At 45.5% G+C, this 66,013-nt stretch overlaps 1 protein-coding gene across 1 annotated transcript; it reads right to left on the reverse strand.

Annotated features, from left to right (window-relative positions):
• Positions 1 to 7,678: 7,678 nt before the first annotated feature.
• Positions 7,679 to 39,815, reverse strand: LOC129700720 (calcium-activated chloride channel regulator 1-like). The gene is made up of 14 exons (XM_055641327.1): positions 39,617 to 39,815; positions 37,840 to 37,980; positions 35,436 to 35,586; positions 33,977 to 34,085; positions 32,926 to 33,091; positions 30,791 to 31,012; positions 24,860 to 25,084; positions 24,147 to 24,324; positions 20,926 to 21,032; positions 20,614 to 20,835; positions 18,207 to 18,468; positions 17,427 to 17,594; positions 12,076 to 12,303; positions 7,679 to 8,744 (listed from the first exon to the last, which is right to left on the reverse strand). Exons 1-14 carry the CDS (start codon positions 39,776 to 39,778, stop codon positions 8,359 to 8,361), a joined length of 2,727 nt encoding a protein of 908 aa, XP_055497302.1. The 5' UTR covers positions 39,779 to 39,815; the 3' UTR covers positions 7,679 to 8,358.
• Between the last annotated feature and the right edge of the window lie 26,198 nt (positions 39,816 to 66,013).

A 66,013-nucleotide genomic window follows, 5' to 3' on the forward strand; every position in this document is an offset into this window, starting at 1 on the left:
AAAGCTTTTCACTATACATCAGTACACGTGACAATAAACTAAACTAAACTACACTAAACTACAGTGTGGACACAGGCCCTTCGGCCCACCAAGTCTGCGCTGACCACCCATCACAATCACCAAAACACTAGTTCTATCCTACACCTTGGGGACAATTTACAGAAACCAATGAACTGACTGAACTTTATTGCCTTCCCTCACAGTGGGAAACGTTGATTCCGCTGTGGGGGGATATTTATGCTAAATTCTATCGTGTATTGTGTTCTTTTTTATTTGTATGGCTGTATGGTAACTTAAATCTCACTGTACCAATTGTGACAACAAATGTAACTTGAACCTACAAACCTGCATGTCTTCAGAATGTGGGAGGAAACTGGAGCACCTGGAGGAAACGCACAAAGTCACAGGGAGAACGTATAAACTTCACACACAGGTAGCACCTGAGGTCAGGAATGAACCCAGGTCTCTGGCACAGTAAGGCAGCACCTCTAACGCTACACCACTATGCTGCCCTTACTGTTTGTAAAAATAATGGGTGGCACGATGGCACAGCTGGTGGAGCAGCTGCCCCTCACAGCACTAAAGCAGTGGCCCTACCAGTCACGCCACTGTGAAATCATTGTTAATGCTTGGTGACATTGTCATGGCAAGAGTCCAGGAGACAGCTGGTGTTTGTATGAGAAAATCTTTCAGGATTTTCGTTGGGGACAATTTGCAGAAACCAATTAACTGACTGAGCCTTATTGCCTTCAGGATTTTCTTTTCAATGTAAAGCCATTTATGCTCAGCACTAATTTTTGATTAATGTTCATTCATGTTGAGTTACGCAATTTTGCTAAATGGTGTGTTTACAAGAGTTCTACCTAACTTTAGAAAAATGTTTTACCAAACCAATTGTCTTGGATAGTACAGTGGTGCAGCTGGTAGAGCACCAGAGACCCAAGTTTGATCCTGACCTTGGGTTCTGTCTTTGTGAGATCTGCACGTTCTCCCTTTGACCCCTACATATATTAATGATTTGGACGAGGGATTGCAGGGTTTGTGGCCACATTTACGGATGATACGAAAATAGGTGGAAGGGCAGGTAGTGTATAGAAAGCAGGGACTCTGCAGACGGACTTGGACAGGTTGGGAGAGTGCGCATATATGTGGCAGTTGGAATATAGTGTAGCAAAATGTGGAGTCATGCATTTTAGTAGTAGGAATAAAGGCATAGACTATTTTCTAAATGGGAAGAGAATCCAGAAAGCGGATATGCGAAGGGACATGGGAGTGCTGGTGCAGGATTCCCAAAAAGTTAATCTGCATGTCGAATCGAGATTAAAGAAAGCAAATTCAATGCTAGCATTTATTTCAAGAGGGCTTGTACACAAAAACAGGGCCTGTAAATAACGTCCATTAGAGTCTTTTTAACCCTTATAATTAACCCTTATAATATCCTTTACCCTTATAATCAACTCTATCCACAATCACTCTACATCTTCTGATCCTATATCACCCTTCGTTAAGGACTGAATTTCATTCCTAACCACAGAGCTACCCCACCAACTCTGCCCACCTTTCTGTCTTTCCGATAGGACGTATAACCCTAAATATTCGACTTCCAGCTCTGATACTCTTGCAGCCACGTCTCCGTAATGCCTACAACATCGTGTTACTCTCTTCTCCCTTTTCAAACTTTCAGTCTTGTTATTTCTGCATTCTTCCGTGACCTTTCAATAGGCAATTGACAATAGGTGCAGGAGTAGGCCATTCGGCCCTTCGAGCCAGCACCGCCATTCACTGTGATCATGGCTGATCATCCACATTCAGTACCCCGTACCTGCCTTCTCACCGTATCCCTTGACTCCACTATCTTTAAGAGCTCTAACTCTCTCTTGAAAGCATCCAGCGAATTGGCCTCAACTGCCTTCTGAGGCAGAGAACTCCACAGATTCAGATTTCCTGTACTCTCTTTCCCGTTAACTCCACACATACGCTTCCACATTGTTGATTCCAACCCCCACACCATTTAGTTTAAACCCACCCATGTAGCACTAGCAAACCTGCCTGCAGAATATTGGTCCCCCTCCAGTTAAGGTGCAACCAGTCCCTTTTGTTCAAGTCACCCCTGCCCCAGAGATTATATCTACTATAAATTCAAATTCACACATGCACTGACTACACCGCCCAACAACGGACTTCCATCTGTATATATGTATATATGAATGTAGCGCCGCAGAATTTGTGCACCTATTTTCCCCCCCCCCCCCCCCCCCCCCCCCCCCCTTTTCTTCTTTTTTTTGTTTTTTTTTTTTTTTTTTTTTTTTTTTTCTGTTTCTTGTTTTTTGTGCTAAATTGTATGTATGCACTGAGTACGAGCAGCTTTCAGTTTCACTGTACATGTATAGTGATAATAAATGGCATATCTATCAGAGAGATCCCAATGGTTGAGAAAACATAATCTCTGCCCCCTGCACCAACTCCTCAGCCACACATTTGGCTCCCCTATGCCTCTGTTCCTCCCCTCACTAGCATGAGGTACTGGAAGCAAACCACAGATAACTACCCTAGAGGTCCTGCTTTACACCCTCCTACCTAATTCTCTATACTCGCGTTGCAGAACCTCCTTCCTCTTCTGACCTTTGTCGTTTGTGCCTACATGCACAACTGCTTCCGGCTGCTCCCCTTCCCTCTTGAGGATGCCCTGTAATTGGTCTGAGACTGAGACGTGTTGGAGCCTGGCACCAGGGAGGTAACACACCATCCTTGAGTGTCGCCTGTTACCGCAGAATCTCCTGTCTGCACCTCTGAATATGGAGTCAACCACTATGTCTCTGCCTGACTCTCCGGTTGAGCCTCCGCTCCGGGGTTCGAGTCACAGACCTGTCCGCCACTTAGACTGGAAGTATCATCTGCCCCGACAGCTCCCAAGAGGGTGTACCTGTTTTCAAGAGGTTCATTCACTGAGGTCATGTGCACTTGTTTAATCCCCTTCCTTGCTGTCTCTAACCTTCGCACCTCCTGTACTCTCGGAGTGATGGCCTGACTGTAAGTCCTGGCCAGGAAGCTTTTGTTTCCCAGATGGTGCCTAGGTCATCCAGCTGCTGCTCCTGTTCCCTAACTTGGTCCTTGAGGTGCTGCATCTGGACACAGTCCCCACAGGTGTAGTGGTCAGAGGCACCAGCCGTGCCCCTAGCTTCCCACATCCTGCAAGAAACACACTGCAACAACATACCTGCCATCACTGCAATAATTCACTTATTAAGATAATTATCGCAACACACACAGAGCTGATTTAAACGCAGTCTTCTTGCCTCAGCCTCTTCGCCGACTCACACTTTACCTCCCCACGTTACCCCAGAGCCAAAGACTCATGCTGTACCTCCACACGGCACTTCCCCTCAACACGTCCGCTCCCAACAGGGCTCCGCTGATCAGCCTTCTCTTTTATCTGCTGCAAACTATCTCCAGCTAAGCCTATCGAACGCCTGCTTCACTCTAATGTCCCACCTCGACGATTTGCACTCTGAAACTGCAACTCTAACTTCTTCCCGCCGACTTTTTGAATCCTTTGTCTTTTTAAAAGCAGATTCTTCCGACATTTCCTCCCACATGCCAAGAACGTGTGAGTTTGTAGGTTTATTGGCCCTCTGTAAATCGGCCCTAGTGTGTAGAGAGTGGATGCATAAGTGGGATAACATAGAACTAGGGTCAATGGGTGATTGTTGGTCAATGTGGACTTGGTGGGCTGAATTGCATATATCCATGCCGTATCTCTGAACTAAGCTGAACATCTTTATCTTGAAGAAATAGGGGTCATAGATTTAGCTTCTGTCCCTGACAGAAGCCAGACTAATCAAAAATAGCCTTGAAATTACTGTGTACGCAAAGCATCTGATTGCTTTGCTGAAGAAACTTAATTCCCCCAGGGCTTTCTCATATATGTTATTAATGAATGTTCAATGACCACACCTAGATTACAAAATTCAGAAAAATATCTCCCACAGGCTATAATTACCCGTTCTCAATGCTGGAGTGTTTATGAACTGAGCATGTGAACTATTGTGTTGCAGGGGAACTATTTTGATGGGAAAGCGCAATTTATGCTCAATAAAGCAAAATTCCGACAATTTCTCAGTGGGCAAGATGTTCCTTAGTGTTTTAAATAAACAATAGGCAAGTTTATTTTCTTTTCCAATCTCCTCCAATCTACTTAGGGCGGGACGGTGGCGCAGCAGTTGAGTTATTGCCTTGCAGCGCCACAGACCCGCGTTCGATCCTGACTAAGGGTGCTGTCTATACGGAGTTTGTACAATCTTCCCGTGACCACGTGGGTTTTCTCCAGGTGCCTTCCACACTCCAAAGACATACAGGATTGTAGGTTAATTTGGATTCGGTAAAAATTGTAAATTGTCCCTGGTGTGTAGGATAGTGCTAGTGTGTGGGGATCATTGGTCGGCACGGGCTCGGTGTGCCGAAGGGCCTGTTTCCGCGCCGTATCTCGAGACTAAACTAAACTTCATGCTTTCGGTCTCAGATTCATTTCTCCTTCATTCAGTTATTGCTAGTTTATTCGAGTCTTTTGCTGTAAAGCTTCTCAAAATCCTACGCATTGACCAGACTTGAGGACACATCCTCTCTCTGTTCGCTGCTCAACATTCCTGTCCACCTACACCATTCTTCTTGAATCTCATCGGTACATCTTGTTAAATTAAGTGGTTGCACTTAATCCTGAGTTATTGCTATTAGTGGTGTCAAAAATGGAACATTTAATGTACAATCCCTCAGTACCCAAGGTTTCTGTGGAGAAAACAAAAGACACAAAGTGCTGGAGGAACTCAGCAGGTCAGGCGGTCTCAGGAGGGCATAGAGAAAGTGTCAGGATCCTCCTTCAGACTTCTTCGACAGGGGGAGAAGTAGGGGGAGAGGAAGAGGTGGGGCCGGACAAAGCCTGACAAGTTTATTTTACGTTACTTTAGTTCAATTTAATTTAGTTTAGTTTAAAGATACAGTGTGGAATCAGGCCCTTCAACACACCATCCACATCGAGCAATGATCACTCATATACTAGTTCTATCCTACACACTAGGGGCAATTTACAAAGCCCAATTAACCTGCAAACCTGCACGTCTTTGGGATGTGGGAAGAAACCAGAGCACACGGAGCAAACCCAGGCAGTCACAGGGAGAACGTGCAAACTCCACCCAGAGAACTCCCGAGGTCAGGTTTGAACCTGTGTCTCTGGTACTGTGAGGCAACAACTCTACTGTTTTGTCATTGTGTTTTGTTTAATTTCTATAATCAGAATTTGGCAACTAAAACAGTATTATTAGTCCTGAGAATACTATTGAGTAAAATCTAAAGGAAACGTAGTTCTGCTATAGAATTCCTCTAAATTAAATGATCTGTTACAGAGGAGATCCACTCCAAAAAGTCAAAGTCAAAGTCAATTTTATTTGTCACATGCACCCAAAGGTGCAGTGAAATGAATTTGCCAGCAGCGATACACTTAAAAAAAAGAACACACAATCTATATATTACTAAAAGTCTGATCTTGAACACTTCCTGTTTTTCTGTTTCATGATTTTGGAAAACAACTTATGGCTGTGATTTTTGGCCGTCTTACTCAGAGTTCCCCTCCGCTGCGCAGGAGAAGAGGACTTTTCCCATAGGTGAAAAATAAGAGTTATTAATGTTTAAAAAATGTTGAGATTCTCTCTGCTGCCCGGCTGGTGGGACGGGAAGGGATTATAAAACCCGGAAGTGTTTGCCTCAGTCACTCTGCAAGATGGGGGAAGTGAAAGAGTCACATCTCTCAGTCTGAGCTGCGAATAACACTGAACACGTCTACTAAACTGTGTGTGGTTTTACTGACCTTGGGTGCCCTTAATGTGGTTTGAAAATGAAAATGGGTTGAAGTAAAAGCACTGTAAATGGTTGGTGGGGGTTGGGTTGAAGTGAAAACACTGCAAATGGTTGGTGGGGGTTGGGTTGGGCTGAAGTAAACGCACTGCAAATAAAAGTGTTATTAGTGTATAAAATATGTTAAAAATCTCTCTCCTGTCAATCACACCATGAAGGCCACACCTTTTCCGGTGGGAGGGGGGAGGGATTATAAAACCCGGAAGTGTGGGTGTGGCTCCGTCTCTGCATGATGGGGGAGGGAGAGGTCACGACTGTGTCTGAGCTGTGAATCAACTGAACACACTGAATGTCTACTGAACTGTGAGTGTGGTGTTTTGTGTGGTTTTATGGTGGTTTCACCCTGCTTGAAATGGTATGAAACTGCATTTGAATGTGGTGGCCTTACACCCTGCATGAAATGGTATGAAACTACATTTGAATGTGGTGGCCTTGCACCCTGCATGAAATGGTATGAAACCGCTTGAATTTGGTGGCCTTGCACCCTGCTTGAAGTGGTATGAAACTGCACGAATTTGGTGGCCTTGCACACTGCTTGAAGTGGTATGAAACTGCACTTGAATTCAGTGGCCTTGCACCCTGCTTGAAGTGGTAAGAAACTGCACTTGAATTTGGTGGCCTTGCACCCTGCTTGAAGGTAGGAAAATGGATTTGAATTTGGTGGCCTTGCATCTTGCTTGAAATTGAATTTCAAGGAATAGCCGCGAGTCAACTGTTAGCCCACCAGCCGTGAGTGAGCTGCCAGCACATCAGGTTTGAGGGACTGAGCTGCCACCTCAAGAATCCATTTGGCCCACAATATTCATATTAGCCCTCTGGAGACCAGTACCTTCAGCCCACAACACCCATACCAGCTCTCCAGAAAGCCCCCACCCCCCACTGGCCACCAATATTGGAATTGGTGGAGAGGTGGAATATTGCGTTGGGGGACCAGCCCTCCCATGTGAACATGGGCCACTTAGTCTAGTACACAATAGAATTTAACACAAACATCCACCACAGCATTCTTCACTGTGGTGGAAGGCAACATAGTTCAGTCATTCCTCCTCCTTTGTTCATCCGTGGTCGGGGCCATAAACCCTCTGTAGTCGCCGCTACGGATGGCCGATGTACAGGCCCTTTTGTCAGGATGATGAAAACTCCGATATCGGGACGTTCAAACGCACTCAGTGGCTAAGAGTGCCCAAATTGCCACTTTCCTACCGGAGACTGCGGCTTCAGGATGTTATACTCGACAGGCCGGCAGTCGGAGCTCTTCTCCGGCGATCCCAGCAAGGGATCCCAGGCTCCGGATGGTAAGTCCATGCCCCGCCCATGGCTAGAAGTTCCACAGACCACAGCCCCATGATGCCAAAGTCACCAGGCCAGCGATCGGAGCACTCCTCTCTGTAGAACCACGGCAAGGGTTCACCCGCTCCGCGAAGGAAAGGTCCACGCTGCACCCGCTGCTGAAGCTCCGGGCCCATCTCTGGGAAAGGCCGCTCCAATCCAAGCTGTTAGGTCGTGAGGGAGGTGACAGGGAAAGTCGCCTTTCCGTCGAGGAGGCGACCAAAAGCGATTACCCCACCCCCCCCCCCCCACCCCACACACACAGGACATGCCAAGAGAAACCTAAACTAACATTTAGACATACCAAAAAAAAAAAATTTACGTTGAAATAACGAACATGCTGCTGGCAGGGCAGCCGACTCGTAGCACCCCCAACCAACTAAAAAAATAACTTGGTTTTAAGTGCTCTCATTTTTTACGGAAAGTGAATAAAACAAAACAGCCATTTTGGAAATTATTTTTATTAGGACTACATCAAAATCATTCAATTATACGAATTCCATGTCAGTTGAAAACAAACGCACAACATTCTTCAAAAGCACTAAATCTAGACTCAGATTGGAGAGATATAATATTTGAGCAGTAGGATTGTTCCAAGTTTATCATTGTGGTTTCACCAGTCAAAACCATGCGATCTTGGGTTTAGTTTTGAGTTTGAATTTAGTTTATTGTCACAAGTACCGAGGTACAGTGAAAAGCTTTTGTTGATATTCACGTCCATCCCAAGAGGATAAGGGCTGAATTTCCCAGGGATTTCTCCCAGTTGTTGGGGAAAGGAGCATAAAAAGCCTCAGAAAAACTCGAGTTAATTCCTTTGATTTTCACCACCACCCACACCCATAATAAATCAGAACAAAGTAAATGCTTGGATTAATAACATAATGACTTGCTTTCTCTGTATACAAAATGTGTAGGAAGGTTCTGAAGATGCTTGTTTAAACCGAAGATCGACCCAAAAAGCCGGAGTAACTCAGCGGGTCAGACATCATCACTGGAGAAAAGGAATAGGTGATTCCTCCTGACTCTCAGACTGGAGAAGGGTCTCAACCCAAAACATCACCTATTCCTTCTCCCCAGAGATGCTGTCTGACCCATTGACCCATTCTGTGTCTATCTTCTTGCTGTCTATTGCAACCTCTCCTCATCTTCTTTTTTCCCTTTTAGTTTGTACCAAAAGATCAGTAATCCTACAATTAAGCAAACGAGAAGCAACACTATTACTGTGATCAAAATAGCCCTTGTCGTGTAATTGTCTATGATAGGCAGAGGCTCAGCGGAAGTAATCATGGCAACATTAGACATCTCGGAAGGCTGATTAATTTCATCATAAGCAAGGATGGCGAAGTAGAGGGTCGTTCTGTTCTCCAGTTCGATACTTTCAGGGTCAATTATAAACATTTCCTTGGAGCCAAATGGCTGTGGATTCAAGTTCGTCAAGTTCACTCGTTCAACTCCGGAGAAACTATGTTGCAGCAGTAATTTGTTGCTCACTCTCATCTCATAGTAGGATGCTGATAAAGATAAGAAACAAATGAATTGACATATGGCTGGAAAAAATATTTTGATGATTAAAGGTACAAGACAAAGAGAACAGATTGGGTTCCATAGTGGCGCAGCGGTAGAGTTGCTGCCTTACAGTACCAGAGACCCAGGTTCAATCCTGACTACTGGTGCTGTCTGTATGGAGTTTGTACGTTTTCCCTGTGACCTTGTGGGTTTTCTCCAGGTGCTCGGGTTTCCCCCAACACGCCAAACATGTACATTTTTTAGGTTAATTGTCTTTGGTAAAGATGGTAAATTGTCCCTAGTGTTAGATAACGCGAGTATACGGGAGGAACGCTGGTCAGTGCGGACTCAGTGGGCCAAATGGTCTGTCGCCACACAGTATCTGTAAAGCCTAAAATAAACACTAGAATGCAAATGAAACTTTTTTCGCTATATTATAGCAAGTTACTAGTTGAGACATCAGATTCAGATTCAGAGGAACTGCAGATGTTGGTTTACTAAAGAAAGACACAAAATGCTGCAATAACTCAGGAGGCGAGGATGTTCTTCAAAACATTTTACATTTTGACAGTCCCACTGTGAAATCTCTTCGAGGTCTGCCCAGTTTGAAGTTCTTTTAAAGGGAGTTCTGGGAGGCGCTCTCTCATTGCTCCCCTTCTGTGATTACCAACCATGCCTGGCCCTCCTCTCTTCCAATTTTCTTTCTCCACCCCCACCCCCCATCCCTGCCACCTTCACCTTCAATCAGTCTGTTGAAGGGTCCTGAACCAAAACGTCACTTAACCATGTTCTCCAGAGATGCTGCCTGACCCGCTGAGTTATTCCAGCGCTTTATATCTATCTTCATTATTGTGTCCAATGTAGGATATCAACCTTTAGACATGGAATTGGATTGAGTGGTGTTTGAACGAAAATGCTGGAAAGAGTACAGAGCAGATTCATGGGAATGCTGCCAGTATTCGAGGGCCTGAGCTGTAGTAAGGGGTTGTGCAGCCTAGGAGCAAAAGAGGCTGAGGGGTGGTTCTACAGGGGTGTATAAAACCATGAGGGGAATAGACAGGGTGAATGCACAGAATCTTTTACCCAGAGTAGGAGAATCAAAAACCAGAGGACATAGGTTATGGTAGGAGATCGATTTCCCGCTTGTCGCGGCGTTGTCCGTTTCGGCGCCGTCGTCCCCGTGCGGGTCGCTGAGGCCGCCATCCCCGCCCAGCCGGGCCCCGCACCTCCTGCACGCGGACCACGCTCTCCCGCACGCTCACCCGCGCTGGTTCCGCCGCGCGCACGCCCCCCGAGACAGCGACCTCCCGCACGCACGGCGACATCCTCTAAGGAACTTAAGGGGCAACTTTTTTCACTTGGGGCGGTGGGTATATGGAACGAGCTGCCAGAGGACCTAGCTGTGCCAGATACGCCAACAGCATTGAAAAGACACTTGGGACAGGTACATGGATAGGAAAGGTTTAGAGGAATATGGGCTAAACACAGGCAAATAGGAGTATCGTGGATTGGTAGAAAGCATACAATAGGCAATAGACAATAGGTGCAGGAGTTGGCCATTCGGCCCTTCGAGCCAGCACCGTCATTCACTGTGATCATGGCTGATCATCCACATTCAATACCCACTTCCTGTGTTCTCCCCATATCCCCTCACCGCTGTCTTTAAGAACCCTATCTAACTCTCTCGTGAAAGCATCCAGAGATTTGGCCTCCGCTGTATTCTGAGGCAGAGAATTCCACAGACTCACAACTCTTTGGGTGAAAAAGGTTTTCGTCATCTCCGTTCCAAATGGCCTACACCTTATTCTTAAACTGTGGCCCCTGATTCTGGACTCCCCCAACATCGGGAACATGTTTCCTGCCTCTAGTGTGTCCAATCCCTTAATAATCTTATATGTTTCAATAAGATACCCTCTCCTCCTTCTAAATTCCATAATATACAAGCCTAGCCGCTGCATTCTATCAACATATGACAGTTCCGCCATCCCAGGAATACTGTTGGGCTGCATCACAGCTTGTTTTGGGAACAGGACATTGAAAGATAAATTTCTGAATAATCTAAACTATGGTGATTTACTCTGACTATCAACAATGATCACTGTGAAATCGTGAATTGTATTCATTCTGTGTGACATTATCTAGCATATGTAAAACACACAGGCCTGTCTACGGTAGATACCTATCTGAACTGATAGGTCCATATTCTTTTACTTCCATAAGCCTATCCAAAATCCTCTTAAACGGCACTATCGTAACTGCCTGTATCACCCTTGGAAGTCCATTCCAAGCCCGCTCCACTCTCTGTGTAAATAATTTGCCCCGCACATCTCCATTAAACTTTCCCCCTCTCACCTCATAGCTATGCCCTCAGGTGTAGCACAATTCTACACAGGGATAAAAAGGTTCTAGAAGTCTACCTTATCCATGCCTCACATAATTTTATATAGTTCCATCAAGTCTCCCCTCAACTTCCGACGTTCCAGAGGCACGGACTCAGTGGGTCGAAGAGTCTGGTTCCATGATGTGTGATTCAACAAGTGATTCTCCAAAACACCAGACTATCCTTGCCTACGTAGTTACATGTTCCCTCTGCCTGGTCAATTTACTTCCATTGTGTCACACCTCAACTGGTCAGCAGAATTCCATGTCCAATTGTGTGGGAAGGAACTGCAGATGCTGGCTTACACCGAAGATAGACACAAAATGCCGGAGTAACTCAGCGGGTCAGGCAGCATCTCAGGAGAAAAGAAATCGATGATGTTTCGGGTCAAAACTCTTCAGACCCAATCTAAAGATGGGTCTCGATCTGAAACATCACCTATTCCTTCAAGTTCATAAGTGATAGGAGCAGAATTAGGCCATTTGCCATCCAATCATGACTGATCTACCTTCCCCCTCTCAACCATATTCTCCTGCCTTCTCCCCATAACCCCTGACACCCACGCTAATCAAGAATCTATCTACCTCTACCTCTACCTGAAAAATATCCATTGATAGCCTCCATGGCCTTCTATGGCAATGAGTTCCGCAGATTCACCACCCTCGGACTAAAGAAATTCCTCCTCATCTCCCTCCTGAAGGTACAATATGTCCTTTTAATCTGAGGCTTGGCCTCTGGTCCTAGACTCCCACTGGTGGAAACATCCTCTCCACATCCACTCTAACCAGACCTTTCATTATTCAGTAAGTTTCAATGAGGTGCCCCCTCACCAGAGATGCTGCCTGACCCGCTGAGTTACTGCAGCATTTTGTATCTATCTTCCCCAGCTATTTGATCAATTCATTGCTGGAAAGAAAAATTATCTGTAAGCCCCATATAAATGCGGGAGCATTTACCTGCTCCTTGATCCAGATCTGCTCCTGGTGCGGTCCATTCCAGCTCAATCTTATCTTCAAGTACTCTTGCTTCAAGGTCCGTGATTTTACTCGGCGGGAAATTGACAACGGGAATGTCCACGGGATTTGAAATCGCTCCTCCAGATTTGACCCTGCTGAAGTTTCCAATCTGTGCCACGCGATTTTCTTCACTGACGGTGGGTTTTGGCGGATTCGGATGAACAACGCCTGTGTGGAAGGAAAGACATTTATCTCCAGTATCCGGAATCCATCGACCAATCCATCACTGAACCTGCTGTTCCATGTTGGGGAACAGCAGACACAATGGATCTAATCTGACATTTTCTCCCTGATTCCCTGTTACGAATGCTGGAAGTGAGCATGAGAAACAGTGAAGCCACTCAAAAAAGCTGGCAGCACATCCTGACCATCAGCCAGAGTCATTAGCACAATATCCCTGTTCCTTGATGCTGGCATGAAAGGTGGATCGGGTGGTAAATAAGGCTTTTGGTACATTGATCATCCTGTAACGTGGTGACCAGAACTGCACACAATACTCCAATCATCATGAAAACTCGCCTGTATTTTAAGGAAATTAATCTGCCATCCTTTCATCTGGACCATCAGATAATTCACTATTAATGCTTCGACATACTTTAAATCACATTTTCCATTAGATGTTTCACATGAGAAAATTATAGTTTCCAGCTGGTAGAGGTGCTGCCTCACAACGCCAGAGACCCGGATTCGATCCTGATCTCGGGTGCTGTCTGTGTAGAGTTTGCACGTTCTCCCAGTGACCACGTGGATTTCTCCCATGTGCTCCAGTGGATAAATGTGAGGTTATCCATTTTGGTGGCAAAAATAGGAAAGCAGACTATTATCTAAATGGTGGCCGATTGGGAAAGGGGGAGATGCAGTGAGACCTGGGTGTCATGGTACACCAGTCATTGAAGGTAGGCATGCAGGTGCAGCAGGCAGTAAAGAAAGCGAATGGTATGTTAGCTTTCATTGCAAAAGGATTTGAGTATAGGAGCAGAGAGGTTCTACTGCAGTTGTACAGGGTCTTGGTGAGACCACACCTGGAGTATTGCGTACAGTTTTGGTCTCCAAATCTGAGGAAGGACATTATTGCCATAGAGGGAGTGCAGAGACGGTTCACCAGACTGATTCCTGGGATGTCAGGACTGTCTTATGAAGAAAGACTGGATAGACTTGGTTTATACTCTCTAGAATTTAGAAGATTGAGAGGGGATCTTATAGAAACTTACAAAATTCTTAAGGGGTTGGACAGGCTAGATACAGGAAGATTGTTCCCGATGTTAGGGAAGTCCAGGACAAGGTGTCACAGCTTAAGGATAAAGGGGAAATCCTTTAAAACCGAGATGAGAAGAACTTTTTTCACGCAGAGAGTGGTGAATCTCTGGAACTCTCTGCCACAGAGGGTAGTTGAGGCCAGTTCATTGGCTATATTTAAGAGGGAGTTAGATGTGGCCCTTGTGGTCAAGGAGATCAGGGGGTATGGAGAGAAGGCAGGTACGGGATACTGAGTTGGATGATCAGCCATGATCATATTGAATGGTGGTGCAGGCTCGAAGGGCCGAATGGCCTACTCCTGCACCTAATTTCTATGTTTCTATGTTTCCAAAGACGTGTGGGTTCGAGGAGCTTCCAATGCGGGCGGCGCTGACCGACATCGCGGAGTCCCTGGTGCCCTTTGCCGAGGGCCGCCAGCGGGAGTCTCCGCCCGGCGCGGCCTGGGGACGTCGGGAGCTGCGGACTTCGGTGGGAAGCCGGAGGGGAGAGGATGTTTCCACTAGTGAGAGTCCCGGACCAGAGTTCAATGCCTCAGAATGAAAGGATGTTCCTTTAGGAAGGGGATGAGGAGGAATTTCTTTAGTCAGAGGGAGGTGAATCTGTGGAATTCAATGCAACAGAAAGCTGTGGAGGCCATCAATGGATCTCTGAGAAAATCCGCACAGGTCACGGAGAGAACGTGCAGACTCCGTGCCGACAAGCACCAGCAGTCCGGGTCGAACCCGTGTCTATGGCGCTGTAATTCAGCACCTTTACCGCTGCGCCACCGTGCCGCAGTTTTATAACGTGAAATTCTAGACTTTGCATCGTGCTTCATAGCAGAATTAAATGATTGGTTGACTTGTCCAATCAGTACATCCCTGTTTTTAGTATCAGTCCCTGGCAAATGAAAATTCATCAGTAATGAGTCATAGAAACAGGAACATCAGCAAACATTGTCCACGTGAGATCTTACAATAAGGTCTACGAGATCTCCCGATTGAAATGTTCGTCCGCTGAGGCTTACGGGAACCTCCTGGTTGCCAACCAATTCAACTCCCCTTCCCATCCCCATACCACCACGTCCGAACCGACCAGCAATCCCCGCACATTAACACTATCCTACACACACGAGGGACAATTTTACATTGAAACCAAGCCAATTAACCTACAAACCCGTACGTCTTTGGAGTGTGGGAGGAAACCGAAGGTCTCGGAGAAAACCCACCGAATTTGAGGAAGGACATTCGTGCTTTTGAGGGAGTCCAGCGAGGTTAGTTCCCGGGATGGCGGGAATGTCATATGATGAAAGAATGGGGCGACTGGGCTTGTATTCACTGGAATTTAGAAGTATGAGAGGGGATCTTGCAGAAACATATAAAATTACTAGACTAAGTCGGACCCATTGGGTCCCTCACACAGGAGGGTTGGTCCCCCAACGCAATATTCCACCTGTCCACCAATTCCAATATTGGTGGCCAATGGGTGGGGCGGGGGGGGGGGGGGGGGGGGGGGGGGGGCTTCTGGAGCGCTAGTATGGGTTTTGTGGGCTGAAGGGACTGGTTTCCAGAGGGCTAGTATGGACATTGTTGGCCAAATGGATTCTTGGGGTGACAGCTCAGTTACACAAGCCTGGTGTGCTGGCAGCTCACTCACGGTTGGTGGGCGAGCAGTTGACTCACGGCTATTCCTTGAAATTCCATTTCAAGCAGGGTGCATGGCCACCAAATTCAAATGCAGTTTTCTACAATTTCAAACAGGGTGCAAGGCCACCAAATTCAAGTGCAGTTTCTTACCACTTCAAGCAAGGTGCAGGGACACCAAACTCAAGTGCAGTTTCATACCACTGCAGGATGTAAGCAGGGTGCAAAACAACCAAATTCAAGTGCAGTTTCATACCATTTCAAGTAGGGTGCAAGGCCACCAATTTCAAGTGCAGTTTCCTAATCTGAGGAAAGGCATTCTTGCCATAGAGGTAGTACAGAGAAGGTTCACCAGACTGATTCCTGGGATGGCAGGACTTTCATATGAAGAAAGACTGGATAGATTCGGCTTGTACACGCTAGAATTTAGAAGATTGAGGGGGGATCTTATAGAAACGTACAAAATTCTTAAGGGGTTGGACAGGCTAGATGCAGGAAGATTGTTCCCGATGTTGGGGAAGTCCAGAACTAGGGGTCACAGTTTAAGGATAAGAGGGATGTCTTTTAGGACCGAGATGAGAAAATAATCTTTTACACACAGTGGTGAATCTCTGGAATTCTCTGCCACAGAAGGAAGTTGAGGCCAGTTCATTGGCTATATTTAAGAGGGAGTTAGATGTGGCCCTTGTGGCTAAAGGGGTCAGGGGGTATGGAGAGAAGGCAGGGATGGGATACAGAGTTGGATGATCAGCCGTGATCATATCGAATGGCGGTGCAGGCTCGAAAGGCCGAATGGCCTACTCCTGCACCTATTTTCTATGTTTCTATGTTTCATACCATTTCATGCAGGGTGCAAGGCCACCACATTCAAATGCAGTTTCATACAATTTCAAGCAAGGTGAAACCACCATAAAACCATACAAAACACCAAATAAACACCACACTCACAGTTCAGTAGACATACAGTGTGTTCATTTGATTCACAGCTTAGACAGTCGTGCCCTCTCCCTCCCCCATCTTGCAGAGACTGAGCCACACCCACATTTCCGGGTTTCATAATCCCTCCCCCCTCTCTCCGGAAGAGGCGTGGTTTTCATGGCATGATTGACAGGAGAGAGATTCTCAACGTTTTTTTAAACACAATAACACTTTTATTTTTCATTGATGGGAAGAAACCTCTGCACCTGATGAGCGGAGGGGGGCTGAGCAAGATGGGCAAAAATCACCACAGTATGTGGTAGCGTTTTATCTAAAATCAACATACAGTGCAAACAGGAAGTTGTCAAGTTACCACCACCAACAACCATTTGCAGTGCAGCACTCAAAGCAGTTACCACCACCAACAACAATTTGCAGTGCAGCATTAAAGGCACTTACATTTGAGTAGACATGTGTTTAGTGTTATTCACAGCTCTGAGACGTGACCCTCTCGCATCCTCCATCTTGCAGAGACTGAGTGAGGCACAACACTTCTGGGTTTTATAGTCCCTCCCCCTCCCACCAGCAGGGATTAAGCGATTGGACACGCTAGATGCAGGAAACATGTTTCCAATGTTGGGGGAGTCCAGAACTAAGGGCTACAGTTTAAGAATAAGGGGTGGGCCATTGAGATGAGAAAATACTTTTTCACCTAAAGTGGTGAATTTCTGCAATTCCCTGGCTCAGGAGGTGGTGCAGGCCGATTCACTAGATGCATTCTAAAGAGAGTTAGATAGAGCTCTTAGGGCTAGTGAAAACAAGGGATGTGGGTAGAAGGCAGAAACGGAGTACTGATAGTGGATGATCAGCCATGATCACATTGAATGGCGGTGCTGGCTCGAAGCGCCGAATGGCTTGCTACTGCACATATTGTCTGTGTATTTTTGTAGGTCAGAGGGAGAATGTACAAACTCCATACTGACAGCACCCGTAGTCAGGATTGAACCCAGGTCTCTGGCGCTGTAAGGCGGTAACTCTACCTCTGCGCTAACATGCTGCCCTGTAAGTTTGATCCAAAACAAACTTGCCGTTCAATGGCTCAAAATGTCTAGCATGGCAGAATGTCTAGCATGGTGGTGTAGGGGTAGAGTTGCTGCCATACAGCGCCAGACCCGCTATCAATCCTGACTACATATGCTGTCTGTACGAAGTTTGTACATTCTCCCATGACTTGCATGGGTTTTCGCCGGGACCATCAGTTTCCTCCCACACTCCAAAGACGTACAGGTTTATAGATTAATTGGCTTGACATAATTGTAAAATTGTCCCTTGTGTGTGTAATACTAAGGTTGGTATGTGGGGATCGCTTGTCAGCACGGACTCGGTGGGCCAAAGGCCCTGTTTCCTCACTGTATCTGTAAACTTAACGACATCACAAACCACTGCAAAGATATATTTTCATTGTCTTCGTTTGCACTGCTAAATAGTTATTACCATCAATGGTGAGTCCCTGCGTGTAAATGGCGTTCCTCCCTCTTTTGCTGGTCAGCTTTGAGGGCCCTTCCCTTCCCTCTACGCGCACCTTGAAGCTGTACCTTCCACGTCCGGTAACGTTCAGGAAATACCTGGAGTAAACCCCATCATTCTTGCGAGTATCAGCCCCTGAGAGCAAGTAAAGGCAAACAATGAATAAGAAGGAACTGCAGATGCTGGTTTACACCGAACATAGACACAAAATGTAACTCAGCGGGGTCAGGCAGTATCTCTGGAGAACAGGTGGAGCCCACAATGGTCCATTGATGGCTGGGGCTGAGGTGATAACAAAGGAACACAAATGGTGAAATTAGAATTTAGAAAATACCCCTAAAAGTTTCTTAAATGTTGCAATAATACCTGCCTCAACTACTTCCACCGGCAGGTCGTTCCATATACCCACCACCCTTTGTGTGAAAAAAGTTACCCAACAGATTCCTATTAAGCCTTCCCCGCCTCACCTTGAACTTCTGGTTTGGATTACATCGGGGATAAATATTTCTCATGGCTGGAACCCAATAGAAAAGGTCCTTTACCCACACAGTGAGAGGGATAGATAAATCAGTCAAGATTGAATGGTAGAGTAGACTTGATGGGCCAAATGGCCTAATTCTGCCCCAAGAACTTATGACCAGTCCGCTCTTTGTCAATGGATCACTCCCAAATGTTCACCTTACAGTCACGGCACTGTTAACAATTCACGCAAATTTTATTTCTCAGAGGCGTTTTCATGTAACCTACCTAAGCCATTATCGAAAAGTTCATGTTCTTCTGGGACACCACTGGGAAGTTCAGCAATGATTATCACCTTCGCATTTAAGACTGGTAAAAACCCCTGAGAGACTTCCACGTAAATGACCGTCGGGCTTTTGGGATCCTTCCAGCTGACCCTGGGGTTAACGGTAACGGGGGCAACGTTCTCATCCACCGCTCGAGACGTCACGGTCATCGTCACCTTCTGCTTCCGTCCAGAATTCATGACGCTGTAAACCCAGTTCCCTGCCTGGGAGATAAATGGTCAGGGTTAATCCAGGGACAATGACATCAAAACCGCCAAGTTCCGCGTTATAACCTTCCCCACAGCCAACATTGGACCATTGTGGTCTCCACCTTTCCTTCATCATCGTTGCTGACTTCATAAGTGATAGGAGCAGAATTAGGCCATTCAGACCATCAAGTCTACTCCGCCACTCAATCATGGCTGATCATGGTGTGGCGGCGCCTAACGGCAGCAGCTCGACTGCAGTCAGTCAGTCTTTTTTAAAGTTTTTGACTCGTTAAATGTATGTTTTGATTCTAGTTTTAATTATTTTTTAGCTGTGTATATGTCGGGGGGTGGGGGGGGAGGGAAACTGTTTAATCTCAGCCCCTGTATGGGGGACCCGACTTTTTCCCTGTCGGGTCTCCGATGTTGATGGGCCTAACATCGTGGAGCCGGTGGTGGCCTCCGGCCGGAACCAACCTAAAGGCTCTAGTCGTGGAGCCTGCGGTCTTGCCATCACGGAGCTGGCCAACTTCGGAACGGGAAGAGCTGTGGTGGCGCGCGGCTTCAACCCGACTTCGGAGCTTCGGAGGCTCCGGCCGCCGGCCCGGTGGACAGGAACTCGCAGGTCCCTGGTGGGTGACCGCTTTTCCGAGCTTCCACAAAGGCAACTTCTCCTACTGGAATCACTGGGTCAGAGCGGGGCCTAACATCGCCCGGCACGGCTTAACGGCCGTGGGACTTACCATCGCCCGGGGGCATTAACATCGGGAGCCCCAGTTCACCTTGATGTTGCAGATGGACTGCTGGACCGCGGGAGAAGAACAAAGGGAAGAGATAAGACTTTTGCCTTCCATCACAGTAAAGAGGTGTTGAAGATTCACTGGGATGGATGTTTGTGTAAATTGTGTTAAGTGTGTGTCTTGGTTTTTTTGTAATGTTAAGACTGTAGAAATGCAATTTTGTTCAAACCAAGCTGTGTGAATGACAATAAAAGGCATTCTATTCTATTCTATTCTATTCTATCTTTCCCTCTTAACCCCATTCTCTTGCCTTCTCCCCCATAACCTGTACTAATCAAAAATCTAACTATCACTGCCTTAAAAATATAAATTGATGTCCTCCATAGCCTTCTGTCGCTTTGATTTGTTCTTTTGCATAGTTTTGTACCATTTCATATCCCTCTTTGGTGAGTGTTTTCCTTGAACTATCACAGTGTTGTTAAGAAGCTCCCTCGACCCAGTTATGTTGAATATTCCAAGATCTTGATGCCAGTGGTGAAGAAGGAATGGTCTTAAAGGTTCAAATTGACATAGGGATAACTTAGAGATGAAGGAATTCCAATGCATCTGACACATAAAGTCATAGACATAGAATCATATTGCATGGAAACAGGCCCTTCGGCCCAACTTGTCCATGCCAACCAAAATGCCCAATCATTTGCCACATCCCAATTACTGAATAGGTCAATAATAGGCAGCCCACATTGTAAAGTTGGGACCTGTCGTATAGGAGGTTGAGTTGATTTTAATTTATTGTCACATGTATCGAAGTACAGTGGAAAGCTTTTGTTGTGTGCTAACATGTCAGCAGAAAGACAATACATGATTACAATCAAGCCGTCCACAGTTGTCAGATACATGATAAAGGGAATAACATGAATAACCTTTAGTGCAAGATAAAGCCAGTAAAGTCTGATCAAAAGTAAAGATACTTCAAAGGTCACCAATGAGGTAGATAGCAGCTCAGGACTGTTCTCTGGTTGTGGTAGGATGGTTCAGTTGCCTGATGATAGCTGAGAAGAAACTGTCCCTGAATTTGAGGATGAATAGCCGTAAATAGACAGTATAAGGTCAACGGGAATGGGTGTGAATAACGAGTAATTGATTGCAAAGTTACTAGAAAATAAAATGCAAACTACCAAAAAAAGGAGTCAGCTCTATCAAGGCCTGGATAGTGGATGTGGAGAGGATGTTTCCACTAGTGGGAGGGTCTAGGACCGGAGGGTTATGGGGAGAAGGCAAGAGAATGGTGTTAGGAGAGAGAGATAGATCAGCCATGATTGAATGGCGGAGTAGGCTGAATGGCCTAATTCTGCTCATATCACTTCTGAACTGATCTGTGGAGAGACATTTAAAGTAATGTTTCACGTGCGTTCGAACGTACCTCTGCAGTGCCTGGAATTTGGAGTCGTGCTGTGTGTGTTGCGTTCTCGGTTTGAAAGTTCGCCTGAGTGTAGATCTTCCCTCTGGGGGAACGGAGGATCACATCCGGTTGAATATCCTCCCAAGTGACCACAAAATAAGTGTTGTTTCCAATGGTTTTATCAATAGAAACGATACCACTAAACCAACCACCTTTATCAATACTCCTTCCTAAACTTTCAAGCTGTGAATCAAGGAAACAGACTGATATTGTATTGTAAAACACTTTGTAGAGTGAGAATAAATGCAAAATAATTCTCTAACGCTATCAAACCTGGATTGCCTGTTGGCTAAGGTCACCATTTTCTGATACTAATCCAGTGAAAGCATCAATGAGTCCGTTTGAGTCTACTTTATCAGTTGCTGCGAGCTGTAGACCATCTATTAAATGAAATGTAAAATAATCCTTAACTCACATATTATCCATTATCCATGGTCAATGTCCATTCAGAACTGAATTTAAAAAATAGACCTTACAAATTTCTGTAATGTGAGATTCTCCCTTTGAAAAAGTCAAAATAAAACTACCAAATGGATTGAACTTGGTTGGAACACTAGAGCGGCAGATGGCTCAATGGGCTAAGTGTTCAGCTGTGCAACCTGAAGGTGGCCGGTTCAAAGACAGAGTGTGTACTGTCGTTGTGTCCTTGGGCAAGACACTTCACCTACCTTTGCCTGGGACTAGAGATGGAAATTAGCTGCTGATTAGCTATAATCTCACATATTTACATGTAAAATGTTAATTAATATGCACTGTCCCTATAAACAAAACATTTTTTTATTATTATAAAGGTGATAATGGATAGTTCTGCTCAATACTCTGCTGTGGGTAAAGCAAGACTTTTGCGGTAAGTTTGCGGAAACATGTTCCCGATGTTGGGGGAGTCCAGAACCAGGGGCCACAGTTTAAGAATAAGGGGTAAGCCATTTAGAACAGAGACGAGGAAACACTTTTTCTCACAGAGAGTTTTGAGTCTGTGGAATTCTCTGCCTCAGAGGGTGGTGGAGGCCGGTTCTCTGGATACTTTCAAGAGAGAGCTAGATAGGGCTCTTAAAGATAGCTGAGTCAGGGGATATGGGGAGAAGGCAGGAATGGGGTACTGATTGGGGATGATTAGCCATGATCACATTGAATGGCGGTGCTGGCTCGAAGGGCCGAATGGCCTACTCCTGGAACTATTGTTTATTGTCCATTGTCTATTTTGGGTCGAGACCCTTCTTTACACTGAGAGTCAAGGGAGGGGGAGTGGAGATATAAATATCTTTAGAGGGAGTCTATTGCTTTAGGTAGATTGATAATTGCAACAAAGACAGAGATTTGGAAGAAATGGGTCATTTCCTGGCTGGATTTGATGGACGTGACCAGGGAGCCCCCAAAGATTATTTGGTGGCCCTCAATAATTGTTGATACAGGCGAAAGATTTGGAGGAGGGGGCAGAGTGTAAAGTCTACGTCAGGCAATGATGTGGAAATGGGAGGGGAGAGGGCATGTGGCAGAGAGGATATGTGGAGTCTGCAACAGAATATAAATGGGTTGAATAAGTGGGAAATAACTTGGATAAAGACCAAAGGAGAAAGATTGTAGATGAACCAAGCACAGATGGAATAGAAACATAGAACTTAGGTGCAGGAGTAGGCCATTCGGCCCTTCGAGCCTGCACCGCCATTCAATATGATCATGGCTGATCATCCAACTCAGTATCCCGTACCTGCCTTCTCTCCATACCCCCTGATCCCCTTAGCCACAAGGGCCACATCTAACTCCCTCTTAAATATAGCCAATGAACTGGCCTCAACTACCCTCTGTGGCAGAGAGTTCCAGAGATTCACCACTCTCTGTGTGAAAAAAGTTCTTCTCATCTCGTGTTGAAATGTTCTGGTGTATGAATCACAAATATTTAGCAGGGAGGTGCAGCAAGTAGTTGCAAAGATAATTGGCACATTGGAGTTTATTGCCTAAGGGTTGGGGTTTTGAAGTAGGAGTGTGTTGTTAGAGTTTGTACCGTCAACTGCTGAGCCCACATCTGTGCACAGTTTTGGTCCTTGTATTTAATTAAGGGTATGCTGGATTGGCAGCAGTCTGAAAGATTCACAACATTAATTCAACGGGATGAGAGGGTTTTCCCATCACAAGCAACAAAATAAGGTATATCTATTATCTTTGGAATTTCAAAGTGATCTTATTGAAACATGGAAGATCTTGAGCGAGTATAACAGCTAGATGCCAAGAAGTTGCCACCTGGAGGAGAATCTTGATCGAGAGAACATAGTAACAGGATTGGGGATAGGCACTTAAAAATGATTTACATGGGTACCTCGTCTCACAGAAAGTGGTGAATCTTAAGAAATCTCCACCTCAAAGGATGTCAAGCTAGATCATTGGAGGTATTTAATGAGTACGTTGACAAATCCTTGAAAGATGAGGCACTTGAGGACCACGGGAAGAGGAGTTGAGCATGGGGCAACTCTGCCATGATCACATTGAATGGCAGGACAGACTATACTGTGCCCAGTCCCCATGTCCAAACATCTCTGATTCATCGGCTGCCAACTTACTGTTGATACTCGACTCAAAAATGATCTATCAGCAATTTCAATTGAAACCCAGGACAATTAATTTTAAAAGTGGCAAAGTCTTTATTACAAGAGTGAAGAGAACTTGAAAGAAAGAGCCTCTAGAACACAGAACTGTCTCATTCTGTGCATAGCAAACATCAAATACCCATTTACACTCATTCCCTTTGTCAACATGTGGACTGTATCCTTCAATACCTGGTCATTCAAGTGATCATCTGGATATTTCTTGAACATTGGCAGAATCTTTGCCTCCACCATCCAGGAGCAGCAGGGTGGCTCAGCGGCAGATCTATGAGCTTACAGCACCAGAAGCCCAGGTGCAACCCTGACTATGGGTGCTGCCTGTACGGAGTTTGTATGTTCTCCCTGTGACCCACGTGGGTTGTCTCCGAGATCCTTGGTTTACTCCCACACTCCAGAGGCGTACAGGTTTGTAGGTTAGTTGGTTTGGTGTAAATGTAAAAATTGTCCTTAATTGTCCGTAGGATGGTGATAATGTGCGGGGATTGAAGGCCGGTGCGAACTTGGTGGGCCGAAGGGCCTATTTCCGTGCTGTATCCCTAAACTAAACTAAGCACTCAGGCAGTGAATTCCAAATTCCAGCCATCCTCTGGCTGAAAAGAATTCATCTTCCGATCTCCTTCAAACTTTTTACCCCTTATCCTTGGATCTCCACCCTCTGGTTATCGACGCCGCTGCAAAGGGGAGAGGTTTCCTAGTTATGTCCCTCCCAATTACGTATACCTCTATAAGGTAACCTCTTCAGCCTCCGTCACTCCCAGGACAACATCTACTCTCTCCTCAGAGCTGAAGAGCCTCATAATGGACAAACATCTTTGCAAATCACCTCTGCTCCTCTCCACCCTTCATTTGCTGAGCTCCCAAGTACCAACAGTGTGGCTATTTATTGCTGGTTACCTGTCCTTCTTGAGAGCTCCTCCAGTTCTTTGGCTGCATTTGGTCCAAGTGCGATGGTGTGGATTTTGGCTCCACTATCTTCCGCCTCTTTGAAGCAACTGCTAATTCCTCCGTCCTCTCCATCCGTGAGTAAAATAATTTCGTCGCCATTAGTAGCGCCGTCATCACCGCGAAGTACCTGCAATGCAGTCGGTTATCAATAAGGAGAGCAAAATGTAATACTTAAACGTTCTGTGTTGATGAAAACTCCCCCAAACTTTACAAGTTCCCAAGTTAAAGGATTAGAATTAGGCCATTTGGCCCATCGAGTCCACTCTGCCATTCAATCATGGCTGATCTCTGCCTCTGAATCTCATTTTCCTGCCTTCTCCCCATAACCCTTGACCTTTGTCTATCTCTTGCCTTAAAAATATCCACTGACTTTGCCTCCACAGACCTCTGTGGCAGAGAGTTCCACAGATTGATTAAAGAAATTCCGCCTCACCTCCTTTCTAAATGAGCATCCTTTAATTCTGAGGCTATGACCTCTGGTCCTAGACTCTCCCATCAGTGGAAACATCCTTTCCATATCCACTCTATGTTTGCCTTTCATTATTCTGTAAGTTTCAATGAGGTCCCCGCCAACCTTCTAAACTCCAGCGAGTAAAGGCCCAGTGCTGTCAAATGCTCATTATATGCTAACCCACTCATAAGTGGAATCTTTACAGCCTCACCTGAAAACCATCCCGAACCCCACTGCAGATGTTTGTTCCTCCACCGGCAGATGTTGGTAGTAGTTTTACAAGGTCCTTCCTCACATTGTCATTATCAACAGTCTTCAACTGTGTTTTAATATTGGCACCGGAATTAAAAGTGACAATTCCAACTAGTGATCCTGGCTCAACAACCTGCAGCAAGAATATCTCGGCTGCTTGTCGAAGCCTGTTAATGCGATTCTCCTGTTTCATAACGAGAAGAAATTAGCAAAGTTAATAGATGAAAAACAATGCTGGACACACTTGAATCTTCACATGGGAACAAGGAACTGCAGATGCTAGTTTATACCAAAGAGAGGCACAGAGTGCTGGAGTAACTGGAGTAAATTGCAGCATGGTGGCGTAGTGGCAGCGTTGCTGCCTTAAGTGCCTGTCCCACTGCGGCGACCTAATCCGCGAGTTCTGGCGAGTTTGCCCTCGACTCATACTCGCAGCATGGTCGACACGAGGTCATAGGAGGTCTTTGTAACTCTCCTTCATGCTCAAGAGTAGTCCCTGCGTACACGAGGCCTCAGCTAGGTCGCAGCCTATTTTTCAACATGCGAGTAAAAAAAGGTCGCCATGGAAAAAATCGCTACTTTTTTTACTCGTAGGTTTAGTCTAAGTAGGTCGTAGTATATCGGCATATTATTCGTAGGTAATCGAGGGTAGTCGAAGGTAATCAAAGGTAATCAAAGGTAGTCGAAGGTAGTCGTAGTCTTCAACATTGCTGTGTAGTTGTAGGACTGCAGTAATCCTGATAGTGTGAGGTGGTGTGAGACCTCGGGAGTCTGTATCCCCTGCCCGATGGTGGCATCATGAAGAGACAATAGACAATATACAATAGGTGCAGGAGCAGGTCATTTGGTCTTTCGAGCCAGCACCGCCATTCAATGTGATCATGGCTGATCATCCCCAATCAGTACCCCGTTCCTACCTTCTCCCTATAGCCCCTGACTCCGCTATCTTTAAGAGGAACCACCTCATGCAGATACTTTTAATGGCTAAGAGGACTCCGTCCATGGTGGTGTGTGTTGGATGGAACTGCAGATGCGGGTTTAAACCAAACATAGACATAAAATGCTGGAGTAACTCAGCGGGTCAGGCAGCATCTCTGGAGAGAAGTAATATGTGACGTTTCGAGTTGTGACCCTTCTTCAAACCTCAGGAGAAAGGGAGACAAGAGATCTAGATAAAGATATGTAAAAATGTAACGATAATAAAGGAAATGGGCCATTGTTAGCAGTGAGCTGGGTGAAAGCGGGTTACTGACAAGTTCTCACCTAGCTCACCGGTAACAATGACCTGTTTCTTTAATCATCTTTACATTTTTGCATATTTTTCATTCATTTGTTCTACTAGACTACGTGGGACCCGTTGGGTCACAGCTTCACACAGGAAGGCTGGTCCCCGAACACAATATTCCACCTCTTCACCAATTCCAAGATTGCTGGCCAGTGTGGGAGGGGGGGTGGCTAGTATGGACATTGTGGGCCAAATGGATTCTTGGGCTGGCAGCTCAGTCACTCAGGCCTGGCAGCTCAGTAACTCAAGCCTGGCAGGCTGGCAGCTCAGAAACTGCCAGAAAAACTGCCAAAAAAGGTGAGAGACTATGGGAGAGAAGGGGGACAGGGTGGACAATCAATTTTAGACATTTTCATCTTTTTTTACAGTTGCAAAAGGCACACATTTCAAAAGCCAGTTGCAAAAGGCACAGTTTAAAAACACACAAAGGACACTCACAGGTCACTATTTTCAGTTTTCTGTAGATTTCCAGCTCAGACTGAGAGTCGTGACCATCTCCCTCCCCCATCTTGCAGAGACTGAACCAGGCCCACACTTCCACATTTTATAGTCCTCCCCCTCCCATGGGAAGGGGCGTGGCCTTCATGAAGTGATTGACAGGAGAGAGAATCTCAACATTTTTTAAACATTAATAAGTCTTTTATTTTTCATCGATGGAAAAAATCCTCTGGCCCTGACAGCTGGAGGGGGACTCTGAGTAAGGTGGCCAAAAATCACAACCGTAAGTGGTTGCGTTTTTTCTAAAATCAATATAAAGTGCAAACAGGAAGTGGTCAAATTTAGACTTTTAATTATATAGATATCATTCGGCTCAAAGGGCCAAATGGCCTACTCCTGCACCTATTGTCTATTGTCTATTATCTCTCTTTTCACCCTACTATATCTCTCATTTGGACATCTCAATTGACAAATGAGGACTCGTGTGGTGGGACCAACGTGAGGGAGTGGGGGAGACGGGGGAAAATAAAGGGGAACTGGCATGTGGGGGGAAGGTAGGAGGGAAGGGGGGGATATGTAACTTTGTCAGTGCCCTTTATGGGAGACTATTTGCATTCCTTGGGTAAAGAATTTCACTGTGACTTGTCACATGGGCCAATAAAATATTCAATTCAATTCAATTTTCCCGCTCCCCTGACTCTCACTCTGAAGAAGGGTTTCGATCCGAAGTGTTTTCTATTCTGTTACTCCAGAGATGCTTCCTGTCCCGCTGAGTCACTCCAGTATGTTGCGTCTACCTACAGTTTAAACCAGCGTTTGCAATTCCTTCCTACAGACAACATCATGGACTAGAGTCCTCATCTATCTTTTTTTAGGTTAGTTTAGAGATTCAGAGCGGAAACAGGCACTTTTGGCCCACCGAGTCCGCTCTGACCAACGATCCCCATGCACTATCCTACACACACTAGGGACAATTTACAATTTTTTTTACCAAAGCCAAAATACATCCTGTACGTCTTTGGAGTGTGGGAGGACACTGGAGCTGAGAGGGTGCAATGCTAATTTGATGCCATCTCCCATCTTACTGCTGTCTGCAATTATAATTGGGTAGGAAGGAACTGCAGATGCTGGTTTTCACCGAAAATAGACGCAAAATGGTGGAGTAAGTGAGCGGGACAGGCAGCAACTCTGGAGAGACGTAGTGGGCGACGTTTCTGGTCGAGATCCTTCTTCAGATAATTGGGTCACCTTCTTCCATTTGGAAAGACTGTTGATTTCACACAGGGCATGATTACTCTGAGATAAATCAAATAGTCCCTTTGTTGTCGAGTGACATGATTGATTCTTGGCTGGGGGGCAGCCATGGTGACTAAGAGCTGTTGTGACACTAAGGAAATTGTAGTCAGAGCTTGTGGTGACAGTTACATAACCCATCTGTTATTTTCCCAGCATTAGGCGTGTAGCAAATGCCATCAGACATCGGCAGTACATGTTTCAGCCTGAACTACTCTCAATCAACCCACACGCACACTGATATGGCACTTTGTGGCCTCTTCCTGGACTGTAGCCACGTACACAGTAAACTGGAAGAACATTCCTTGGAGTGCAGGAGGCTAAGGGGTTATCTGATAGAGATAGAAAAAATCATGAGGGGAATAGATAGTAGATGACATTTCGCAAGATAAGGTGAGAGGAGCAAGATTTCATATGAAACCGAGGTGAAATGGTTTCACTCCGAGGGTGGTGAGTGCATGTAACGAACTGCCGGAAGCAGTATTTGAGGCAGGTACTGTAACAACATTTAACACATGCACTGGGCAGGTACATGGATAGAGACGGAAGAAATAACTTTGTTCAGGTATCCGGATGGTATAATGGTAAAGCGGTCACATTTCCAGATTCACGGACAGTTTCTTCCCAGCTGTTATCAGGCAACTGAACCATCCTATCAACTGCAGAGAGCCCTTGCTTTCACTCTCCATCCCCTCCCCCATTCCCAGTACTCCCACCAGTCTAACTGTCTCCGACTACATTCTATCTGTCCCGCCCCCTCCCCTGACATCAGTCTGAAGAAGGGTCTCGACCCCCAAACGTCACCCATTCCTTTTCTCCAGAGATGCAGCCTGTCCCGCTGAGTTACTCCAGCATTTTGTGTCTTAAAACTTTAAACCAGCATCTGCAGTTCTTTCCTACACATCCTATCGCCAATTGGAAAGCGGTCCATCTACCATCTACCTCAATGGAGACCCTCAGACTAACTTTATTCCGACTTTACTGGACATAATGCACTGAACGTCATTCCCTTTATCCTGTATTTGTACATTGGACGGCTTGATTGTAATCATGTACAGGCCTTCCTCTAACTGGACAGCACGCAACAAAAAAGCTTTTCACTGTTCCTCGGTACTACGTGATATACACTGGCCAAAAACTCACTCCATCCCAGAGTCAGTGTCCATGATTTTACCAAGAAAGCCAAATCCGCTTCTGTATTTCGCACAAATTTGAACAAAATGATGACCATATGTCATAGAAACATAGAAAATAGGTGCAGGAGTAGGACATTCGGCCCTACGAGCCAGCACCGGCCTTCCATATGATCATGGCTTATCATTCAAAACCAGTACCCTGTTCCTGCCTTCTCACCATATCCCTTGACTCCCTTAGCCCAAAGAACCAAATCTAACTCTCTCTTGAAAACATCCAGTGAATTGGCCACCACTGCCTTCTGTGGCAGAGAATTCTAAACATTCACAACTCTTTGGGTGAAAACGTTTTTCCTCATCTCAGTCCCAAATGACCTTTCCCTTATTCTTAAACTGTGACTCCTGGTTCTGGATTTCCCCAAACATCGGGAACTTATTTCTTGCATCTACCCTGTCCAATCCTCTTAAGAATTTTATATGTTTCTATAAAATTCACTCTCATCTTTCTAAATTCCAGCGAATACAAACCCAATCGACCCATTCTTTCATCATTGGTCAGTCCCACCACCCAGGGTATTAACCTGGTGAACCTACGCTGCACTCCCTCAGTAACAATAATGTCCTTCCTCAAATTAGGAGATAAAAATTGAACACAATACTCCAGGTTTGGTCTCACCAGAGCCCTGTGCAACTGCAGTAGGACCTCCATGCTCCTAAACTCAAATCCTCTCGCAATGAAGGTCAACATGCCATTAGCTTTCTAATGTATCTACACGCTTACTTTTAGTGACTGAAGTACAAGCACACCCAGGTCTCGTTGCACCTCCCCTTCTCCTAATCTGACACCGTTCAGATAATAATCTGCCTTCCTGTTCTTGCCACCAAAGTGGATAACCTCACATTTATCCACATTATTTTGCATCTGCCATGCTCCTGCCCACTCACCCAACCTATCCAAGTCATCCTGCAGCCACATAGCATCCTCCACGCAGCTCACACTGCCACCTAGCTCTGTGTCATCGGCAAACCTAGAGATGTTACATTTAATTCCCTCGTCTAAATCGTTAATATATATTGTAAACAACACGGGTCCCAGCACTAAGCCTTGCAGGAACCCACCAATCACTGCCTGCCATTCTGAAAAGAACCAGTTGATTCCTACTCTTTGCTTCCTGTCTGCCAGCCAGTTCCCTATCCGTGTCAATACCATGTGCTCTAATTTGGCACACTAGTCTCTTGTGTGGGACCTTGCCAAATGCTTTTTGAACGTCCGGTTTCTACACAAATATAATCATCTCTTGTTGAGGGCGGCACGGTGGCGCAGCGGAAGAGTTGCTGCTTTACAGCGCCGGGAACCCGGCTTCAATCCTGACCATCGGTGCTGTCTGTACGGAGTTTGCACGTTCTCCCCGTGACCTGCGTGTGTTTTCCCGGGGACCTCCTGTTTACTCCAACACTCCAAATATGTAGAGGTTTGCAGGTTAATTGGCTTGGTATAAATGTAAATTGTCCCTAGTGTGTGTAGGATAGTGTTAGTGTGTGGGGATCGCTGGTCGGTGCAGACTCACTGGGCCAAAGGGCTTGCTTCAGCGCTATATCTCTAAACTAAACTAATCTAATTGACAAATAAAAGTGAACTGTTAAAAGACAAAAGAATTGTGCAATGTTCCTTTGTCCCAAGTTATCTGTAGTCACCCTGCCCACGTATTTTGTTCAGTAGTTTTATCATAAAGGACCTTACCTGGTTCATGCTTCCTGAGATATCAAGGACTAAACAAACCACCCGGTCCTTGGACTGCACAAGTGTGAATGTTGGTTGGACAGAACCGTTGTGGGTTGAATTAGCATTCTTGAAGTCCTCTGACTCTTTGATCACTTCCCACGTGCTCCTGTAATTGCACATTTGGTTCTGCATGTTGGGCGCTTCAGTATTGTGAGTCTTTTCATCACAGAATTCGACCACCTGGAAGTTTGAAGCAAAATGCCGTGAGTTAACCAGATGATTAGCAAAAAAAGGAGGTGTTTTCCAGATGATCACAAGTGATCTTTAGATCAGGGGTTCCAACCTTTTTCGTCCCGTTTACCTCTGGCAACTTTAATAGCACATAACAATGTTATTTCACTTATTTATGAACAACTAATGATGAACAGATACCGGTTTATACCAGAACCAAACACAGTAAGTCAATGAGAAAATATATGTAGAAATCCAGAATCAACAAATTTACCCCCTGTGGGTAAATTTACCCCAGGTTGGGAACCCTTGCTTCAGTCTTTAGAGATATAGCGCAGAAACAGCCCCTCCATTCCCCCCCCCACCCCTTCCCCATCCCTGCTGAGTCTGCGTCGACCAGTGATCACCCCATACACTAGCACTATCCTATACACTAGGGACAATTTACAAATTTACCAAAGCCAATTAACCTACAAACCTGCACATCTGTGGAGTGTGGGAGGAATCCAGAGCTCCCAGGGAAAACCCACGCAGGGCACAGGGAGAACATAGAAATTCTGTACCGACAGCACCCGCAGTCAGGATCTAACCCAGATGTGGAGAGGATGTATCCACTAGTCAAGAGTCAATTTAATTGTCATTTGGACCCCTTGAGGTCCAAACGAAATGCCGTTTCTGCAGCCATACATTACAAACAAATAGACCCAAAACACAACATAATTTACATTTTACATAAACATCCATCACATTGCTGTGATGGAAGGCCAAAAAAAACTTATCTCTCCACTGCACTCTCCCCCCCCCCGATGTCAGAGTCAAAGTCAAAGACCCCGGCTGGCGATGGCGATTGTCCCGCGGCCATTAAAGCCACGCCGGGTGGTGCAAGATCGCACACTGGGTTCTTGATGTTGGAGCACCCGGCATGCGCTCGCACAGTCCCGCGGTCATTCCAAGCCGCGCGGGGTGGTGATGTTAGGCCCCGCTCCAGGAGCTCTTCGACCCCGCAACTCGGGCAGGAGAAGTCGCCGTTGCAGGAGTCCTGAAAAGCGGTCTCCATCCAGGGACCCGCGGGCTCCCGATGCCGCCGTCCGCAGACCCGCAGTAGCAGCCTCCGAATCTCCGGAGGTCGGGCCGCAGCAGCAGCAGCAGCAGCGCTCCTCCACCGCTCCACCCGCTCCGGACTCGGCCAGCTCCGCGATGGTGACGGTGAGTCGTCGGCACCAGAGTCCCCGGTCTTCTTCTGTTGGAGGCCGCTCCTCATTGCAGCCCCAACGACAACGGAGACCCGACGAGAAAAGGTCGCGTCACACGTGCAGGGAGAGATTTAAAAGTTAGCCCCACCCTCCCACCCCACCCCCACACACACACCCCAACAAAACAATAACAAAAACTACATAGAAACATAGACAAAAAATAATAAAAACGCGGCACTAGTGGGAGAGTCTAGGACCAGAGGCCACAGCTGCAGAGTAAAGGAGCATATATTTAGAAAGTAGATGAGGAGGAATTTTTTTTAGACAGAGCATGGTAAATCTGTGGAATTCACTGCCACAGACGGCTGTGGAGGCCGTCAACGAATATGTTTAAGGTGGAGATTGATTAGAAAGGGTGTCAAAGGTTACGGGGAGAAGGCAGGAGAATGGGGTTGAGAGGGAAAGATAGACCAGCCATGCTTGAATGGCGGAGTAGACTGAATGGCCTAATTCTTCTCCTATAACTGTGATTAGTACGGGTGTCAGGGGTAATGGGGAGAAGGCAGGAGAATGGGGTTGAGAGGGAAAGATAGACCAGCCATGATTGAATGGCAGAGTAGACTTGATGGGCTGAATGGCCTAATTCTGCTCCGATAACCTATGAACATGAACATGCTGGAACACAATTAATCATCATTGGGAAAAGAACAGTTTGATGACTCCACTTACATTTTCCAAGCCTTGATTATACATTATTGAAGAGGATGCAGTCTGAACCTTGTCTGGATAAAAGTTGCAACTTGTATCGTACAATCCTGTCCTTTCATTGATTTTACAATTTGAACAAGACCCACTGCTGCAGTCCTTATAACTTCCAGTTATCCCCTTTGTACACCTGCAGACCACATGACAAAAATAAAACAGATTTGACATTGAGTGGCATTTCTATAAGTAATCATTCAGCAAGATTAAGGTGGCACAGTGGCGCCTCACGCTGCAGAGACACGGGTTTGATTCTGACTAAAGATGCTGTCTGAGTGGAGTTTGCATGTTCTCCCCGTGGGTTTCCTCCAGTTTGCTTTCACATTCCAAAGACATATGGGTATGTAGGGTAACCGTTTAAACTTTTCCCCTTTCACCTTGATTGCGACACGGTGGTGCAGCGGTAGAGTTGCTGCCTTAAGGGCATGTCCCACTTTCACAACCTAATTCACGACCTTTTTTACTCGTGGACATTTTTCATCAGGCTAGAAAAAATGCCGAGACCTACTTGATGCCACGAGCACATACGACTAGCACCACAACCTGCTACGACCTACCTTCGACCTCCTACAATCTCATGACGACCATGCTGAGAGTATGAGAAGGGCAAACTCAGCAGAGGTCGTGAATTAGGTCGTGAAAGTGGGACAGGCCCTTTACAGCGTCAGAGACGTGGGTTTGATCCTGACTATGGGTGCTATGTGTATGGAGTTTGTGCGTTCTACAAGTGACTCGCGTGGGCTTTCTCCGGGAGCTCCGGTTTCCTCCCACGCTCCAAAGATGTATAAATTTGTAGGCTAATTGTCTTGGTAAAATTGTAAATTTCCCCTAGTGTGTGTACGATAGTGTTGGTGTACAGAATGCTCGCTGGACGGAGCGGACTCGGTAGGCCAGATGGGCCTGTTTCCACTCTGTATCTCTAAACTAAATTAGATCACGGTCAGCTGGTGTGCCCATGTCTCAGAATCTCAAACTGTCTTCTTCACAGAAGAAAATAATGTGATTTCAATTGCCTCACCTTGTTGCCTCAATGCGTCCATTGCTAGATTTATAAAAGGGCATCTGCTCATTGTATTCATTAAATACACCCCACCGGAGATGGGCCCATTCGTGAACAAATAATGGGCCTGTGGAAACAGAAGTGTTTTTGTTCAATATAATCTCTCACTTGCAGGTAAAAGTCACATTTCTAAGTGTCTATGAAATTTCCCACTTCTCCCGAAAGGAAACATTTAATCCACGGAGTCTGTGCCGGCTTTCAGAGCAATGCCATCAGTCCTATTCCGCACCCATTTCTTTGTGCCCTACTTATGCCCATCAACTCAGAAGGTGGTGGGAATATGTAACGAGCTGCTTCAGGAGGCAGTTGAGGCAGGAAGTATAACAGCATTTAGAAGACTAATCTCTCCACATCACCCTCTATATCTCTCATTTCCCTTATCCCTAACCAGTTTGAAGAAGGACCTCGACCTGAAACGTCACCCATACCTTCTCCCCAGAGATGCTGCCTGTCCCGCTGAGTTACTTCAGCTTATTGTGTCTATCTTCGGTTTAAACCAGCATCTGCAGTTCCTTCCAATACATTTAAAAGACACTTGGACAGGTACATGAATTTAGAGGGCTTTGGGCCAAACACGAGCAAATAAGGTGTAGAAATGAATGGCAGATGCTGGTTTATACCGAAAATAGACTCAAAGTGCTGAAGTAACTCATATGTTCATAAATTCTAGGAGCAGAATTAAGCCATTCGGCCCATCAAGTCTACAGCGAACATTCAATCATGGCTGGTCTATCTTTCCCTCTCAACCCATTCTCCTGCCTTTGTCCAATAACCCCATAACTCAGCGGGTCAGGCAGCATCTATGGAGAAAAAGAATGGGTGACATTTCGGGTTGGGATTGAAAAAGGGTCTCTATCCATGTTCTCCAGAGATGCTGCCTCGCCCGCTAAGTTACTCCAGCACTTTGTGTCTCTTTCCACGACCAAATAGGACTGGCTTAGATGGGGCATCTTTGGGATGGCATGGATGATTTGGGTCGAATGGCCTGGTCCCATGCGTTATGACTCAATGACTCTGTAACTCCGCCCACATTCTCCTTCCACCCACCTAAGCAAAGGATGATTTACAATGAGTCAATTGAAGTACCGATGGGGAACAAGTTTGTCAAAAGACTAGTAACTTCCTGGAGACACAAGGAACTGCAGATCTTGCATAAAAAAAACACTGGGGTAACTCAGCGGGTCAGGCAGCATCTGTGGAAGGAATGGATAGGTGATGTTTTGAGTCGGGGCCCTTCTTCACTCTGAAGAAAGGCCCAGGCCCAAAGCATCTCTTATCCATTCCTAACAGAGATGCTGCCTGGCCCTGGCTAACTCCAGCACTTAGCGATCTACTTACATCCTATATTGTCCTCCCGAATTGTTGGCTTCCTTGGAACCAGTTTCATCGTATGCAAAAGGAACATATAATAACGTACCTTTTTTCCCGTAAATTGGAAGCAGGCCGTCATTTAGAATGAAATCTGGAGTGAGGTGAATGTACCGACCCTTCTCTCCACATCCTCCATACTGCAGAGTGTAAGGGGTGTCTCCATATTTAGGATTTTCTTCAGCAATGATTACACTGGCCTATGAAAGACAATTACACATGAAAATCCCTACAGTATTGACACTGCGCACAATCCACGGAGAAAGCTCAGGTATGGAGCAAGGCCGGTATGTGGATGGGAAGGGGAGTTGAATTGGCTTGGCTACCGCGGAGGTCCGAGCATTGCAACCAGGTCTCGTAGACCTTGGCGACTATAGATTGTTGGAACATCTCACGTGGATAATGTTTGCTGACGGTCCTGTTTCTGATTGTAAATCTCTATGACTCATTGCTGATGGATTTTCTTATATCTTATATATATACACACACATGCACACGCACAGGTACACACGCACACACACACTCACGCGCACGCAAGCACACGCACAGATATGCATGCACACACATGCACGAACACACAAGCACGCACACGCACACACACATGCACATACACACGCACACGCACGCACAAACACACACACAAGCACGCACGCACACACGCAAACATATACACACAAGTATGCGCACACACACGCATGCACACACATACAATATGCACGCACACACACACACGCACACACTTGCACACACACGCACGCGCACACTCACACATGCACACGCATTGTATTTCCGGTGGCGCTGGTGCCAGCAGCCTCCACCTACAGCCCGGTATCTTTTTGTTTTTTTTGTTTATTTAGTTATGTTAAAGAGTATTTTTTTGTGTTTTTTGGTGTTTTTATGTGGGGGAAGAGGGCACGGTGCGGGGGATACCGTACTTCAGCCGCTTCCTGGTGAGGACGCGACTATTATTCGAGTCGCGTCCTCGCCCCCCCCCTCCCCCACAGCGGCCTACCTACCTGGATTGGCGCGGCCTTTCCTGCCGGGATCGACCGGAGCTCCAGCAGCGGCGGGACAGCGCTGGAACATCGCGGGGCTGGCGATGCCTTACCGGTTGTCGCCGTCTGGAGCCCGGAGTGCTGGACCTGCTGCACCGACATCATGGAGCTGCGGTTTGCAGAGCTCCCAACGCGGGCGGCGCTGATGGACAGCGCGGGGTCCGGCGACTCTGCCCGGCTCGGCCTGCGGACTCAGGAGCTGCAGACTCCGGCAGCGGGAGGCGGCTGATCAGAAGGTCCGGGCCGCTGAGGAGGAGGATGTTCACCGTCGGGGTTCGGCGTCGGCGTTCCACCAGCCCGGCGTGAGGGCCTGAACATCGGGCCACCCGGGGCGGCGACTGCGGGTGCTCGGAAGGCCCCGACCACGGATGAACACGGAGGGGAGGCTGGCTGGACTATGGTGCCTTCCTCACCTGGGTGCCATTTATGTTATGTTGTGTTGTGGACTTTCTGTGTTTGTGCTTTTTTTAAATTTTTAATTCAATTTCAATTTTATTTTTAATATGTTTTATTATTTATTTATTATTTATTTTTATTATTTTTATTATTTTTCTTGTGATTTTTTTTAACGATACTGCCTTTAAGGGAAATTCATTTCGTTGTCTCAAATTGAGACAATGACAATAAATTTGAATACAATACAATACAATACAAACACACACACACGTACACATACACACATACACACACATACACACACACATATGTAAACATAAAGAAAAAACAAACTATAAGAGTGTATATTTATCTACTGGAAGATTGCAACCTTCACGTGGTCCGCCCTGTTTCGACTAATGCAAGTTATCCAACAACTTTAGGCTGTGCACGTCACATGAAAGAAGAAGAAATAATAAAGAATGAAAGGCCTGGGTTGAGTGGATGGGTGGGGAGTCTGGGGAATTCATTGCCACGGACAGTTGCGGAGGCCAAGGACTTCGCTATTTGTAAAGCGGAGATTGACTGATTCTTGTTCAGTACGGGTGTCAGGGGTTACGGGGAGAAGGCAGGAGAATGGGGTTGAGAGGGAAAGATAGTTCAGACATGATTGAATGGCGGAGTAGACTAAATGGGCCGAATGGCCTAATCCTGCTCCTATGACTTATGAACATGTTTTTGGTTTCTAATATTATTGTCATTGCACCTTTCTGCTCATTCATCCGTAATTCTGCAGGTTTTATCCTGCACACCCATATCGGCCGTCAATAATAAGCCCCAAGTAATAAACAGTCCATCAAACAGACCAGTCAAGAGTGTTTTATTGTCAACTTGTCCCGAAATGGAACAATGAAATTCTTACCTGCGACGACAGCAAAACGCAGTACTCAACAGATAATATAATATAACAAAATAAAATGCAATAAATAGTTTAAAAAAAAAATAGTGCAAAAACCTCTGTACCTTCTCGTAGGATTGCGTGGTTGGTCTCTGAATCGAGCCGTTTCCTGGCCAGCTAGAAGGCAACAGGATCTTTACATCCGAAAAATACACCTTGTTTTTGGTAGCTCGTTGGAGGTAGAGGGAGGCATCTGTTATCATTGTCTAAAAGGAGCACAGGTTTAAAAATCAGCGGCTCATTGTGTCTCAGTCATAGCCATACAGCGTACAAACAGACGCTTCGGTCCAACTTGCCCACACCGACCATCTACAATAGTCCCAACTGTCTGAGTTAATAAACAATAGACAATAGGTGCAGGTGTTGGCCATTTGGCTCTTCAAGCTAGCACCACCATTCAATGTGATCATGGCTGATCATGCACAATCATTACCCCATTCCTGCCTTCTCGCCATATCATAGAAACATAGAAAATAGGTACAGGAGTAGGCCATTCGGCCCTTTGAGCCTGCACCCCCATTTAATATGATCATGGTTGATATTCCCTGACTCCGCTATCTTTAAGAGCTCTATTTAACTCTCTCTTGAAAGCCCCCAGAGAATTGGCCTCCATTGCCTTCTGACAGAGAGAATTCCACATATTCACACCACTGTGTAAAAGTGTTTCCTCATCCCTGTTCTAAATGGCTTACTCCTTATTCTTAAACTGCGGACTCCCCCAATATCGGAAACATGTTTCCTGCCTCTTGCGTGTCCAAACCCTTAACATTCCTTCTAAATTCCCGCGAATACAAGCCCAGCCGCTCCATTCAATATCCACCCAAACCTTCCTATCCATGTACCTGTCCAATTGTTTCTTCAACTTTGGCAGCTTGTTCCATACATACACCACCACCATCCATACATAACAGTCACCCCTCAGATTCCTATTAAATCTTTTCCCCTTCTCCTTAAACCTATGTCCTCTGGTTCTTGATTCCCCTACTCTGGGCAAGAGACTCTGGGCGTTTAACCGATTTATTCCTCTCTTGATTTTATACACTTCTATGAGATCACCCCTCATCCCCCTGCGCTCCAAGGAATAGTGTTCCAGCCTGCTCCACCTCTCCCTATAGCTCAGACCCTCGTACATCCTCGCAAACATTATGTTATATAATTGTGTTGGCAGAGGCAATCGTGGACACACATTCTTTTAACTCTTCGTCCAAACATCAAAACCTAAATTCAAACTAGTTCAATGTGATATGAAGATGTACATCGACACTAAGCAACTCTATAAACACGCACATTCAGACTCAGAAACAGCTTCTTCCCCTCTGAACAACCCTTCTATAAGCTAGGGTGCTGTCCGATTCACCCCGAGCTCATTGCAGACATTAGCCTTTGTCCATGGAACTACAATGCTGAGAACTATATTCTGTACTCCATATCTTCATGTTTGTTCTATCTATTCTATTTGAGTTTCATATGTATATTATTATCTGATCTGTTTGGATGGCATGCAAAACAAAGCTTATCACTGCACATTGATAAATCTAAACGACCCATCAAGTCCACGACGACTACCATTCCCCGTACACTAGCACTATTCTACACACCAGGGACAATTTTACAATTTTTACCGAAGCCAATTATCCTACAAACCTGTACATCTTTGGATACCGGAGCTCATGGAGAAAACCTACGCTGTCGCGGGGAGAACGTACAAACTCCTTACAGACAGCACACATCATGAGGATCGAACCCGGGTCTCTGGCGCTGTAAAGCAGCAATTCTATCACCACGCCACCGTGCTGACCCTCAACCTAAACCCAAACCTGATTAATTCACTTCAGATCTCACCTGGATTTTTTCAAGAAGCATTTCATTATGTTTGATGCTTGGTTTAATGGCAATCACAAGGTCTCTGTAACCATTATCCACCAAGTTTAGTCCAAAGCAGCTCTCAATGTAGGTACACAGAAGACAGGCGAACACTAAGTTAAAGGGTTTTCCCAGCACCATCGTTACACTGATGTTCTGCTCTGCTCAGCGTCGCTTGCTGAAATGAACCAAGACGAATTAATGCAAGGTTGTACCTGTTACAGAAAAGAGGTGGGATGCTCGTTTGGACATGTTTGAGACATTCCATCCTGCAAATCTGAACATGACTAGAAACATATTGTAGAAACGTAGAAAAATGTAGATGCAGTAAAAGTCAGTACCCCCTTCCTGCTTTCTCCCCATATACTGTACCTTGATTTCTTAAGTCCTAAGAGATAATCTAACTCTCTTGAAGGCATCCAGTGAATTAGCCTCCACTGCCTTTTGTGGCAGAGAACTTCACAGATTCGCAACTCTCTAGGTGAAGAAGTTTTTCCTCATCTCAGCCCTTAATGGCCTACCCCTTATTCTTAAACTGTGACCCCCTGGTTCTGGACTGCCCAACATTGGGAACATTTTCCTGCATCTAGCTCATCCAATCAATTAAGAATTTTATATGTTTCTATAAGATCCCCTCTCATCACAAACAGAACTGAAGCTATCAGATCTGCGAGAGTACGAGTTCATCCCTGGAATGAATCTAACAAAACTCTTCTTTAAGGAAAGAGGTTTGATCTAATTAATTTGTGATTTTTCTCCCATCAAGGTCAGAGTACCATCTTCTATGGCATAGTGGTAATCTGAGGAACGTGATTTAGTTTAGTTTAGAGATACAGCGCGGAAATAGGCCCTTCGGCCCATCGAACCCGCACCGACCAGCGATCCCCGCACATTAAACACTATCCTGCACACACTGGGGACAATTTACAATTTTACCGAAGCCAATTAGCCTACTAACCTGTACGTCTTTGGAGTGTGGGAGGAAACCAAAGCTCCCGGAGAAAACCAACGCAGGTCACGGGTAGAACGTACAAACTCCACACAGACGTACACCTGTAGTCAGGATCGAACCCGCTGTGTGCTGTGAGGCAGCAACTCTACCGCTGCGCCGCCCTGATGTGGAATGAATGAATTTGTGAGCAGAGATGATGGAGGTAATGCGATCCTGTGGTGTGAAGGCAGAATGAGTGGAATGAAATTATTTCCACCAATGGACATGTCAAGAACAAAAAATGTTGGCAAAAGAACCAAAAGTGATGAGGGAATAAATTGAAGTGGATTCAATTACAGGTTTCAAAAAGAAGATGGATAATTAACTGAAAGAAGAAAAATACTTATGACGCATATCCCTCTTAACCTTTCCTACCTATGTACCTGTCCTGACGTAATTTAAGAGTTATTTTGGTCCCTGCCTCAGCCACTTCCTTTGGCAGCTCATTCCATGATATACCATTATCTTTAGGCAGCACAAAGTGGTTCAGGGGCGGCACAGTGATGCAGCGGACCAGTTGCTGCCTCGCAGTGCCTGGGACACGGCTTCAATTCTGACTGGGTGCTGTCTGTTTTTTTTTTGTTTTTTTTTTTGTTTATTTTATTAGAAGTTAATACAGCACAAAACAGTACAGTGGCACCTAATTTTAGGTGCCAACTATGTAATACCGTAATCCATTCTATGTACAACCTCTAGTTTTATGTTATAAGAAAGAAGTAAGCAGAACAAGAAAAAGAAAGCAATAGAAAGGGGAAAAAAGTGGAAAAATAGTTGGTAGTGAGTAGAAAAAAACGTGAAGTGTAGATATAGTGGACGAGGAAAGAAGAAATCGTAGAAATCGAAGAGCGGACTTGATGGGCCGAAGGGCCTGTATTCGGACGCTCTATCTCGTCAAACTAAATCTACCTTACGGCACTAAATTAAACTAAAATCTGTATGGAATGGCATGTCCTCCTGTGTCCGCGTGGGTTTCCTCTGGGTGCTCCAGTTTCCTCCCATATTCCAAAGTCGTGCGGGTTTGTAGGTTAATTGGTCTCTGTAAATTGTCCCCAGTGTGTAGGATAGAACTAGTGTACGGGTGATCGTTGGTCGGCGCGGACTTGATGGGCCGAAGGGCCTGTTTCCACGCTCTATCTCCAAACTAAACTACACTAAATTAAACTAAACTACACTAAACTAAATGGTACTAAACTACACTTCACTACACTAAACTAAATGACACTACACTAAACTAAACTAGAATCAGAACAAGAATGCTGTTTATTGTCATTTAAACATAGGTTCAAACAAAATTATGTTCCTGCCGTCATAACAACAAAAAAACCAAAACATACAATGAACACAATTCCACACAAAAATCTATCACAGTGAATCCCCAAACACCTCCTCACTGTGATGGAAGGCAAAAGTCTTATCTCTTCCCTGTTCTCTGTTCTTTATTCTTCTCCCGCAGTCAAGCAGTCAAACTGCTGCATCGAGCTGATCGAGGCTCTTGATGTTAGAGCCCCCGGCGGGTGATGGTAAGTCCCGCGGCTGTTTAAGCCGCGCGGGGCGATGTAAGGTCCCGCTCCGGGTCGATTTAAACCCCTCGATTCGGGCGGGCGAAGTTCGCCGTTGCGGGAGCTCCGAAAAGCGGTTTCCCACCAGGGACCCGCAAGCTCCCGATGTTACCGTTCACAGGTCCTGCAGCCGAAGCCTCCGAAGCTCCGAAGTTGGGTCACAGCCACGTGGCACCACAGCGCTCCGCGCTCCGAAGTCGGCCAGCTTCGCGATGGTGAGTCCGCAGGCTCTGCGACTGGAGTCCCAGGTCGATTCCGGTTGGAGGCCGCTGGCTCCACGATGTTAGGCCCCAAAGACAATGGAGACTCAACAACGAAAAATTCGGGTCCCCGAGCAGGGAAGAGATTTAAAAGCTGGGTCAATCAGGTTGTTAAGGAACCCCAAAAAAGGGAGTTTGTGGAGAGCCTCCGTGATGGATTCTTAGAGCAGCTTGTACTGGAGCCCACCAAGGAGAAGGTAATTTTGGATTTAGTGTTGTGTAATGAACCGGATTTGATAAAGGGAACTTGAGGGTAAGGAACCATTAGGAGGTAGTGACCATAATATGATGTTTTAATCTACAATTTGAGAGGGGGAAGGGTAAATCGGAGGTGTCGGTGTTACAGTTGAACAAAGGGGACTATGGAGCCATGAGGGAGAAACTAAAAAGGCAATACTGGGAGAAAAGATGAGGTACGAAGATAAGCTAGCCAAGAATGTAAAGGAGGATAGTAAAAGCTTCTTTAGGTATGTGAAGAGGAAAAAATTAGTTAAGACCAAAGTTGAACCCTTGAAGAGTCAAAAGGGCGAATTTATTATGGGGAACAAGGAAATGGCAGACAAGTTGAACAGGTACTTTGGATCCGTCTTCATTAAGAAGGACACAAACAATCTCCCTGATGTACTAGTGGCCAGAGGATCTAGGGTGATGGACGAACTGAAGGAAATTCACATTAGGCAGGAAATGGTGCTGGGTAGCCTGATGGGACTGATAAATCCCCTGGGCCTGATCGTCTGCATCGCAGAGTACTTAAGGAAGTGGCTGTAGAAATCGTGGATGCATTGGTGATCATTTTCCAATCTCCTATAGATTCAGGATCAGTTCCTGTGGATTGGAGGGTCGCTAAGAATAGTGGGAGAGAGAAAACAGGGAATTATAGACCAGTTAGCCTGACATCGATGGTGGGGAAGATGCTGGAGTCAATTAAAAAAGATGAAATGGCACATTTGGATAGCAGTAGCAGGATCAGTCGTAGTCAGCATGGATTTACGAAGGGGAAATCGTGCTTGGCAAATTTTCTGGAATTTTTTGAGGATGTAACTAGGAAAATGGACAAGGGAGAGCCAGTGGATGTAGTGTACCTGGACATTCAGAAAACATTTGATAAGGTCCCACATAGGAGATTAGTGGGCAAAATTAGAGCACACGGTGTTGGGGGTAGGGTACTAACATGGATAGAAAATTGGTTGGCAGTCAGGAAACAAAGAGTAGGGATTAACTAGGGGCCCTTTCAGAATGGCAGGCAGTGACTCGTGGGGTACCGCAAGGATCGGTGCTGGGACCGCAATTATTTACAATATATATTAATGATTTAGATGCAGGGATTAAAAGCAACATTAGCAAATTTACAGATGACACAAAGCTGGGTGGCAGTGTGAACTGTGAGGAAGATGCTATGAGGATGCAGGGTGACTTGAACAGGTTGGCTGAGTGGGCAGATGCATGGCAGATGCAGTTTAATGTGGATAAATGTGAGGTTATCCACTTTGGTGGCAAAAACAGGAAGGCTGATTATTATCTAAATAGTGTAAAGTTGGGAAAAGGGTAAGTACAACGGGATCTGGGGGGTCCTTGTTCATCAGTCACTGAAACTAAGCATATAGGTACATCAGGTAGTGAAGAAAGCGAAAGGCATGCTGGCCTTCATAACAAGAGGAGTTGAGTATAGGAGCAAAGAGGTCCTTCTGTAGTTGTACAGGACCCTAGTGAGACCACACCTAAAGTATTGTGTGTAGTTTTGGTCTTCAAATTTGAGGAAGGACATTCTTGCTATTGAGGGAGTGCAGCGTAGGTTCACAAGGTTAATTCCCGGGATGGCGGGACTGTCATATGTTGATAGAATGGAGCGGCTGGGCTTGTATACTCTGGAATTTAGAAGGATGAGAAGGGATCTTATTGAAACATTTAAGATTATTAAGGGCTTGGACACGTTAGAGGCAGGAAACATGTTCCTGATGTTGAGGGTGTCCAGAACCAGGGGCCACAGTTTAAGAATAAGGGGTAAGCCATTTAGAACAGAGATGAGGAAATACTTTTTCACACAGAGAGTTGTGAGTCTGTGGAATTCTCTGCCTCAGAGGGCGGTGGTGGCCGGTTCTCTGGATGCTTTCAAGAAAGAGCTAGATAGGGCTCTTAAAGATAGTGGAGTCAAGGAATATGGGGAGAAGGTAGGAACGGGGTACTGATTGTGGATCATCAGCCATGATCCCAGTGAATGGTGGTGCTGGTTCGATGGGCTAAATGGCCTATTACTGCACCTATTGTCTATTGTCTATTGTCTAAACTAAACTACAGTACACTAAACTAGCTACATTTTATGAAGAGGCTACCTCTTCGGTTCCTGTTAAAACTTTTCCTCACTTTAAAGCTGTGTCCTCTTGTTCTCAGTCTGAAAAAGGGTCTCGATTCCTATTCCTTCGCTCCATAAATGCTGCCTCTCCCGCTGAGTTTCTCCAGCATTTTTGTCTACCCTCTCGTTCTTGATCACCAACCCTGGGAAAGAGTCTGTGTGCGTCCCCCCAGTCTATGCCCCCTCGCGATGTTTTACTCCACTGTAAGATCACCCCCTCAGCCTCCTATGCTCCAAGGAACAAAGTCTCAGCTTGTCCAACGTCTCCTTCTGACTCAGTTCTTCGGGTCTGGGCAACATCCTGGTGAAACATTTCTGCTGTAGGTGAGAAGAGGAGCCTGGGGCTGCTCGGATCACTGCAGATACGTACTGGATGGCCTTCCAACTATGCTGAAATCAGTTCTGTGAAACCCTGACAGCTGAGCGTACACTTGATTTATTAGCGTTTATGTGATCCAGCACGACCGTACTGCCTGGGGGCAACAATGTGGAAAGTGATATCTCAATGCGTACGTTTGAAAACCTTTGATTTTGAAGCCTGGGAATGAAACACTGCCAAGTAGTTCATGCCTTGCGAAATGTCGGAGAGGAGTTGTCAAAGAATGTCTGGAGGCTGCAGGCCCTGGATCGTTCCAGCTCACAGTGTAGGAGTATGAAGAAGCAGGAACACAAACCTCATGTTGAAGCATCCGCCCGATGTGCCAATAACCAAGAGCCCGGCTAATGCTGGATAATTCACTTTGTCAGCGTGGACACTGTCCCAACAACCTCTTTCAGTTCCATCACAGGGGCGGCACAGTGGTGCGGCGGTAGAGAGGCTGCCTTACACCACCAGAGACCCGGGTTCGACCCTGACTACCAGTGCTGTACCTGCTGTCCCTGTGGTTTCCAGTTTCCTCCCACATCCCAAAGTCATGTGGGTTTGCAAGCTAAATGGCTTCTGTAAATTGTTCAAGTTCAAGTTCAAGAGTTTATTGTCATGTGTCCCTGATAGGACAATGAAATTCTTGCTTTGCTTCAGCACAACTGAACATAGTAGGCATTTACTCCCTATTGTGCAGCATAGAACTGGTGTACACTGGTCGGCGCGGAGTCAGTGGTCCGAAGGACCCGTTTGCACGCCGTATCTGTAAACAAAATTAACTAAGCTAATCAGGCTCATGTTTGCAGAAGTTACATGTAGAATGATTCAAATTGCCTTCCTTAGACAAGTTGCTGGCACGGTCCAAGCTCAATGTTTTGCTAAGCTGTTCCTCGGCTCTTTCCTTTTCACCTTTCACTCCAACTCATTGCAAAGATCTAACTGATATTCTGGGGTGCAATCCTGATCGACCATCATCCCCATTACCACAGTCCCCCACCAGCACTATCAATCTCTCCTCCAGCCCAACCTCTGCAACCTCTAGGTATTTATAAATCCCTTCTATCCTCCACACACCATGTTCATTTTACCTCTTCCAGCAAGGTGCTTTTCTACAAGAAGTCCTGATGTTTCACGTACCATAAGATAGCCCTTGCACAGTTAATTCTCCAATTTCAGTTTGTGAACTTTCTTTTTAGTTTAGTTATGTTCAGAGTCACAGTGCGGAAACAGGTCCTTCGACCCATCGAATCCTCGACGACCAACTATGCTACACATGCTAGGGGTAATTTACACATTTACCTGTGTCAATTAACTTGCAAACCTGTATGTCTTTGGAGTGTGGGAGGAAACCTGAGATTCTGGAGAAAACATACGCAGGCAATGGGGAGAACGTACAAAATCCATACAGACAGCGCCCGTAGTCAGGATCGAACCCGGGTCTCATAAGTGATAGGAGCAGAATTAGGTCATTTGGCCCATCAAGTGAACTCCGCCATTCAATCATGGCTGATCTATATCTTCCTCCTAAACCCATTAGGCAATAGACAATAGGTGCAGGAGTACGCCATTCTGCCCTTCGAGCCAGCTCCGCCATTCAATATGATCATGGCTAATCATCCACAATCAGTACCCCGTTCCAGACTTCTCGCCATATCCCCTGAGCCCGCTATCTTTAAGAGATTTATCTAACTCTCTCTTGAAAGCATCCAGAGAATTGGCATCCACTGCCTTCTGAGGCAGAGAATTCCACAGATTCACAACTTTCTGGGTGAAATATTTTTTCCTCATCTCCGTTCTAAATGGCTTACCCTTAATTCTTAAACTATGGCCCCTGGTTCTGGATTCCCCCAACATCAGGAACATGTTTCCTGCCTCCAATCCCTTAATCTATAGTACTAAAAGTCTGATCTTGACCACTTCCTGTTGTTCTGTATATTGGTTTTAGAAAAAACGCTGCCACTTACGGCTGTGATTTTTGGCCATCTCACTCCCTCCGCTGTGCAAGACAAGAGGATTTTTCCCATCGATAAAAATTAAAAGAGTTATTACTGTTTAAAAAACGTTGAGATTCTCTCTCCTGAAGGCCACGCCACTTCCGGAGAGACTATAAAACCCGGAAGTGTAGAGTGCCTCAGTCAGTCTCTGCAAGATGGGGGAGCGAGAGGGTCACGTCTCTCAGTCTGAGTTGTGAATAAGACAATAGCCAATAGACCTCTTTGCTCCTAACTGCAGAAGGACCTCTTTGCTCCTAATAACACTGAACACATGTCTACTAAACTGTGAGTGTGGTTTTACTGACCTTGAGTGCACTTAATGTGGTTTGAAAATAGAAATGTGGTTGGTTTGAAATAAAGCACAGGAAATGGTTGGTGATGGATGGTTTAAAATAAAGCGCTGCAAATGGTTGGTGTTGGTTGCTTTGAAATAGCAAATGATTAAACGTCTGAACTTAACAACTTCCTGTTTGCACTGTATATTGATTTTAGATAAAACGCTACCACTTAAGGCTGTGATCTTTGGCCATCTTACTTAGTCCCCCTCCGCTCAATGAAAAATAAAAGTGTTACTAGTGTTTAAAAAATGTTGAGAATCTCTCTCCTGTCAATCACGCCGTGATGGCCATGCCCTTTCCGGTGGGCGGGAGAATGGATTATAAAACCCGGAAGTGTGGGTGTGGCTCAGTCTCTACAAGATGGGGGAGGGAGAAGTCACAACTCTGTCTGAGCTGCGAATCAGCTAAACACACTGGATATCTGCTGAACTGTGAGTGTGGTGTTTGTGTGGTGTTTTGTGTGGTTTTATGGTGGTTTCACCCTGCTTGAAATGGTATGAAACTGCATTTGAACATCGTGGCCTTGCACACTGCATGAAATGGTATGAAACTGCATTCGAATTTGGTGGCCTTGCACCCTGCATGAAATGGTATGAAACTGCATTTGAATTTGGTGGCCTTGCACCCTGCATGAAATGGTTTGAAACTGCACTTGAATTGTACATTAATGTACATCAATGATCTGGATGATGGTGTGGTAAATTGGATTAGTAAGTATGCAGATGATACTAAGATAGGTGGGATTGCGGGTAATGAAGTAGAGTTTCAAAGTCTACAGGGAGATTAATGCCAGTTGGAAGAGTGGGCTGAAAGATGGCAGATGGAGTTTAATGCTGATAAGTGTGAGGTGCTACATCTTGGCAGGACAAATCAAAATAGGACGTACATGGTAAATGGTAGGGAATTGAAGAATGTAGGTGAACAGAGGGATCTGGTAATAACTGTGCACAGTTCCCTGAAAGTGGAATCTCATGTAGATAGGGTGGTAAAGAAAACTTTTGGTGTGCTGGCCTTTATAAATCAGAGCATTGAGTATAGAAGTTGGGATGTAATGTTAAAATTGTACAAGGCATGGTGAGGCCAATTCTGGAGTATGGTGTACAATTTTGGTCGCCTAATTATAGGAAGGATGTCAACAAAATAGAGAGAGTACAGAGGAGATCTACTAGAATGTTGCCTGGGTTTCAGCAACTAAGTTACAGAGAACGGTTGAACAAGTTAGGGCTTTATTCTTTGGAGCGCAGAAGGTTAAGGGGGGACTTGATAGAGGTTTTTAAAATGATGAGAGGGATAGACAGAGTTGACGTGGAAAAGCTTTTCCCACTGAGAGTAGGGAAGATTCAAACAAGGGGACATGACATGAGGAATTAAGGGACTGAAGTTTAGGGGTAACATGAGGGGGAACTTCTTTACTCAGAGAGTGGTAGCTGTGTGGAATGAGCTTCCAGTGAAGGTGGGGGAGGCAGGTTCGTTTTTATCATTTAAAAATAAATGTGATAGTTATATGGATGGGAAGGGAATTGGTTATGGTCTGAGCGCAGGTATATGGTACTAGGGGAGATTATGTGTTCGCACGGACTAGAAGGGTCGAGATGGCCTGTTTCCGTGCTGTAATGGTATATGGTTTATATGGTTATTATGGTTAATTTGGTGGCCTTGCACCCTGCTTGAAATGGTTTGAAATTGCACTTGAATTTGGTGGCCTTGCACCCTGCTTGAAATGGTATGAAACTGCACTTGAATTTGGTTGTCTTGCACCCTGCTTGAAATGGCATGAAACTGCACTTGCATTTGGTGATTTTGCACCCTGTTTGAAGTGGTCGGAAACTGCACTTGAATTCGGTGGCCTTGCACCCTGCTTGAAGTGTTAGGATACTGCACTTGCGTTTGGTGGACTTGGACCCTGCCTGAAGTGGTAGGAAACAGCACCTGAATTTGACCTTGCACCCTGCTTGAAGTGGTAGGGAACTGCATTTGAATGTGGTGGCCTTGCACCCTGCTTGAAATGGAATTTCAAAGAATAGCCGTGAGTCAACTGCCAGCCCACCAGCCGTGAGTGAGCTGCCAGCACATCAGGCTTGAGTGACTGAGCTGCCACCGCAAGAATCCATTTGGCCCACAATGTCCATACTAGCCCTCTGGAAACCAGTCCCTTCAGCCCACAACACCAATACTAGCGCTCCAGAAAGTGCGCCCCCTCCCACCCCTCCACTGGCCACCAATATTGGAATTGGTGGAGAGTTGGAATATTGCGTTGGTGGATCAGCCCTCCCGTGTGAACATGGAACCCAACGGGTCCCACTTAGTCTAGTAATCTTATATGTTTCAATAAGATCCCCTCTCATCCTAAATTCCAGAGTATACAAGCCCAGCTGCTCCATTCTATCAACATATGACAGTCCCGCCATCCTGGGAATTAACCTTGTGAACCTACTCTGCACTCCCTCAATAGCAAGATTGTTCTTCCTCAAATTTGGAGACCAAAACTGCACACAATACTGCAGGTGTGGTCTCACTAGGGTCCTGTACAACTGCAGAAGGGCCTCTTTGCTCCTATACTTAACTCCTCTTGTTATGAAGGCCAAAATGCCATTCGCTTTCTTCACTGCCTACTGTACCTGCACGCTTACTTTCAGTGACTGATGAACAAGAACTCCCAGATCTCGTTGTACAATTTACAATTTTACCGAAGGCAATTAGCCTACTAACCTGCACGTCTTTGGAGTGTGGGAGGCAACCAGAGCTCCCAGAGAAAACCACGCAGATCGCGGGAAGAACGTACAAGCTCCACACAGACGCGCACCTGTAGTCAGGATCGAACCCGAGTCTCTGGTGCTGTGAGGCAGCAACTCTACCGCGGCGCCGCCCTGATGTGGAATGAATGAACGTGAGCAGAGATGATGGAGGTAATGCGATCCTGTGGTGTGAAGGCAGAATGAGTGGAAGGAAATTATTTCCACCAACCGACATGTCAAGAACAAAAATGTTTGGCAAAAGAGTCAAAAGTGATGAGGGAATAAATTGAGATGGATTCAATTACAGGTTTCAAAAAGACAATGGATAAGTAACTGAAAGAAGAAAAATATTTATGAGTCTATGTCATATTCATACAGCATGTAAACAGGCCCTTCAGCCCAACTCTTCCAATGCAACTAAGATGCCCATCTACCCTAGTCCCATTCACCTGCATTTGATCCATATCCCTCTTAACCTTTCCTACCCATGAACCTGTCCTAATGTAATTTAAGAGTTATTTTGGTCCCTGCCTCAACCACTTCCTCTGGCAGCTCATTCCATGATGTACCATCACCTTTGGGCAGCACAAAGTGGTTCAGGGGCGGCACAGTGATGCAGCCGTACAGTTGCTGCCTCGGACACGGGTTCAATTCTGTCTATGGGTGCTGTCTGTATGGAGTTTACATGTCCTCCCTGTGTCCGCGTGGGTTTCCTCTGGGTGCTCCGGTTTCCTCCCATATTCCAAAGCCGTGCGGGTTTGTAGGTTAATTGGTCTCTGTAAATTGTCCCCAGTGTGTAGAATAGAACTAGTGTACGGGTGATCGTTGGTCGGCACGGGATTGGTGGGACGAAGGGCCTGTTTCTACACTGTATCTCTAAACTAAACTACACTAAATTAAACTAAACTACACTAAAATACACTAAACTAAATGGCACGAAACTACGCTACACTAAGCAACACTACACTACACTAAACTACACTAGAATCAGAATCAGAATGCCGTTTATTGTCATTTAAACATAGGTTCAAATGAAATTATGTTCCTGTAGACATAACAACAAAAAAACCAAAACATACAATGAACACAATTCCACACAAACATCTATCACAGTGAATCCCCAAACATCTCACAGTGATGGAAGGCAAAAGTTTTATCTCTTCCCAATTCTTCCTCTGTTCTTTATTCTTCTCCCACAGTCAAGCTGATCGAGACGCTTGATGTTAGAGCCCTCAGCGGGTGATGGTAAGTCCCGCGGCCGGAGCCAGGCGATGTAAGGTCCTGCTCTGGGTCGATTCGGGCGGGCGAAGTTTGAGGGAGGCGCTGGCCAAAGTTGACTGGAAAGATACCCTAGCAGGGATGACAGTGTACCTGCACGCTTACTTTCAGTGACTGATGAACAAGGACTCCCAGATCTCATTGTACTTCCCTTTTTCCCAACTTGACACCATTCAGATAATAATCTGCCTTCCTGTTTTCGCCACCAAGGTGAATAACCTCACATCCATTTACATTAAACTGCATCTGCCATGCATCTGCCCACTCACCCAACCAGTCCAAGCCACCCTACATCCTCATAGCATCCTCCTCAAAGTTCACACTGCCACCCAGCTTTGTGTCATCTGCAAATTTGCTAATGTTACTTTTAATCCCTTCATCTAAATCATTAACGTATATTGTAAATAGCTGCGGTCCCAGCACCGATCCTTGCGGTACCTCACTCGTCACTGCCTGCCATTCTGAAAGGGGACCGTTAATCCCTACTCTTTGTTTCCTGTCAGCCAACCAATTTTCTATCCATGTCAGTACCCTACCCCCAATAAAATGTGCTCTAATTTTGCCCACTAATCTCCTATGTGGGACCTTATCAAATGCTTTCCAAAAGTCCAGGTACACTACATTCACGGGCTCTCCCTTGTCCATTTGCCTAGTTACATCCTCAAAAAATTCCAGAAGATTAGTCAAGCATGATTTCCCCTTCGTAAATCCATGCTGACTCAGACCGATACTGCTACTGTTATCCAAATGTGCCGCTATTTCATCTTTTACAATTGACTCCAGCATCTTCCCCACCACCAATGTCAGGCTAACTAGTCGATAATTCACTGTTTTCTCTCTCCCGCCTTTCTTAAAAAGTGGAATAACATTAGTTAACCTCCAATCCACGGGAACTGATCCTGAATAGACAATAGACAATAGGTGCAGGAGTAGGCCATTCAGCCCTTCTAGCCATTCAATGTGATCATGGCTGATCATCCACAATCAGTGTTCTACAGAACATTGGAAAATGATCACCAATGCGTCCATGATTTCTAGTGCCACTTCCTTAAGTATCCTGGGATGCAGACCATCAGGCCCTTGGAATTTATCAGCCTTCAGTCCCATCAGTCTACCCAACACCATTTCCTGACTAATGTGAATTTCCCTCAGTTCCTCCGTTACCCTAGTTGCTCTGGCCATTAGTACATTTGGGAGATTGTTTGTGTCTTCCTTGGTGAAGACAGATCCAAACTACCTGTTCAACTCGTCTGCCATTTGCTTGTTCCCCATAATAAATTCACCTGTTTCTGTCTTCAAGGGACCCACATTTGTCTTAACTAATTTTTTCCTCTTCACATACCTAAAGAAGCTTTTACTATCATCCTTTATATTCTTGGCTAGCTTACCTTCATACCTCATCTTTTCTCCCCATATTGCCTTTTTAGTTACCTTCTGTTGCTCTTTAAACATTACCCAATCCTCTGGCATCCCGCTCATCTTTGCTATGTTGTACTTCTCTTTTATTTTCACACTGTCCTTGACTTCCCTTGTCGGCCACTGTCTCCCCTTAGAATCTTTCTTCCTCTTTGGAATGAACTGATCCTGCACCTTCTGTATTATTCCTGGAAATACCTGCCATTGTTGTTCCACTGTCATCCCTGCTAGGATCTCTTTCCAGAAACGACATTTCGTTTGGACCTAAATGGGGTCCAAATGACAAATAAATTCTATTGTATTGTAAATTGTATTGTATTGTCAACTTTGGCCAGCTCCTCCCTCATGGCTCCATAATTCCCTTTGCTCAACTGTAATACTGACACTTCCGATTTTCCCCTCTCCCTCTCCTGCCTTCTCCCCATAACCCCTGACAGCCGTACTAATCCAGGCAGCAACTATCGCTGCACCACCATGCCGCCCTGGATTTTAGAAATCTAGTTGTGTAGGGCGTCTAGACATTGAACTCCAGTGATTCTTCAATTTGAACCAGCATCTGCTGTTCCTACACATTCCAGTTCACTGAATCATTTCAAATTTAATAGCTGATTTAAAATTTCAATGCCTTGGGAATTTCCAGGATAATTCATCATCAACAAAACTGACCCTTTATGTTTTTAAGGACGGCATTGTAAAACTGTACCAAAGTCATTCAACCCTCACAGTGTACGTCAGTTACGATAACAGATAAATCCTTCTACCAATTATTTAATAGATTGGAGTTCAACCAGCTGCACTGATTGATTCTTTTCTCAAAGAAGGACTCTAAGAATCAATCAGTGTAGCAGTTTATATGTCTAGCAATGTTACAAAATTTTGAGATTTTAAAAATCAAGTCTGCAATTTATCCCATCAGATAAAGCATAACAATAAGTTTAATTTGACACCAAATTCACTTTCATATCTCAAGTATTAAAAAAGTTATGGCCATTTTCATACTCGGAAATTAGCATCTTGTTCCCTATTGATTTTCAATGGACATTACAAAAAAGCTGGATAATCAAAAGCCCATTTCTTAAGGAAAGATTAACATTTTTAAATAGCCTAAGTGTCCAAAGATTATTCACAAATAATTCACAATATAACATGATTTTTATATCTAATTTACATTAATTTATAGGCCAAATGGAAGGAATTTAGTGTTCAATTGCTGTAAATAAATGCCCATTTAAATCGGCTTTCTAGTGGGTTCATGTGAACGCGCGCTGGTTTAGAACGTTGACATCGCGCTGGATTAGTGCCCTCAAATGCCGAGAAAAATACTGCGGGATATATAAAGCCCAAAATGAACTACTCGCTATAGATAACTTGATATATAGGGTTATATATATGCCCCATTTAATGTAAAAATAAGGTACATACCTTTAATTGTTTGCTTTATAAAACCCTGGGGCTGCGAGAGATGGCGGAATGAGACAGTAATTTTAAACTATTAGAACTATATTATCGAGGCATATAAAACTAATAATACCTTTTGCGACCGGGTCTTGCAGCGATTTTTCGTTAATGATTTACTAGGCTGAACATCTGCTTTAGTACAGCCTAGTAAAAATCGCGTTTTAAACCCGCCCCCTCCAAACAGTGCCAAAATCGCGGACCTGGCCAAAGATCCTAGAGGAGCTCCTCTAGGATCTTTGGACCTGGCTGTGGGCAGATTCCCAATGGCGATTCAGGTAGGTTTTGTAACATACCTAATATGTCATCTTGCAAACAAAGTCAGGCTAGCAACAATAAATAATTATCTTCACGAAGAAACATTGCATGGTGTGGATGTGGAGAGAATCTTTCCATTTCGGATTGCCAACTGTCCCGTATTAGCCAGGACATCCCGTATATTTTGGGCTAAATTGGTTTGTCCCGTCCCGAAGTAGTGAAACCCATGGAGTGCAACAGCAGTAGCAGCGCCTCGCCCTTGGCCCCGTCGGCCGGCAGCCCGGCCAGCTGACCAGCTTACCGCCGACACCACCACCACCACTCCTCCTTCTCATGGCCATTCATCGGTTTATGAGTTGGCCGGGGTGCGGCCCGGGCCAAAACTCCTCAGCTGGCCCGCTGGCTGGGCTTTGTGTACAGTCCAGCACCCGGGCCAATTCATCATTCACCCAGCCACGGCCAGGCATGGAAATCGCCGTCAAAACATGCGGGGGACACAATTTCTTGGCGGTAACATCGGGTGCTGACCTGGTTGGTAACCGACTCCGAACTCCAGCAACAGCAGCTTCTTCCGCCCCGTATCGTGGGGCTTGAATCGACCTGTTCACGGGGTCTTTCATCAGCCGGCGGGGGCTTCAACATCGGGAGCCTCGATCGCCTCGATGTAGCAGTTTGATTTTAAGCCTCGCCGGGTGCTGAAAGGCCTGGTAAACGGGCCGATTCAGCCCTTAGAAAGCTGCTGATAAACAAAACATGGGATGGGGGGGTGGGGGGGGATTGTCCCCCACCTCTCAAAGCACACAGGGGGGGGGAGGGGAACGTGTCCCCCCTGTCCTCCCCAGGAATTCCGCCCCAAGCCACGGCTGAGTCGGTCAACGAATTGGAGTCGGGAATTTGCCCCTTATTTTGACCTTTTGTCCCTTATTTGAGAGTGAGAAAGTTGGAAACCATATTTCCACTGGTGAAAGAGTCTAGGATGAGAGAGCACAGCCTCAGAATAAAATGACGTCGTACCATTAAAGAGGAGATGAGGAATTTCTTTAGTCAGAGGGTGGTGAATCTGTGGAATTCATTGGCACAGACAACTGTGGAGGCCAAGTCAATGGGTATTTTTAAGGCACAGATTGGCAGATTCATGATTAGTACGGGAGTCAGGGGTTATAGTGAGAAGGCAGGAGAACGGGGTTGAGAGGGAAAGATAGATCAGTCATCGTTTATTATATTGTTTACAGCATACTATGTTTACATATTCTGTTGTGCTGATGTAAGTAAGAATTTCATTATTCTATCTGGGACATATGACAATAAAACACTTCTTCTTGCGTATGGCATGCATAGCCTAAAGTTGTAGGACAACTTGTTCTATTTGATCTTATTTGATTGTGCACATCAGGTTGATTGCATTCGTCAAAACAGGGCGGACCACGTGAAGGTTGCAATCGCCCACCTCAATAAAACACTGTTGACTCTGTACATGAACATTCTTAAAGCTTCTGCCAAATGTCACTTTGAGTTCAGTTTAGTTTATTGTCACATGTACTGGAGTATAGTGAAAAGCTTTTTTTGTTGCCTGCTAACCAATCAGCAGAAAGAATGATTACAATTGAGCCGACCACAGCGTACAGACACAGGGTGAATGGAATCACATTTAGTGCAAGATAAAGTCCAGTAAATCCAATGAAAGATACTCAGAGTCTTCAATGAGGTAGATCGTAGTTCAGGACAGCTCTCTGGTTGTGGTAGGATGATTCAGTTGCCTGATAACAGCTGAGAAGAAACTGACCCTGATTCTGGAGGTGTGCGTTTTCACACTTCTGTACCTCTTGCTTGATGGGAGAGGGGAGAAGAGGGAGTGACCAGGGTGAGATTCATCCCTGACTATGCTGATTCCTCATGCATTTGATCTCCAAAATGCATCATCTCACCATTTCTAGGTTAAACCCGGATCCCATTACTCCGCCCAAATTTCCACCTGATCCGTATCCTGCCGCCTTGGAAAAGAAGAATATAACTCCAAATTGGTTGTTGCATCTCTGTGCTTAGATTAGTTTAAAGTTTGCAGCAAGTTACTCCAGTGTGAAGAAGGGTCCAGACCCGAAGCATCACCCATTGAGTCTGAACGAGGGTCTCAACCCGAAACATTACTCATTCCTTCTCTGCAGAGATGCTGTCTGTTCCGATGAGTAACTCTAGCATTTTGAGTCTATCTTCTATATAAATGCTGGTTCTTTCTATTTTAAAAACTAATCTCGTTCACCCGGAGTGCGGGTGAGAATAGAGGCTGGGGAAGTTGAAGCAGGGAACAGTGGGACAACACTGACACCTACTGCCAGTGTGGGCACACTGCAGCGATACCTAGAGCCCAGAGTCATCATCTGTCAGTGGTGCAGAGGTGAATCGCTCAGACAGAAAACGCAATGAGATGTAGTTAGGAGGAAAAGGATGTCAAATTGCGGTCAAACTGGGCTGCTTAGTTTAGTTTAGAGAAACAGCGCGAACACAGGCCCTTCGGCCCACCGTGTCTGCACCGACCAATGATCCACGCACACTAACACTATCCTATGCACTCTAGAGGCAATTTTACATTGATACCAAGACAATTAACCTACAAACCCGTGCGTTTTTAGAGTGTGGGAGGAAACCAAAAATCTCTGCGAAAACCCACGTGATCACGTGGAGAACGTACAAACTCCCCGTTCTCAGGATCGAACCCGGATCTCTGGCGCTGTAAGGCAGCAACTCTACCGCTGCGCCACTGTGCCACCCCATGTCCCCTAAATAGAGAGAGCTGACTGAGTAGTGGTGTTGGGGAGTGGGTGCTGGGGCCACAAGAGGTCCCTGTATTCATAGAACCTAGGTTCCATCCTGTCCTTGGCTGCTGTGTACGCAGTTTGCACGTTCTCCCTGTGACCCCGTGGGTTTTTTCCAGGGGTTCAGGTTTTTATGTCACATCCCAAAGACGTGCAGGTTTGTAGATTAATTGGCCTCTAGAAATTGCCCCCAGTATGTAGGGAGTGGATGAGAAAGTGGGATAACATAGATATTTTTGGTGTAGAATTTACCGAAGATTTACAGTAAAATTGACTAATTGCGGAAAGGTGGGGCTAGTGTAGATGGGGCATTTTGGTTGGTGTAGGCAAGTTGGGCCGAAGGGTCTGTATCCATGCTGTATGGACTTACGTTGTATGACTCTATGACTGGTGTGAACGGGCGATCCACAGTCGGTGTTGACTCGTTGGGCCGAAGGGCATATTTCCATGCTGTATCTAGGGTTGCCAACTGTCCTGTATTAGCCGGGACATCCCATATATATTGGGCTAAATTGGTTTGTCCCATACAGGACCACTCTTGTTCCGTATTTGACTGCTACTACTCGGGTCGAGGGGACTGTCGGGTCAGAGCGCAGCGTCCGGCCCTGCCGCACCCGTCCCGACGTAGTGCAGCCCATGGAGTGCAGCAGCAGGGCCTCGCCCGCGGCCCCGTCGGCAGTGATGGAAATGGGTTTTAGGAACTAAGGTTCGTGAGGTTGGGAAGGAAGGTGGGGGGGGGGGAGAATTTTTTACGTGAGGTCATACCCATGTAAGAATACAAGAATGCATAACTTATTTCTTGTATATTTATAATATAGTTTATTGTATATTATATGTCATAGCTGCTTTCTTGCATCTCTCTCTTTCCCTCTATAATCATTTTTTTCTGTCACCTCCTCTTTCTGCATGTTCCGCTGTCTTTTAAAGTATCTCAGTATGCTCATTTTCACAGGGGTACACAAATCTGAAATTTATAGATATTTGCTAGTGATTTGATAGTGATATATAATAAAATTTGATAGTGATATATAATATATATATTTAATAAAATATTTCCGCTTGCACTATTGTTTTGCTAAATAAAACCACTCACAATAAAATATTCACCACTCACGATTTAGGATGGAAAAAACTATTGGCACTACTTATTTAATTTTCTCCCCATCCATTCTAATTTAAGTGAAACACTTAATCTGAAAATGTAGTTTCTTATTGGGGCAGATAATAGAAAATGTAATGCCCTTGGAGACAGCGGCTGATTGGACCGGAGGAGACCGATTTGTTGATTGGACGGGAATATTAAGGGAAGCTCGTCGGTGATTGGACACGACCCCCTTAGAGACAGCGGTTGATTGGCCGCCAAATAATCGGGCACAAAAAATTGACAAATAGTAAAGCAAAACAATTGGAATACCGATTATACCTATGATATAAGGTACATAGGGTGGATATCAATTAATTCTAGACAACAGATTAAAAACATAAAGTGCTAGAGAACTCAGCAGATCAGGCTGGATCTATGGAGGGTCCGTAGAAGGGTCTCGACCCAAAGCGTCACCTATTCCTTTTCTCCAGAGATGCTGCCTGACCCGCTGAGTTACTCCAGCGAAAGACAGAGAGACAGAGAGACATAGCGAGAGAGGGAGAGAGGGAGGGAGAGTGCGTAAGACAGAGACACAGCGAAAGAGGGAGAGTAGGAGAGAGCGAAAGACAGAGAGGGAGAGAGGGAGAGATGATGAGGGCGAGGACGAGGGAGAAAGGGAGAGAGAACGAGAGAATAATAAAATAACGTGGAATAAAATAACATGACTACCTGCACACCAGAAGAAGCCCGTGCACGCGGTCCGGAGCAATGATAGTGAGTTTATTAAATTCCCCCATGAATTTTATTCAAAGGAACGCGGTGTCATTATTACATGATCAAAACACAATTACATTTACTGAGCAATGTGGATGGATGTATTGATGACACATTGTATAACTACGTGTTAACTACTGGCTGTTAACAAGTGCTAACAGTGGTCGTTAAGTGAGTAAGTAAGTAAGTAAGTTTATTGGCCAAGTATTCACATACAAGGAATTTGCCTTGGTGCTCCGCCCACAAGTAACAATATGACATACAGTGACAGTTACGAATAACTCAGAAAACACTAAACATTAATAATAATAAAACATTAATGATTAAACATCATTGATCAAGCATGTGAACCAACAAAATACCAGATCAAAGGGAGGCTACTGATTTGTGGCTGGTGAGTAGAGCAACTACTCGTGGATAAAAACTGTTTTTATGTCTGGCTGTGGGCAGCTTTGACAATCCTTGCCTTCCAGAGGGAAGTGATTCAAAGAGTTTGTGGCCAGGGTGAGAGGGGTTAGAGATGATCTTGCCCGCTCGCTTCTTGGTCCTTGCAGTGTACAGTTCATCAATGGAGGGAAGGTTGCAGCCAATAACCTTCTCTGCTGATTGGACGATTCGCTGCAGCCTCCGGATGTCGTCCAATCGTTTTCATCTCATGGCCGATGCAGCGTGACTCGTTGTAACGATTATCCATGGTCATTTTAAAAAAAAACGTATTTAACAACTCTGACTCCTTTCTTCTACAAAAATTGGACATAAACTGGAAACTGAAAAGTAGAGGAACGCCGTCCCTCTGCGTACCCCCACATTTCCATCACTGCCCGTCGGTCGGCAGCACGGCTAGCTGTCCGACCTTCGAACCTTCGCTTACCGCCAACACCGCCACCCCTCCTTCTCATGGCCGACCATCGGTTTATGATTTGGATGGGGTACCGGACTTTGCGTGCGATGTTGCCCGGGCCAAAACTCCTCAGCTGGCCCGCCGGCTGGGCTTTATGTGCCATTTTGTGGGCTTATTTTGACCTTTTGTCCCTTATTTGGGAGTGAGAAAGTTGGCAACCCCAGCTGGATCACTAAACTAAAGTGAACCCATGCCAGTACGCTCATGATACAGTGTTTTTGTTAGCTGATCTATAACAACGAGACATGTACAGGAAAGATGTCGAGAACCTGTGTCACAGTGTCCAAAATACAACCTGGCCCCTAACATCAACAAGACAAACGGAGGTGTTTGTTGTCCTAGAAGTTAAAGACAATCCTGTTCTGGAGGACTGCAGAGTAGCTGACATTATTCCTTCCTCCAAGGAGAAAAATAAGGAAAATCGAGGAAATTATAGGCTGATGAGCCTCACATCCGTGTAGGTAATCAATTGGAGAGGATTCTTACGAATAAAACTTCCTTGCGTTTGGAAGAGAATGGGCGGCACAGTGGCGCTGCAGTAGAGTTGCTGCCGTACAGCGCCAGATATCCTGGTTCGATCTTGACTCTGGGCGCTGTCTGTACAGGGTTTGTACATTCTCCCCGTGACCTGCGTGGGTTTTCTCCGGGTGCTCCAGTTTCTTCCCCCATTCCCAAGACGACCAGGTTTGTGGATTAATTGGTTTCTGTAAAATTGTCTCTCTGTGCGTAGAATAGAACTTGTGCACGTTGGTGATCGCTGGTCGGCACGGACTCGGTGGGCCAAAGGGCCTGTTTCCACGCCAAAATTGAGAAGCGGAACAAAAAGGAGAAAAGTATGATTGGTCGAATGAGTCATCCTCCAAGAGTCACAAATCGGAAGACCTTAAATGTGTAGGACATCTGATAAATATTGTCTTCAGAATAAAAAGCTGACTATCATTATATGAAAATGAGACCAACAGCAGTCAGTAAAGATTCCAAAAGTGAATGTCAGGCTTTGACGAATTTACCGAGAGTGTGGATAAAAGGAATGTAATAGACATAACGTATTGGAATCTTCAAAGCAACTCTGATAAGGTACCGTGTAATAGATTAAAAAGAGGCCAGAAGTCAGAGAGCAAACTTCCTGCAAAACAAATAGCAGGGGTTAAAGATAGATGTTTAGATGGCGAGGGAGATGTTGCAATAATCAATCCTGGGAATAAACAGTGTAGGAAGGAACTGCAGATGCTGGTTTAAACCGAAGAAATAAAAAAGCTGGATTAACTCAGTGGGACACGCAGCATCTCTGCATTCCTTCCCCCCAGCGATGCTGCCTTTCCCGCTGAGTTACTCCAGCATTTCGTGTCCATCCCCGGGAATAAACAGATTGGGCAGGAAAACGGAGGAACAACTTCAAAATTTGTGCATGACACCAAACTAGATGAGTCATGCAGTGTGGTAACAGGCCCTTTGGTGCACCTTTCCCACGCTAACCATCCCACCTGTCCCTCCCACCCTCTCCTGTCCATGTACCTGTCTAAATGTTCCTTAAATGGTGCAATAGTAAAATTATAAGTAGTTTGAACACGCCAGAGGCAGCAAACATGTTCCTGATTTTGGGAGAGTTCAGATCCAGGGGTCACAGTTAAAGAATAAGGGGTAGGCCATTTAGAACGGAGATGTGGAAACACTTTTTCACACAGAGAGTTGTGAGTGTGGAATTCTCTGTCTCAGAGGGCGCTGGAGGCCAATTCTGTGGAGGCTTTCAAGAGCGAGTTAGATAAATCTCTTAAAGATAGAGGAGTGAAGGGATATGGAGAGAAGGCAGGAACGGGGTACTGATTGTGGATGATCAGCCATAATCACATTGAATGGCGGTATTAATGGCCGAATGGCGTACTCCTGCACCTATTGTCTATTGTCTATTAATTCAGAAGTAGACAGCTTCAGAACATAGAAAAATAACCTCAAGTAAGTCTTGCTCTCCCATTCTCTCCATCCCACCCCCATCCTAGTTCTCCGACCATTCCGACTGCCCCCTGATTACATTTTACATTGTCAGCCTCATTGTTACCTTCCCCTAGCTAACAATGATGTATTTTACATTGATCTCCATCCCCTTTTGATCTCTCATTTTTCACACCTTCTGCATCCATATCTCTCCCCGGACTCTCAGGACCCGAAACCTCACCCATTGCTTCTATCCCGAGATGCTGCCTGTCCCGGTAAACTACTCCAGCATTTCGTGTCTATCTTCGGTGTAAACCAGCATCTGCAGTTTCGTCCCTATACATAGAAAAGTATATAGCACAGGAACAGGCCATTCAGCCCAAAATATCCCAGCCAAACATGACGCCAATTTGAACTAACCTCCTCTGTCTGCATGTGATGCATATCATTCCTTGCCTATCCAAGTGCCTCTCAACCACTACTGTTGTATCTGCCACCCCCACCACCACCCCTAGCAAAACACATTCCAGGCACCCACCACCCTCTCAATAAAAACAATCTTTCCCAGCACAATTCCTGTTAAATTTGGCTCCACCCACCTTAAAGCTATGAACAACGTTGACAAAGATGGACACAAAAAACTGGAGTTACTCAGCGGGTCAGACAGCATCTGTGGAGAAAAGGAATAGGTGACATTTCAGGTCAAGACCCTTCTTGCTAAGATAGAATGGATATGTGGGCAGCTTTGATGTGAGTACATTTTGGTTTGAAAAATAAAGAGACTTCTGTGGCTTTTAAATGAATCTTGAAACCGCCCTAATTCATGTCACACACAATGAAAAATCTATTGCAGAATACATAGCAACCTTTCTGGGAACCTTACTCCAAGAAATTAACTCAGCGCTTTTAGTCATGAGTCAAACTTTCAACCACAACACACATTCCATGTCAGGTTCTCACAGAATGGAAGCAATGAACACTTCTGGAGCTGTGGGAGATAACATTGGCCACAATGTCCTGGGACTCCGCTGGGATAGATTGGCTTCAGGATGTCAGTGGCAACCTGCGAGGGGTGCAAGACAAATAAACTTCTCACCTTAGACCCGTGCTCCCCCTCACCCATCACTGAATTGCCACCCATCCTCACTCCCCTTATCTGTCGACCACCCTCCATGAAGTACTGGAGCTGCAAGGAACTGCAGATTCAGATTCAGAAAACTTTATTGTCTGTCGTAACAGAAAATCTTCTTTGACGTGGCTCAACATACAGACAGGACAATGTACTGATAAGCAGTCATACAACACAGATTTCTGCGAGCACACACAGTGTGTATCGATCTTAAAAGCAAATATAAAGATTAAAAACTGTAAAAATAGACAAGATAAAAGTTGTGGATACGTGTAAAGTGACAATGCGTCAGGGTTAATTTGTCCATTGTTCATTTTTTATTTAAGCTGTTTATGGCAATGGGTAGGAATGAGTTTTTGTGGATGTTTTTCTTGGATAGGGGGACTTTATATCGGCGGCCTGATGGCAGAAGTTGGAAAGATGCTGGTGAAAAATAAAGACACAAAGTCCTGGAATAACTCAGTGGGTCAGGCAGCATCTCGGTAGAACATGGACAGGTGACTTTTCACACTTAATGCCTCTTTTCTGATGGGAGAGGGGAGAAGAGGAAGTGAGGCCCATCCCTGACTCTCCTGGTTCCTCGTGCATTTGATCTCCCAAATTCATCATCTCACACTTTCTAGGTTAAACTCTAATCACTGTGATCCATGGATAATTAATGTGCATCTTCGCCAACCCATCACGGGAATGAATTGCCAGATTGTTTTCCATTCAATAGTGAAAGGGTAAACATTTCCTCCAATTAAACCTTGGTCTGTTGAGTATTCTTTGTGGCAGCTTCCTGTAGATATGAGACCTGAACCTTAATTCAGGGTCAAACATGGCACCAGATCCTGGTTCAGTTTAAGACAGATGGAAAGGAGACGGGTGGAGTCGATGGCCAGGAACAGTAATTGTGAAGAGTTTGAAGACAATGGTCTCAGTGTATCCAAGGTTTAATTGGAGGAAATTTCTACCCTTTCACTATTGATGGAGCTGAATGGAAAACAATCTGGCAATTCATTCCCGTGATGGATTGGCGAAGATGCACATTAATTATCCATGGATCCCTGTGATTAGAGTATTCTAAATTCAGTAATGACAAATTAAGAGTGATAGAGTAATGCAGCTCATAGAGTTTCTGCCTCACCGTCCCAGAGACTCGAGTTCAATCCTGAACTTGCTTGCAAATTTTCCCAGGGATCGCATCATTCCTTCCATGTAGACGCAACGAACTGCAGGTGCCGGTTGACAAAAAACACACAAAGTGCTGGAGTAACTCAGCAGGCGAGCCAACATCTCTCGAGGACATGGATAGGTGACGTTTCAGGTCGGGACCGTTCATCGGACTGATAGGTTCAGTCAGTGTCCTTTGCCGAATCATGTCCTCCACATATGTTGCCTGACCATCTTCATTCCTTTTGTGCGCTCCGGTTTCCTTCCACGTCCCATAGATGTGCAAATTGGTTGGTGAATTGTCCACAGATAATCCTTTCCTCATATGTCTTGATGATTGCTAGAATCTAGTGGGGGTTAGTGATATGTTGGGGAGAATGGGAACTGTGTAGATTAATGTTAGCGGGCACTTGATGGTCAGCATAGACGTGCTTGGCTTGAGAGCCAATTTCCACGACTCTAGCCCTTTTAGAATGAAAATATAATTGCCCAAATTCAGGGTGGCACAGTGGCACAGCAGTAGAGTTGTTGCCTTACAGCGCCAAAGACTCGAGTTCGATCCCGTCTGCGGGTGCTGTCTGCATGGAGCTTGTACGTTCTCCCCATGACCGCATGGGTTTTCTTCAGGTGCTCCGGTTTCCTCCCACACTCCAAAGATGTGTAGTTTTGTAGGCTGATGTAAAAGAAAAGTAAATTGGTCCCAGAGTGTGCAGGATGGTGCTAGTGTATGGGGTGATCGCTGGTCGGCGCGGACTCGGTGGGCTGAAGGGCCTGTTTCTGCACAGTGTCTGTAAAGTCTAGGGTAAAGTCTAAAGTAAATGGGACATTGGAGTGGAACAGGCTCAAAGTCACACACGAGTGTCTCAACAGTGCGCTGGGCATCATACATTGCTTACACAATTGAACTCATGAGTAGCAGTGGTACTATATGTCATAATTTTAATTATATTTTTTAAATAAATTTTAATTTTGCTTCCTTCCAGATTTGACAAGTTACGTGCGACAGGGAGAGAGTCAGAGAGCAGCTGACATTCATGAGAGTTACCCAAGGGGTGCCACTTTTATTCAGTGAATTATTGGACTGAATTAAATTGAATAGATTAAAATTTGTCACATCCATTGAGATATGAAAGGTAATTTCTGGACCGTTGAAGTAACACACAACTATGGGGAAAGATTGCCTGGTCTTTAAATGACTTACATTGGTTTTGAAATCTCTCAGTATTTCTATCAACCTCTAATGATAGCTCTGGGTGATTAGCAGAACCATCAATCAAATGCAGAGCTTAATGTTATTTCTGCCCATTTCCAGTTCCCCCATTGTACTCTTGACAAGAGATCTTGGTAGAGCTGCTGCCTCACAGCACCACAGACCTAGGATCAATCTTGTCCTTGGGTGCCGTCCGTGTGGAGTTTGCACGTTCTTCCTGTACGGGTCTCGACCCGAAACGTCACCCATTCCTTCCCTCCAGAGATGCTGCCTGGGCTACTCCAGCATTTTCTGCCTATCTTCAGATTAAACCAGCATCTGCAGTTCCTCCCTACACACTCCCTGTGACCACGTGGGTTTCCTCCAGGCGCTCTGGTTTGCTC

Source organism: Leucoraja erinacea, chromosome 10 (genome assembly GCF_028641065.1).
Source record: "Leucoraja erinacea ecotype New England chromosome 10, Leri_hhj_1, whole genome shotgun sequence".
Classification (NCBI taxonomy): domain Eukaryota; kingdom Metazoa; phylum Chordata; class Chondrichthyes; order Rajiformes; family Rajidae; genus Leucoraja; species Leucoraja erinaceus.

Bases quoted from the DNA above. Each gene is read 5' to 3' on its own strand.
- LOC129700720 (XM_055641327.1), bottom strand. From the start codon at position 39,778: ATGGTGCTGGGAAAACCCTTTAACTTAGTGTTCGCCTGTCTTCTGTGT. The intron at 24,325-24,859 runs GTGAGGCTGTAA...ACTGCATTGCAG, and splicing joins GGGTTCGGGATGGTTTTCAG to GTACTTCGCGGTGATGACGG. The intron at 21,033-24,146 runs GTAACCAGCAAT...TTCATTTAATAG, and splicing joins GGAGCTCTCAAGAAGGACAG to ATGGTCTACAGCTCGCAGCA.